This window comes from Theropithecus gelada, chromosome 2 (assembly GCF_003255815.1).
Source record: "Theropithecus gelada isolate Dixy chromosome 2, Tgel_1.0, whole genome shotgun sequence".
Lineage (NCBI taxonomy): Eukaryota > Metazoa > Chordata > Mammalia > Primates > Cercopithecidae > Theropithecus > Theropithecus gelada.
Window position 1 is genome coordinate 114669607 of NC_037669.1, and position 72089 is coordinate 114741695.

Genomic DNA, 72089 nt, shown 5'->3' on the forward strand with positions numbered 1-72089 from the left:
GTCATAGTTCCCCACTTTTCTTCAGGTCTATCAGAAAATTTCAGTGCAAAGACACTTATATCTAAAGCAGACTTCATAATATAAGAAAAGATATAAATGTATTTTCAAGGTGAATACACTAAAATTTTTCTGGAACTATATGTTCTTTAATTACTTTCTTTTATTTTTATGTTAACATAATATATTCAGGTTTAAAAGGGAAGTGTCTCCACAATCTTGAAAACAAAAAGTAATGTTCTGCACAGGATTTCTGTCATACTTTGGATTTAGGTTTAAGATCCTACTCATGCCAAATGTAGCTCTTCTGTAACCATGGAGGGCAAATAGCAAAATAACTGAGATTGACAACAAATAGAAGATACCTTCATTCCCCAGAAAAGAGAAAAGGAGATTACAACTAATTCATTGTATTCACACAAATTTTCACTAGTTCAATCAATGTTGTGGAATTGGAAATTGAGTTCTGCGTAATGATCTATAGTTAAATCCTCCAATTGTAAAAGAACCTAGCTCACAGTGGTCAGCACCACATTGCAGTGTAATCAGCTGTTTGGTTTCATCAAAACAATATCATCTGCTATAGTAGATTAATAGTAATTGTATTTCAATTTTGAATGTTAGATATTTTATATTTATTTTGTAATTTTATTTTGATTGTGCAATTATTTAAAACTCTAAGAATGAGTTTATAATTAATTTTAGCTTTACATATATTTGAATAAAGTTAATATAAAACAATTGATGTTAAATGTGGGAGTCCTTAAGAAGTTATTTCCCAAAGATCTGCTCTTATTCCTAAGTGTAAGAAACATTACTTAGGTAATTCTTTAACCTCGTAGCATTTCTTCAGTGAACCATCACGTTCATCTACTTGCCATTTTATCACCTACTCCCAGTAGTGCACTGGAGACCCAAGCAGAATTTTGTAATACCTGATATAGGACAGATTATCCTAATTTTTTCTATGACGATTGAATGGTATTGATTCATTCTATAACATTGACCTTATTTTTTTAATCACTTTAAGTGTGCACTGTAAGTATAGCAGTGCAATTCTTCAGTAGAAATTTTTAAAGTTCCTTCCAAATAATTTTTATTTATTGGGGAGAAAATATAGGCAAATTTATTATTACACATGATGTTCAGAGATGAATGAGGTAAGAATCAAATATTAATCTGATATGTTTTCTTGTTGAAAATTAGTAACATGGGCCATTGTAAAATCGATTTATTAGAAATTTTTCATATTAATAGACTTTTTCTAAAATCATTGCAGTTTATTTCTGTCTAGAGTTTGAAAGAAATGTTTTAATATTTAATTTTATTTTTTAACTTTAATTTTAAGTTCAGGGGTACAGATGCAGGTTTATTATATAGGTAAACTTGTCTCATGGAGGTACAGATTCTTTCATCACCCAGATATTAAGCCTAGTACCCAATAGTTACTTTTCCTGATCCTCTGCCTCCTCCCACCTTCTATCTTCTGAAAGGCCCCAGTGTGTGTTGTTCCTTGCTATGTGTCCATGTGTTATCATTTAGCTCCCACTTGTAAGTAAGAACATGTGGTATTTGGTTTTAGGTTTCTGTGTTAGTTTACTAAGGGTAATGGCCTCCAGTTCCATCCATGTCCCTGCCAAGGACATAATCTCATTCTTTTTTATGGCAGCATAGTATTCCGTGGTGTATATGTACCACATTTTCTTTATCCAGTCTATCATTGATGGACATTTAGGTGAATTCCATGTCTTTGCTATTGTGAATAGTGCTGCAACAGAAATAACAATATTTAATTTTAAATATTTCTAAATTTTATCTTATTTGATATCAGCTATACTTAGTTAAACTTTAGTTAAAATTATAAAATGCTAAATCTGCTGAATCTCATAGGATAAAAATTTTAAATCCCTGGTTTTGCCAATGAGTTAAAAAAATTTGGAGATGCCAACTTTTATATTTGCTAATTAAGGACATTAGAAAATAAACTATCAATATCAATTATTAACACCAAAATATTATTTAACCCAAAAACATGGTAAGAAAATATATTGGAAAAAAGGATGATCTTTATATTGAATAAACTTAGATTCTTGGGCAATTCGCAGCATTGCTTGTAGTTTTCTCTTTGGGAGGAAACTGGTGAAAATGTACACACCTGGCTACCGAAAGACTTCTGAGGAACTGTGGGAGTAAATAGTCTTCATTCACAGCTGCTTTACAGATTCTAATTCTGCTTTCTTACTCAAAGTTCTAAGATTACAGAGCAAACCTAGCTGTCTGTTAGCCACTTTTCTCTCAGGGTTAATAAAAGACCTAAAATATCTTTGTTGAGATATGAAGTATTGAACTCAAATTAAGTGTTATGAGACCATGTCAAGAGTTTTGACATTTTTTTTCACTGGAATATATTTTAATATAAAAATATGATATTTTGCAACACATTTTAGCATAATAATTTTCTTTTGACTTTAAAAATCTTGAAAAACATATTTTAGATAACAAATTTTATAAAGTACTATTATACAATGCAAGATCATTGAAAACTTATTTTTAGCAATAATTTTCACCCTTAAAAGATACACTAGCAGTTATATTTCCATTATATCCTACAGTGTAGAAGAATTTTAAATCATATATGAAAAAAATCAATAAAGATAAAAGTCTGTATCATCCTATGTTAACATTTTAGAGCAAAATGTAAGTCAAAACATTAATCTACCACAAGTTAAATATTCTCTTGCTCTCTGAGGTACTTTATTTGCTTCACTAGTTTGGCTTTTTTTTAAAAGTGCAGTTTTCATATGAACAATCTCTAATAGACCTTCCAGATATACAGCATCTTGTTAAAAATTCATGCCAATCAGAATACAAGAGGGTCAGAAAATGCCTTTGAATTTATGCCATGGTCTTTTCCATTATTCATTCAGGATTTAAAAGGGAAATTCCTCATTAAGTAAATGACCTAATGCTTATTAATTTATATGCTTAAGCAAGGGACTCCACTAATTCATTTATTAAATATCAAAGACCATATGTTTTCACCCCTTGTCCCTACTTATTGATTAATTGCCTTTAGCCAATACAGATGAAAGCAGAGGGAAATCTAGTAACCCAGGGAAGCTTCCATCTCCCTTTTAAACTTAATGAAAAATGGCACTTCTTTATATCCCTATTCAAAATCCCAAATGACACATTCTAAAATGAGTTTCCTTGTGTAGGTGTGGAGTTTGCAATACTTGAGAGATACGATTCAATCATTTAGATGCAAGGGGGATGATATGTGCAAGTGGAGAAAATAAATGTAAGAGAAGCAATGTTGGGCTATGAAATGACTCAAATGTCCGAATTTAACTTATTCTTCATGGTTGCAATTAACGCATCATAACACTTTGCTCAAAGTATACTAACTGCAGATGATAAATGTTCAGGGGACAAAAGGGTGAAGCAGGAAAGAATAATTTTGGATCAAATCAGGTTGAGAAATAGTGGATAAAACATTAACAAAACCAAAATTTTATAGGTAGATATAAATAGAAATATGAAATATATAGAATATATATAGTTCTTTCTTGACTGGTTTTTGGGTTGTAGGTATATTTGTTTTGTTTTGGTTTATTTTTCTCTTTATCAGTTACATTACTTTGATTGCAACCAAGGGAAAGACATGGCCTAAATTAAGCAAAGGAGGAATATAATTAAAGTATATCTAGTAGCTCACAGAATGTATGAGAAAAATAGAGAATAGCTTGGGAAAACACAGAAGTCAGGGTTTGAATAGTAAGAATTTAAAAAAAAAAAAAAATCTTTTAGGGAACCACCATGAAATGCATGAGCTCCAAATGCCTTTGGTTGAGTATTTCAGCCCTTGGGTCACTCTGGTTAATTCAAACCCAGAGGAGATAGACTTCAATTGTACTGCTTTAGTTACCTACATCTGCTTTTGTGTATACAGGGATCCTCTTATGTGCAGTTCCACCAGTACTACACATAGAGTGGATAAGTAACTACCAGAAAGAGATCAAGGTGCTATTTGCCAAAGGAAGGGAATTCTGGATAACTTGAAATACAATGATACTCACTACAATACAGGATTCTCAAGAATATTTTTATATGTGCAGTTTTCTAAATTTATTTGACATTGAAACTTCTTGGGGTTTTATTTGTTTGTATTTATTTTGGAGCATTCATGAGACATTCTTAAAAAGTAATGTTTTAAATATTGCCTTTGGGAAGTTCTGCCTTAGGAACACAGCTTGAGTGATCAGGCTATGTTGTCCATAGAGAAAACACTTGCTTAGTGTGAATTGATGCTATTTTTACAAAGGTCTCATCTAGGTCTGTTAAGTCGTTTGGATTCCTATGTTTTTGTGCATAAAAACATGTATGTATAAATGGATAGCGGAATGAAATGTTCTATATTTTAATGTAAAAAAGCAAAGAGAGGCACTTTACCAAGCTTGTATATATTTTTATAGGCTCTTTTCCTGTTCTTCCATGCTTTGAGATATCAAAAGAAGAAAGGATGACAATTAGCGGCAATGACAGTAGCAGTAACAACAGCAGCAGTTACTGTTTGTGGAGGATTTTCTATGTGCCAGGACTATTTTAAACACTTTACATTCGTTATTCTATTTAATTATCACAACACTCTGATGCAGTATGTATTATATTTAATATTCTAATGTTATAGATGAGAAAATATGAGCAAAAAGTAGCATGCCCAGTCACACAGCTAATAATATTGAAAATCACAGGACTTTGTTTTATGAATATATGTAAGTATCTTATCTCAATGTTCATGCTTTTTTATTCATTCATTTAACTAATATATAATGAACATCTACTGATAAGTAAAATAATGTTAAATATTTAAATGTTATTATTCTGTTTAAGGTCTTGGCAGAACTTTAGACTTTCACTGGCAGAGACTTTGGCTGAATGAGTATTTATTAAAGTAAAAGGAAACACACATCTAACTGAGTGTAAAAATTGTTATGGCTTTTGGCATATATTTCTGTTCACTGATATATTAACCTTTAAAAACATGCAAAATTAAATATGTGCAACTGACACCTCAGTAAAGATTATGGTTAATTTGTTTTATAATCACATCTCAGGCATTTTATGAGAGCTAGATGATTTAAAATCTGATGTGGGTTATAGATCTTTCACTCATTCAATTTGATTATGGTCAGGAGGTCCTGAGCCATGGAAAGAACATTTATTTCCTGCTTAGTTTACTAGGGCAATATGTATACATAGTTACCTATAATTCTAAGAATACTTTGAAGAGAAATACCAAAGCTTGTTTCTCTTTCACAGCATGTTTACAGACTTCAAAACTAAATGGAAATCATTGAGAACTTATTTTCAAACAACTTTGTATTTCATTATTCACAGAAAGAAAAACTTGCTTAAAGTCACAACTTTTAAAGCTAATTTTGTGACATATTAATATATTCAAATAACTTAAATATCCTCAGCCAGGTGCAGTGGCTCACGTCTGTAATCCCATCACTTTGGGAGGCTGAGGCAGGTGGATCACGAGGTCAGGAGATCGAGACCATCCTGGTTAACATGATGAAATCCTGTCTGTACTAAAAATATAAAAAATTAGCCGGGAGAGGTGGCGGGTGCCTGTATTCCCAGCTGCTCGGGAGGCTGAGGCAGGAGAATGGCGTGAACAAGGGAGGTGGAGCTTGTAGTGAGCCAAGATCACGCCACTGCCCACCAGCCTGGGTGAAAGAGTGAGACTCCATCTCAAAAAAAAAAAAAAAAAAAAAAAAAAATCTCGCAACTATTAAACATAGATTGTTTTATAAGATGTACATTTGGGGGCACTCAAGATGGCCGAATAGGAACAACTCCAGCCTCCAGCTCGCAGCGTGAGCAACACAGAAGTCAGGTGATTTCTGCATTTTCAATTGAGGTACCGGGTTCGTCTCACTGGGTGTGTCAGATAGTCAGTGCTGGTCAGCAGGTGCAGCCCAACCAGCGAGAGTCGAAGCAGGGCGAGGCATCCCCTCACCTGGGAAGTGCAAGGTGGAAGGGAATTACTTTTCCTAGCCAAGGGAAACTGAGACAACACTGGAAAATTGGGTAATTCCCACACTAATACTGTACTTTACCAAGGGTCTTAGCAAAAGGCACACCAGGAGATTATATCCCACGACTGGCCTGGAGGGTCCCACATACATGGAGCCTCCCTCATTGCTAGCGCAGCAGTCTGACATCTAACTGCAAGGTGGCAGTGAGGCAGGGGGAGGGGTGCCTGCCATTGCTGAGGCTTAAGTAGGTAAACAAAGCTGCTGGGAAGCTCGAATTGGGTGGAGCCCATGGCAGCTCAAGGAGGCCTGCCTGCCTTTGTAGACTCCACCTCTGGGGAGAGGGCATAGCTAAACAAAAAGCAGCAGAAACCTCTGCAGATGTAAATGCCCCTGTCTGACAGCTTTGAGGAGAGCACTGCTTCTCCCAGCATGGAGGTTGAGATCTAAGAATGGACAGACTGCCAGCTCAAGTGGGTCCCTGACCCCTGAGTAGCCTAACTGGGAGACTTCCCCCACTAGGTGCAGACCAACACCTCACACCTCACATGGCTGGGTACGCCCCTGAGACAAAGCTTCCAGAGCAAGAATCAGACAGCAATACTCGCTGTTCAGCAATATTCTATCTTCTGCAGCCTCTGCTGCTGATACCAGGCAAAGAGTATCTGGAGTGGACCTCAAGTAAACTCCAACAGACCTGCAGCTGAGAGTCCTGACTGTTAGAAGGAAAACTAACAAACAGAAAGGATACCCATACCAAAACCCCATCAGTACATCACCATCTTCAAAGACCAAAGGCAGATAAAACCACAAAGATGGGGAAAAAGCAGAGCAGAAAAGATAGAAATTCAAAAAATCAGGGCGCATCTCTCCCTCCAAAGGAATGCAGCTCATCACCAGCAACGGAACAAAGCTGGACAGAGAATGACTTTGACGAGTTGAGAGAAGAAGGCTTCAGTTGATCAAACTATTCAGAGCTAAAGGAGGAACTGTGTACCCAGCACAAAGAAACTAAAAATCTTGGAAAAAGAATGGATGAATGGATAACTAGAATAATTAATGCAGAGAAGGTCATAAAATAACTGACAGAGATGAAAACCATGACACGAGAACTATGTGACAACTGCACAAGCTTCAGTAACCGACTTGATGGACTGGAAGAAAGAGTATCAGTTATTGAAGATCAAACGAATGAAATGAAGCAAGAAGAGAAGTGTAGAGAAAAAATAATAAAAAGAAATGAACAAAACCTCCAAGAAATACAGGATTATGTGAAAAGACCAAATCTACATCTGATTTGGTGCCTGAAAGTGATGGGGAAAATGGAACCAAGTTGGAAAACACTCTGCAGGATATCATCCAGGAGAACTTCCCCAACCTAGTAAGGCAGGCCAACATTCAAATTCAGGAAAAACAGACAATATCACAAAGATACTCTGTGAGAAGAGCAACTCCAAGACACATAATTGTCAGACTCACGGAAGTTGAAATGAAGGAAAAAATGTTAAGGGCAGCCAGAGAGAAAGGTCAGGTTACCTACAAAGGGAAGCCCATCAGACTAACAGCAGAACTCTTGGCAGAAACTCTCCAAGCCAGAAGAGAGTGGGGGCCAATATTCAACATTCTTAAAGAAAAGAATTCCCAACTCAGAATTTCATATCCAGCCAAACTAAGTTTCATAAGTGAAGGAGAAATAAAATCCTTTACAAATGAACAAATGCTTAGAGATTTTGTCACCACCAGGCCTGCCCCTATAAGAGGTCCTGAAGGAAGGACTAAACATGGAAAGGAACAACTGGTACCAGCCATTGCAAAACCATGCCAATATGTATCCATCAATGCTAGGAAGACACTGCATCAACTAGCGAGCAAAATAACCAGCTAATATCATAATGACAGGATCAAGATCACACATAACAATATTAACCTTAAATGTAAATGCACTAAATGGTCCAATTAAAAGACACAGACTGGCAAATTGGATAAAGAGTCAACACCCATCAGTTTGCTGTATTCAGGAGACCCATCTCACATGCAGAGACACACATAGGCTCAAAATAAAGGGATGGAGGAAGATCTACCAAGCAAATGGAGAAAAAAAAAGCAGGGGTTGCAATCCTAGTCTCTGATAAACCAGACTTTAAGCCATCAAAGATCAAAAGAGACAAAGAAGGCCATTACATATGATAAAGGGATCAATTCAATAGGAAGAGCTAACCATCCTAAATATATATGCACCCAATACAGGAGCACCCAGATTCATAAAGCAAGTCCTTAGAGACTTACAAAGAGACTTAGACTCCCATACAATAATAATAGGAGACTTTAACACCCCACTGTCAATATTAGACAGATCAACAAGACAGAGAGTTAACAAGGATATCCAGGAATTGAACTCAACTCTGCACCAAGTGGACCTAATAGACATCTACAGACCTCTCCAACCCAAATCAATAGAATATACATTCTTCTCAGCACCACATCGCACTTATTCCAAAATTGACCACATAGTTGGAAGTAAAACACTCCTCAGCAAATGTACAAGAACAGAAATTATAACAAACTGTCTCTCAGACCACAGTGCAATCAAACTAGAACTCAGGACTAAGAAACTCAACCAAAACTGCTCAACTACATGGAAACTGAACAACCTGATCCTGAATGACTGCTGGGTACATAATGAAATTAAGGCAAAAATAAAGATGTTCTTTGAAACCAATGAGAACAAAGATATAACATACCAGAATCTCTGGAACACATTTAAAGCAGTGTGTAGAGGGAAATTTATAGCACTTACTGCCCAAAAGAGAAAGCAGCAAAGATCTAAAATTAACGCCCTAACATCACAATGAAAAGAACTAGAGAAGCAAGAGCAAACACATTCAAAAGCTAGCAGAAGGCAAGAAATAACTAAGATCAGAGCAGAACTGAAGGAGATAGAGACACAAAAAACCCTCCAAAAAATCAATGAATCCAGGAGCTGTTTTTTTTTAAAAGATCAACAAAATTGATAGACTGCTAGCAAGACTAATAAAGAAGAAAAGAGAGAAGAATCAAATAGACGCAATAAAAAATGATAAAGGGGATATCACCACCGACCCCACAGAAATACAAACTACCATCAGAGAATACTATAAACACCTCTATGCAAATAAACTAGAAAACCTAGAAGAAATGGACAATTTCCTGGACACTTACACTCTCCCAAGACTAAACCAGGAAGAAGTTGAATCCCTGAATAGACTAATAGCAGGCTCTGAAATTGAGGCAATAATTAATAGCCTACCAACCAAAGAAAGTCCAGGACCAGACAGATTCACAGCCAAATTCTACCAGAGGTACAAGGAAGAGCTGGTACCATTCCTTCTGAAACTATTCCAATCAATAGAAAATGAGGGAATCCTCCCTAACTCATTTTATGAGGCCAACATCATCCTGATACCAACAACTGGCAGGAACACAACAAAAAAAGAGAACTTTAGACCAATATCCCCGATGAACATCGATGCAAAACTCCTCAATAAAATATTGGCAAACTGAATCCAGCAGCACATCAAAAAGCTTATCCAAGATCAAGTGGGCTTCATTCCTGGGATACAAGGCTGGTTCAACATATGCAAATCAATAACTGTAATCTAGCATATAAACAGAACCTAAGACAAAAACCGCATGATTATCTCCATAGATGCAGCAAAGGCCTTTGACAAAATTCAACAGCCCTTCGTGCTAAAAACTCAATAAATACGGTATTGATGGAATGTATCTCAAAATAATAAGAGCTATTTATGACAAATCCACAGCCAATACCATACTGAATGGGCAAAAAACTGGAAGTATTCCCTTTGAAAACTGGCACAAGACAGGGATGCCCTCTCTCACCACTCCTATTCAACATAGTGTTGGAAGCTCTGGCTAGGCCAATCAGGCAAGTGAAAGAAATAAAGGATATTCAGTTAGGAAAAGAAGAAGTCAAATTGTCCCTGTTTGCAGATGACATGACTGTGTATTTAGAAAACCCCATCGTCTAAGCCCAAAACCTCCTTAAGCTGATAAGCAACTTCAGTAAAGTCTCAGGATACAAAATCAATGTGCAGAAATCACAAGCATTCTTATACAACAGTAACAGACAAACAGAGAGCCAAATCATGAATGAACTCCCATTCACAATTGCTTCAAAGAGAATACAATACCTAGGAATCCAACTTACAAGGGATGTAAAGGACCTCTTCAAGGAGAACTACAAACCACTGCTCAGTGAAATAAAAGAGGACACAAACAAATGGAAGAACATACCATGATCATGGATAGGAAAAATCAATATTGTGAAAATGGTCATACTGCCCATGGTAATTTATAGATTCAATGCCATCCCCATTAATCTACCAATGAGTTTCTTCACAGAATTGGAAAAAACTGCTTTAAAGTTCATATGGAACCAAAAAAGAGCCTGCATTGCCAAGACAATCCTAAGCCAAAAGAACAAAGCTGGAGGCATCACGCTACCTAATGTCAAACTATACTACAAGGCTACTGTAACCAAAACAGCATGGTACTGGTACCAAAACAGAGATATAGAACAATGGAACAGAACAGAGACCTTAGAAATAATTCCACACATCTATAGCCATCTGATCTTTGACAAACCTGACACAAACAAGAAATGGGGACATGATTCTCTATTTAATAAATGATACTGGAAAAATTGGCTAGCCATAAGTAGAAAGTTGAAACTGGACCTTACCTTACTCCTTATACGAAAATTAATTCAAGATGGATTGAGACTTAAATGTTAGACCTAAAACCTTAAAAACCCTAGAAGAAAACCTAGGTAATACCATTCACGATATAGGCATGGGCAAAGACTTCATGTCTAAAACACCAAAAGCAATGGCAACAAAAGCCAAAATTGACAAATGGGATCTAATTAAACTAAAAAGCTTCTGCACATCAAAAGAAACTACCATCAGAGTGAACAAGCAACCTACAAAATGGGAGAAAATTTCTGCAATCTACTCATCTGACAAAGGGCTAATATCCAGAACCTATAAAGAACTCAAACAAATTTACAAGAAAAAAACAAAGAACCCCATCAAAAAGTGGGCAAAGGATATGAACAGACACTTCTCAAAAGAAGACATTCATACAGCCAACAGACACATGAAAAAATGCTCATCATCACTGGCCATCAGAGAAATGCAAATCAAAAGCACAATGAGATACCATCTCACACCAGTTAGAATGGTAATCATTAAAAAATCAGGAAACAACAGGTGCTGGAGAGGATGTCGAGAAATAGCAACACTTTTACACTGTTGGTGGGCCTGTAAGCTAGTTCAACCATTGTGGAAAACAGTGTGGCGATTTCTCAAGGATCTAGAACTAGAAATACCATTTGACCCAGCCATTCCATTACTGGGGATATACCCAAAGGATTATAAATCATGCTGCTATAAAGACACATGCACATGTATGTTTATTGTAATACTATTCACAATAGGAAATACTTGTAATCAACCCAAATGTCCATCAGTGATAGACTGAATTAAGAAAATGTGGCACATATACACCATGGAATACTATGCAGCCATAAAAAAGGATGAGTTCGTGTCCTTTGTAGGGACATGGATGCAGCTGGAAACCATCATTCTCAGCAAACTATCACAAGAACAGAAAACCAAACATCGCATGTTCTCACTCATAGGTTGGAACTGAACAATGAGATCACTGGGACACAGGAAGGGGAACATCACACACCGGGGCTTATTGTGGGGAGGGGGTGTCGGGGGATAGCATTAGGAGATATACCTAATGTAAATGACAAGTTAATGGGTGCAGCACACCAACATGGCACATATATACATATGTAACAAACTTGCATGTTGTGCACATGTACCCTAGAACTTAAAGTATAATAATAAAGAAAAGAAAAAAATAGATGTACATTTTACTCTATATAAATGAGTACATGACTTCTAGTTGAAGTTCAGTAGTTAATATTGAATTACTAATGATTTTAAAATTGATGATATATCAAATTTCATCATAAGCCAGAAAACACAGTTCTACCATCTTCATCATCTCCATGACCATTTGAAATACAAGATAGAAGGAGATTGGTGATAAATATATAAATTGGCTTATATAAATTTTTGTTCAAGAAAGACCAACTGGCCATCTTGGAAGAGAACTAGAAACCTCTACTTGTCATTCATTTCTGATGTTAAGTAGTTTCAGCATCTTAAACAAATTGCTTGTCTCTCTGGACCTTGTGTTAAATAAATGTTAGACCTGTAAGGAATCTAATAGGAAACTTGTCCAAATGCTTGCTATACTGCCAGCAACAAATCTATCCTATTTCCTGGAAGAAGTCACTCTTCCTTTGGTTGAAGCCTTCCAGTAGTAATAGAGGCTCTTTCCATAAGAATAGGCCATTAAAGTGAACAATTTGAGGCTTGACTCAAGATCCGATTTTAGGCAACCATAATTTTGCCTGGTTCAATTTACCACATCCACACAAATATCTACCAAAAATTCACCCTAGCACAAGAGCCCTTCAAGTATGTGTAGGTCCTTGAAAACTGTCATGGGATCCTCACATAGATTATTTTTTAACTTTAAAATATCTAGCTCATTAAATCATTTTTAATAAAATCTTCACACTTCAAAAATCCTTCTTTATCCTATTAATTCTTTGTGTAAACTCTTATTTAACATTCCTTTTTAAAAAATTGGCATCCATAAGAGAACATAGAATTCCAAGACCAGCATGACTCTGAGTAAGAGTATTACACATTCTATAATGATGACAACTCTTCTTTTGCAGAAGCTAAACTTACGTTAGAGAGGACTGTTTTGTTTTTATTTTGTTTTTATTTGTTAAATAGCCACGTCATTCTAATGGTTCACACTGAACATGCAAACTACTAAATTCCTATATATTTTAGCATACAAATTGCTATCCACTAAACTATTATCTTGTACTTTCATAAACAAATGTTTAACACAAAATTCAGAAGTCAGCTTTTTTTCTCTCATGTAAACATTACCATTACCAAGCCAGTATGAAGGGCAATTTTAAAGTAGACTTTTGTCATTCCAGATATATGTTTGTCCTAACATCATGTCACCTCCTAGTCACATTCTTGATACTCTTCAACTGTCAAAATGGAAGTTTGGACAATATAGGACACACACGTACCTTCAGATACACTTTGGAGATTAGTTTAATTAGATATAAATCAAACTAATTTTATCATGATGTAGCACTCATTTACTTTAAATTTTTCTGCAATACACTCAAGATTTGTTCGACACCTTGCTGAAAGCAGTATGTGGTCTGTGATCTTGCCTTGATTATTATCAATCTACAAATTGTATCAGAAAATGAAATGAAGTTGAACGGATTTTCTATATTAAATAATTAGTTTTCTAAATGCCCATAAACTACTTGCTAAATAATCTTTTTTATTTAGTCTGCTGTTCTGGATTAGGGTTCTCAGTCTTGGTTGTACATTAGAATCACTGGGAGTTTTGAAAATATAACAATGTGAATTCTTTCCCCAGATCAACTGAATCAATCTCTACTAGTGGGGCCTGAGCATCAGTGTGTTTGTAAAGCTCCACAGGTGATAATGGTAGTTTCTAAGGGCACATTTGTCCAAGTAAAATTATACTACTGGTGGCTCAAGTAGAATTTAGCTAAAATTCAAATTATTTTATGTGGTATACTGACTTAATAGATTATTAATTGAATAACTAAATTATGTTAATTAAATTATATAAAAATCATAATTTTTAATTTTAAAATTTAATTTCATCTAGAAAGACATCCAGTTTGGTATTGCTCTTCATTTAATATTTTTAGTAACACTTGCTAATACTCCTAATTTTGTGTGTGTGTGTGTGTGTGTGGAAAAAGGTCTGAGACTCAAAGGTTTGGCAAGCAGGAGCATTTAGAATCTTACAAAACGATTTTGTATTCATTACATGCATCATAATAGTTCTATTAGTAGTAAGTGACACTTGGTTTCCATTTACAGAAGTCATCAAAATGTCTTTTTAAAACAAATACTAACAGTATGCAGAAATGACTGAAATTCTGAAAGTTTGGAAAAATTAGTCTAGTTCCTGGAATCTACCTGTTAATTTCCTCTTTTAAAATATCAGAATACTTTTCAGGTCTTTTTTTTCTTTAGTCTTTTTTCATAATTGCACTCTAAATACTTCTGGAATGCTACTTAGTAACTTCAAACTCACTCATTGTTTAGGGCTAGAGATAAGGCATTTGAATGCAACCTATTTCTTACTTAGCATTTTGTCTTCTATTTTGGTTTTCAATGCCCTTAGCCATCAGATTTCAGCTCAGCTAATCAAACACTGATTCTAGTTTTGTCTCAGTTCAATAAGCCTCTTAAGCATGTTCAATTTTTTTTTTTAAGTTAAATCGTAGTAGAAATTGTATAATTCCACTTTCCCCTCTTGTATCTTTCCCAAATGGCAAGTTTGTGTTTTCTTGTGTTCACACTGAGTGCCAAATATAAAAGCTCTTTTGATCTTTTTAAAAATTATTTCCAGAACTTATGTATTTTATAATTTAGTGTATTACCAGTTTATGTAGTTCTTGTCTCTATTGTGAATAGGATCTTTTTAATAGATCGCTTTTATAGGTTTTTCTTTACTTTTCAAATTTCTTATTAAATTTTGTTAAGATTTAAAAAACAAAAAGAAGTTCAATTCCTAAATCTTATTTTGGAGACCATCCTCTCAAGTACCCTTAATTTATAGGTGAGGAAAATGAGAACAAGCAAATGAATAATGGTAAATAAGATATTTGCCATACACTTAGTATTACAATAATTTTTTAAGTGCACTAATTATATTATTGCACTTATTACTCATAAAAAAATACTATGAGGCAGATATTATTTCATCTACATTTTACAGGTAAATATATACATGTATATGAAATGAGACATAAAAAAACTCTAGCTCATAATTACCAAAGCTACTTTCACTTCAATGGTATAAAAGTGGCTGAAACAGAACTACCTATCAGGCTTGCTCGTTAAACTACAAACATTCCAAATGCAACAGGGAGGTTCACATGTAGTCATGACAGCTCATTTCAAATGTGTTCTCTTTTTTTCTCAGTAATTTGTGTGTGTGTGTGTTTTATAATCTCATATATTCATGGAGCTATGTCATTAACTAGAGCAGGGTTTCCTAACATGGACTCCATCAACATTTTATGCTGGATAATTGTTGTGGTGGGTAGTCTTGTGCATTATAAGATGTTTAGCAGTATCTCTGGCCTCTACCAACTAGATGCCAGTAACAATTTAGATCTATGCCTCATTTCATATTTGCTTTCTTCATGTTAAGATTTCATATTAATCTTATCATCCTTAATCTCAGCATTGTTATATAGAAATAAAAGAAAATTAATTTTATGCTAAATTCACTTTCTGGTTTTTACTAATAAATAGTGTGTATCTGTACCATTTTTTTCTTTTCTGTATTTTCACTTGATACCCACCATAAAATTTATTATTGCCCTTTCCTTGTGGCATCCATTTCCTTCTTCAGATTTTAGAATCTTCTTGATTATGTTAGTGATTGTACTGAAAAATATGATCTCTGTAGACCCATGAGATGTATTTTTTCTCTGCAGGCATTAGCGGCTTTATTAACGAAATCATGGTCTTAAAAAACCCAAATCCTGTTCTTTGATGCCATTTAAGCAACCAGCTGTTCATTTCTTATATCCTCTTTTCTCTTCCAAAGGTATGACCTTCAAATGGGAAAAAAAAAGATGAAAACACCACCTGGACTCCATGCCCTTCAGTTTTATACCTAATACTTGAAAATCAAGTGACAGAGTCTAGGTTTTTCTAGCTCCAATATTATTCTCAGGTGTTTCAGCCCAACGGAGTAAAAGGTTAATGAATTTTTGTTTCCTATCCTGGGGGAATCTCTTTCACATCTTAGTCTTACTTTCCAAGAAGTTAGTTCATTGCCTGATTAGCCATGAGACTGTTGTTCCTTGAAGGGTAATCACCAATCTGCATATTTTGCCTCTTCTTACAATTGTCCTTCAAATCTGACACAATTTTCAAATTATTTATTATGTAAAAATTGATTCAATAAATCCAGATTTACTTTTGGTAAACATGCCGTCTGTGTTATAAAGTTTCAGTGGTTAGAGAGAGAAACTCTCTTGCAGATTTAAAATTTTGCCAGTATTTTGACTATTTAGTCTCTTTCCACCTATTAAATAACTTTTTTTTTTCTCAATGGCATTTCCTTGGATTATTTCCCATCCTCTCTAAATAAACTGACCTTAGTGATTATTTAACAGCACCCCTGGCCTTTGTGGGTTGTTTCAAGTAGTGTTCTCAAATGACATCAACAACAGTTAGTACTGGAGTTTCTCAAACAGTAAGAGAAAGTTCACATATAGCCCATAGGTCCCTGGAAATAATTCCTTGCTATTCTTTATAGCTCCTCTAAGAAATGTTTCTTACTTTCACTTATTCTTTATTTTACCCATCCATTCCACAGATATTTTTGCAGTGCCTACTGTAGTTTCAGCACTATTCTAAACTCTGAGGTTTTGGTTGAGAACAACACCTGCAAGAAATTTATTTGCATGGTGCTTATGTTTAAGGGGAGGCACACAGAGAATAAAATCTAATTCAGTACATAAAATAATTTCATATATTGGTGAAAGCTAAGCAGAAAACAAAAGAGGATGATATGAGGTAGAAAAATGATAGGGTTCCTGGCCACTTGAGAATGCTACCTGAAATATAGCACGCCAAGTCTGTCTTTCTGGTGGCTTCTGCAAAGGCACTAGCACATTCGTGAATAAAACACTGTGGCCTGGTTCTGTGACAGCCACATCTCCTTGAGTAGCAGCAAATAACTCCAGAATCTTAAAATGGAGTCAAATCTGTTACATGTTTGTTTACCTTTCCTGAGCAATATTTCAGACGTTGGAATAGACATACATTTCATACATATTTTAAGATACAGTTAAATATCCCAGTTGTTAAGAAAGCAGACTTCAGTATCAGAAAATAAAGTTTATTTACATAGAGACAACCTACTAGTTGTGAGTTTTAGCAAGTTTCCTCACTTCTTGTAACCTAAGTTTTTTCATCTATAAATTTAGAACAATCCCCTCTATCTTATAGATGTGAAGTAAGTATAAAATACTTACTTATATGTGAGGAGGGCTACTATCAAAAACACAGGAAACAACAAGTGTTGGAAAGGATATGGAGCAATTGGAAACCTTGCTCACTGTTGGTGGAAATGTAAAAGGATGAAGCTACTGTGGTGAACAGTATGGGGGTTTCTCAAAAAATTAAAGGTTTTTGGCCATATGATACAATCTACGATGTGATGCAAAAACTTTACTTCTGCATATACACCCCAAATAATTGAAAGCAGGGTCACAAAGAGATATTTGTACACCCATGTTCATAGCAGCGGTACCCACAATAGCTAAAATGTGGAAGCAATTCATGTGTCCATCAAGGGATCAATACATAAGCAAAATGGAATATTTTTTCAGCCTTAAAAAGGAAGGAAATTCTGACATATGCTACAACATGGATGAATCTTGGACATTATGCTCAGTGAAATAATCCAGTCACAGAAAGATAAATATATTATGATTTCACTTATATGAGGCAGTTAAGAGAAATCAAAATCATAGATACAGAAAGTAGAATAGTACTCATGAAGAGTAGAGGGACAAGAGGAAGTAGAGAATGATTAATGGGTAAAGAATTTTTGTTTTAGAAGATGAAAGAGTTATGGAGCTGGATGGTGGTGATGATTACACAACTGTATGATCATATTTAGTACTACTAAACTGTATACTTAAAATGATACAGGAGTAAATTTCATGTGATGTATATTTTACTGTAGTAAAAAGTAATGAATTATTTTAGAATTGTAATATGTAATATATTGCACATAACTGGGTACCTAGGATATGATACACAAAAGTATGGATTATCTCTTATCTTTATACATTTTTGTTAATAGTCTACCTTTTACTAGAAAATTCCAGAAATAGTAACATTTACTTGATTTTCTAGTGAAGCCTCAGATTCATAAATTTTATTTCATTTTTGAACTAACAAAACTGGCATAGTGTTCCTAGGCTTTCTGTTTGAAAAATATGGGTAAATTATAGATATTCTAAATGTGTTGTGACCTGCATACAGATAAATAGAGCTTGCCTTTCTTGCTGTTTTTGGCTGGGAGTACTACCTTGTGTATAGATGATATAGAGGCCAGATGCAGAGCAATTTCAGATGTAGATGCCCCTTACTGTGATGCCCCTACATTTCAGATGTAGATGCCCCTTACTGTGAAGTAATTATTGCCCTAGAGGCTCTTACCCTGCCTGGTAATAATTCTATTATAAAGCAAACAAACTATTTACTATGAAATATTTATCAGCTTGAAGCAACAGAATCATTAAGCATGCAAATTAAATGACCATATTGGTAGATATGTAATGGTTTGCATCATAGCATTAATAGGAACAAATAAAGTCTAGAATTTTCTCCAACTTCATTCATTATAGATGGAAGCTTATTTGCCAATCTCTTTTCCTTGTTCTCATCACTAAAACTACAGGAAAACGATTAAAAAGGGTTCTAAGATGTGAGCCTAGATAACTGCAAAGAATACATTAAAATCCTACAGAAGGAGTCTTAGAAATAAGATGCCAAGAAAAAGTGAAGCAGATAGAGTTTAAGGTAAAGAGAAATTGGTATTGAAAGGGGAAGCAGATTGGATTGAGGTAAGAGATGCATGGGCCATGTAACGTCTATTGAAGTTCTGACCCTGAAAATAGAAATGTAGGCTAAGATTTTGATTATTTGTCTTCCAAAGACCCACCACACAACAAGGAAATGTGTGCCAAATTTTGTAGCATCTTCAAATGCACCATCAATTTAATTAATATTTAAACAACAAAAAAAGGGAAATTATATTTTAGTTATATATTTTAAAGGATTGCCCTTTAACATTTGGATAAACGGAGAACTTTTTGATAAACTGAGGGGGAAACTCAATTACATTTTAAATTAAAAAAGAAAGACCACATTTGTAAATTATCAAATCAAATTGAAGTTACAAGGGAACTTTAAATTGTAGGTTATACCAGGTAGCACAAAAACTTATTTTTAATACATTATATAATTATATGTTTTTTATTTTCTACTGCCTATGAGAAAATCAACAGCTGTTAGTTAAAGAATAATAGGTCTTATTCTGAAAGGTTCATTTCAAATGAAAATGAATTTATACTATAAATTTAAATTTCTATACTCCTCATTTTATAGAAATGCCTAAACTGTGTACTTTGTATATAAATGACAAAGCATTGTCTTTGTGAGTGATATATCAAAATTTCTAAGGATAAAAAGTTTATATTTTAGATGAAAAACATTAGTGTCACTGTAAAATGAAAAACCAACATCAGCAAAGTTAAATTTCCTAATATCAGCAAGACAGCACAAGAAGGATATTTAAACATGAGTTAATAACTTGATTCTCTAGTGATCATTCATAATGAAGAAGTGAAAAGGGGGCGGGATCAGTGAGGGAATAATGAAGAAAATATGTCTAACCATTTTTATTTGTCAGCTACAACATTCCCTGCTGATCAAGCTGGCTGTTATGAATGGTCAGTGAGAAGAAAATAAAGATTGAAGGTAAGAAAAAAAAATTTAAGAGTTTTGTCTTCTTTCTAATTAGAATGTACCATGGAAGTATAAGAATGGAGAAGAAATGAGACTGATCATTTTTTTTAGCTTCAAATGGTTTGTTTACTTCAAAAAAGAAAAATAAATAAATTATACCAGTCCTCCTCTAAAGCTTGATAGATACTAATCCACATGTTGTGTGCTGAGTTTATCTCAAAGACCAGCAATAAACTCTCTTGGATATGCCATTCTGTATGTTGAGATTACTTAAATCATTCTGATCTATTTTTATTGCTGTTTGTGTATAGAGACAAGCCTAAAATGAATGAAAGTTTGCCTCTAAGAAAAGTCAGAACTAGCACATGTATTTTTCTTGCTCAGTTGAAACCAGACTTACACATTTCCTTTTTTTTGATATTTAATAAAAGTTATGACCTCTAACAATCCAAGTTAAACTGAAAGCTGAGAAGTTCTGAAGAGAAGAAACTATTCAGATCTTCCGATTAAAAGAAAATGTTGTAGCCCTTTTTAAATGTCCGTGTTACAATATACCAGGAAAATTGTGTCTTAACATGCTTTAAATATGTCAATTCCTGAAATTGACTTTATATTTTAATATCTACTATTAATAATTGTGACTGATCAGAGATTTTTTCCCTACTTGCAAATTCACAGTTTGATGAATACTGGCAAAAGACATGAGACTCCTGGGTCAGAGACAAAAGATGACATTTTTCACAGCAGTAACAGAAGCCAAATTACTATTGTGAGTTTCCTAGCTTAGTATTAATAACATATAAGGGCCAAATGATGCCAGTATATCAGGCAGGAGAAGTAGTTTAGATCTTTGTGAAGTCTTTAGAGAAGCTGAAAAAATTTCACAAAGAGGATATTGAATATATATTTGAGTAGCATTTCTTAAATTTTGGCACCAGACCAGCAGCAGCAATGTCTTCTGGAAACTTGTTAGAAATGCACATTCTCTAGCCTCACCCAAGACTTACAGAATCAGAAACTCTGGAGCTGGGACTCTGTGTATTAGAATCACTGTTATTGAGTATCCTATTTGGATGGCATAAAAAAACCTTAACTACTGAATTTCATTATTGGCATTCTCTGCAGTGAGACTTCAGCCAACGTTCAGCTTTTAGTCACGATATAATCATGTTGTTAATATTAGTGCCAATGCCTTTTCCTTTTCCCTGGATTTTTAAAATATAAAATTCAAATATCGTATATGAAGATAGTCACCTGGGATTCATAGAAACATTTCTTGTTTTTTATATCAAACACAAGAAGTCTTTAAATTTACAGTATATTCAAATATCTCTTTAGAATCTTTAACCATAAAATCAAGATGCATCATTCTAAAGAGAATAGTAGAGAAGAACTCTGTTGAATATTCACAAGCTTATTTTTCTTGTTGATACTAGAAGATGCAATAAAAAAGCAAGAAATAATGTGAAAATTGGATAAATTAAATGGTGATTCACATTCCAAAAATTAAAATTGAATTTTGAATTCAACTGAATTTTCCTGAAGCTTGTTTTCCCAAAGCTATATAGAGATGATTACAGTCTACTACATATGTCAAAGCTACATCCACATTTTCTTGAGACATACTTCTTTAATTAGACTTAGTTTCTGGTATCGTGAGCTTGTTAGGCTCTGGCCTGTGCCTTAATCCATTTAGAATGCTGTAACAAAATACCATAAATTGAGTAGCTTATAAACAGCAAAAAATATTTTTCTCACAGTTCTGGAGGCTAGGAAGTCTAAGATCAAAGCATGGGCAGTCAACTTGATCATGGTGAATTAGATTTACGATGTACTGCTGGATTTTGTCTGCCAGTATTTCATTGAGGATTTTTGCATCTGTGTTCATCAGGGATATTGGCCCGACGTTTTGTTCTTGTTGTAACTCCCCCAGGTTTTGGTATCAGGATAATGCTGGCGTCAGAAAATGAGTTAGGGAGGAGTCCCTCCTTTTGAAATGTTTGAAATACTTTCAGCAGAAATGGTACAAGCTCCTCTTTGTACCTCTGGTAGAATGCAGCTATAAATCCATCTGGTCTTCGGTTTTGTTTTGTTTCTTTTCCTTGGTTGGTAGGCTATTTATCACTGTCTCAATTTCAAAACTCATTATTGATCTATTCAGGGATTCAATTTCTTTCTGTTCAGTCTTGGGAGGGTGTATGTGTCCACGAATTTTTCTAATTCTACTAGATTTTCTAGTTTATGTGCATAGAGGTGTTTATAGGGGTTTGTTTGCTCTTGGTTCTCTACATTTTTTTTCCTATTATATGATAAATTTTAGAGTAACTTCCATGAGGCGATGAGAAGAATTTATATTCTGTTGTTTTTGTGTGGAGAGTTCTGTAGATATCTATCAGGTCCGCTTGATCCTGAGCTGAATTCAGGTCCTGAATATCTTTCTTAATTGGATAGTTATTTGTATTTTTGCGGGGTCAGTAGTGATATCCCCCTCATCATTTTTGATTGTGTCTATTTGAGTCTTCTGTCTTTTGTTCTTTATTAATCTAGCTAGTGGTATATCTATTTTATTTTATTTTTTAATAGATATTGGATTCATTGATTTTCTGAAGGGTTTTTTGTGTCTCTATCTCCTTCCATTCAGCTCTGACCTTAGTTATTTCTTGTCTTCTGCTAGCTTTGGGGTTTGTTTGCTCTTGGTTCTCTAGATTTTTTTTTTTTTTTTTTTTTTTTTTTTTTTCAGTTGGGATGTTAAGCTGTTTACTTGAGATCTTTCTAGATTTTTGATGCAGGCATTTAGTGCTATAAATTTCCCTCTTCACTGCTTTAGCTACATCCCAGGGATTCTGGTACATTGTCTCTTTGTTCTCATTAGTTTTGAAGAACCTCTTGATTTCTGCCTTAATTGTATTATTTACCCAGTAGTCATTCCGGAGCAGGCTGTTCAATTTCCAGGTAGTTGTGTGATTTTGAGTGAATTTCTCAATCTTGAGCTCTAATTTGATTGCACTGTGGTCTGAAAGACTATCATATAAATTTTTTTGCATTTGTGGAGGAGTGTTTTATTTCCTATTATATGATAAGTTTTAGAGTAACTTCCATGAGGCGATGAGAAGAATTTATGTTTTGTTGTTTTTGTGTGGAGAGTTCTGCAGATATCTATCAGGTCTTCTTGATCCAGAGCTAAATTCAGGTCCTGAACATCTTTGTTAATTTTCTGTCTCAATGAGCTGTCTAATATTGTCAGTAGGGTGTTAAAATCTCCCACTATTATTGTGTGGGAGTCTAAGTCTCTTTATAGATCTCCAGGAAATTGCTTTGGGTGATCCTACAATGGGTACATATGTATTTAGGATAGTTAGCATTTCTTATTGAATTGAACCCTTTACCATTTTGTCATGTATTTCTTTGACTTTTTTATCTTTGTTGGTTTAAATTCATTTTGTCCAAAACTAGAATTCTGACACCTACTTTTTTGCTGTTTTTTGTTTGCTTGGTAAATTTTCCTTAATCCCTTTATTTTGAGCCTATGTGTGTCTTTGCACATGAGACAGATCTCTTCAAGACTGCATGTATATGGGTCTTGACTCTATCCAGCTTGCAATTCTGTGTCTTTTAATTGGGGATTTTGGCCCACTTACATTTAAGGTTAATATTGCTATGTATGAATTTGATCCTGTCATCATGATGCTAGCTGGTTATTTTGCAGACTTGTTTATGTGGTTGTTTCAGAATGTCACTGGTCTATGTATTTCAGTGTGTTTTTGTAGTGGCTGATAACAGTTTTTCCTTTCCATATTTAGTGCTCCCTTCAGGAGCTCTTGTAAAGCAGACCTGGTGGCGACAAATTCCCTCAGCATTTGCTTGTCTGGAAAGGATCTTATTTCTCCTTCACTTACAAAGCTTAGTTTGGCCAGAAATGAAATTCTAGGTTGGACATTCTTTTCTTTAATAGTGTTGAAAATAGGCCTCTGATCTTTCCTGTCTTGTACAATTTCTTCTGAGAGGTCCACTGTTAATCTGATGAGATTCTCTTTGTAGGTCACCTGGCCTCTCTCTCTGACTGCCCTTAACAATTTTTCTTTCATTTTGACTTTAGAGAATCTGATGATTATGTGCCCTGTGGTTGATCTTCTTGTGGAGTACCTTACAGAGGTTCTCTGGATTTCTTGAATTTGAATGTTGGTCTGTTTTGCTAGGTTAGGGAAGTTCTCCTGAGTGTTACCTTGATGTGTGTTTTCCAAGTTGGTCTCATTCTCCCTGTCACTTTCAGGTACCCCAAAAAGTTGTAGGTTCTGGCTTTTTACATAATCCCATATTTCTCAGAGGTTTTCTTCATTGCTTTTCATTCTTTTTTCTCTGTTCTTGTGTACCTGTCTTATTTCAGAAAGATAGTATCCAAGCTCTGAGGTTCTTTCTTCCACTTGGACTATTCTGCTCTTGATATTTGTGATTACATTGTGAAGTTCTCATGTTGTGTTTTTTAGCTTCATCAGGTTAGTTATATTCCTGTCTAAACTGGCTATTCTGGTTATTAAAACCACATGATTATGTCAATAGATGCAGAAAAGGCCTTCTATAAAATTTGACATCCCTTCATGTTAAAAACTCTCAATTAAGTAGATATTGAAGGAACATATGTCAAAATAATAAGAGTCATATATGACAAACCCACGACCAATATCATACTGACTGGGCAAAATCTGGAAGTATTCCCTTTGAAAATGAGCACAAGACAAGGATACCCTTTCACACCACTCCTATTCAACATAGTATTGGAAGGTCTGTCCAGGGCAATCAGGCAAGTGAAAGAAATAAAGCGTATTCAAATAGGAAGAGAGGAAGTCAAATTGTCTTTGTTTGCAGGTGACGTGATCGTATATTAAGAAAACCCCATTGTCTCAGCCCAGAAACTTCTTAAGCTAATAAGCAACTTCAGCAAAATCTCAGACTACAAAATCAACATGCAAAAAATTGATAGCATTCCCATAAACCAACAAAATTCTTATACACCAAAAATCGCTAGCATTCCTATACGTCAAGCAGAGAGCCAAATCCTGAATTAACTCCCATTCACAATTGCTACATGGAGAATAAAATACTTAAGAATACAGCTAACAAGGGAAGTTAGGAATGTCGTCAAAGAAAAGTACAAACCACTGCTCAAGGAAGTCAGAGAGGACACAAACAAATGGTAAACCATTCCATGCTGATGGAGAGGAAGAATCAGTATTGTAACAAGGGCCATAATGCACAAGGTTATTTCCAGATTCAATGCTATTCCCATCAAACTACCGTTGTTGTTCTTCACACAATTAGAAAAAAAGAACTATTTAAAAATTCATATGGAATCAAAAAAAGAACCTGAATAACCAAGACAATCTTTAGCAAAAAGAACAAAGCTGGAGGCATCATGCTACCTGATTTCAAACTACCCTACAAGGCTACAGTAACCAAAACAGCATGGTACTGCTACAAAAACAGACACATAGGCCAATGGAACAGAATAGAGAACTCAGAAATAAGACCACACATCCACTGTGGTCTTATTATGGTCTAATTATTATTATTATAAGATCCCCATCTGATCTTCAACAAACCTGACAAAAATAAGCAATGGGGAAAGGATTCCTTATTTAATAAATGATGGTGGGAGAACTGGCTAGCCATATGCAGAAAATTGAAACTGGACTCCTTCTTTACACCTTAGACAAAAATTAACTCAAGATGGATTAAAGACTTAAATGTAAAACCCAAAACTATAAAAACTCTAGAAGAAAATCTAGGCAATACCATTCAGGATATAGACATGGGCAAAAATTTTATGATGAAAATGACAAAAGCAATTACAACAAAAGCAAAAATTAACAAATGGGACCTAAATAAACTAAAGAGCTCTGCACAGCAAACAAAACAAAACAAAACAAAACAAAACAAAAAAAACTATCATCAGAGTGAACAGACAGCCTACAGAATCAGAGAAAATTTGTGCAATCTATGCATCTGACAAAGGTCTAATATCCAGAGTCTACAGGGAACTTAAATCAACATACAAGAAAAAAAATACAACCCCATTAAAAAGTGGGGAAAGTGCTGTGTGCAGTGGCTCATGCCTATAATCCCAGCACTTTGGAAAGCCAAGGCAGGCAGATCACTTGAGCCCTGGAGTTTGAGACCAGCCTGGCCAGCATGGCAAAGCCCCATCTCTACTAAAAATTAGCAAGGCATGGTGACTCACATCTGTAATCACAGCTACTCGAAAGGCTGAAGTATGAAAATCACCCGAACCCAGGAGGCAGAGACTGCAGTGAGCAGAGATTGCACCACTGCACCCCAGCTTGGGAAACAGAATGAAAAAAAAATGTGGGCAACGAACATGAATAGACACTTCTCAAAAGAAGATGTTCATGTGGCCAACAAATGTATGAAAAGTAGCTCAACCTCACTGATTATTAGAAAAATGCAAACCAAAACCACAATGAGATACCATCTCACACCAGTCAGAATGGTGATTATTAGAAAGTCCATAAACAACAGATGCTTGCAAGGTTGCAGACATAAAGGAACACATTTACACTGTTGGTGGAAATGTAAACTAGTTAAACCATTATGGAAGACAATGTGGTGATTCCTCAAAAATCTAGAATCAGAAATGCCATTTATTCCAGCAATCACATTATTGGATATGGGATATTGGATATTGGATTGGATATTGTCCAAAAAAATATAAATCCTTCTCTTATAAAGATATATGCATGCATATGTTCATTGCAGCACTATTCACTATAGCAAAGACATGGAATCAACCCAAATGCCCATCAATGATAGACTGGATAAAGACATATACACCATGCAATACTATGCAGCCATAAAAAGAAATGAGATCATGTTCTTTGCAGGGCTGTGGATGGAGCTCAAAGCCATTATTCTCAGGAAACTAACACAGGAACAGAAAACCAAACACTGCATGTTCTCACTTATAAGTTGGAGCTGAACGATGAGAACACATGGATACATGGGGGAGAACAACGCACACTGGAGCGTGTCATGGGGCAGAGAGGGAAGGAGGGCATCAGGAAGAATAACTAATGGTTGCTGGGCTCAATACCTAAGTGATGGGCTGATCTGTGTAGCAGACCACCATGGCACACGTTTACTTATGTAAGAAACCCTGCACATCCTGCACATATATCCCGGAACTTAAAATAAAAGTTAAAATTGAAGAAAAAAATAAGAAAATAAATTTGCTTGTCCCTGGGGAAAAAAAAAGTATGGGTTGATTTAATGTCTGGTGACAGCTTGTTTCCTGGTTCTTCTGTGGTGCCTTCTCACTATGCCCTCACATGGTGGAAGAGTGAGCTAGCTCTCTGGGTTATCTTTTACAAGGTAATAATACCAATTATGAGAGCTCTTCTTTCACTATTTAATCAATTCCCAAAGGCTTCACATACTAATATCATCATCTTGGGGGTTAGAATTTCACCATATGAATTTGGGGGGTACACATAAATTTAGACCATAGCATTTGGCCCCTTACCTCTCAAAATGTATGTTCTTCTTGCATGCAAAATACATTTATTTTATTCCAATAGCCCCAAAAGTCTTAATTCATAACAACATTAAGTCAAAAGTTGAAAGACTTATGTAAATATCATTTAAATTAGATATGGGTGAGATTTAAGGTGTACTTTGTCCTGAAGTGAATTTCTCATCAGCTGTAGGCCTGTAAAATCAAGCAAGTTATGTGCTTCCAAAGTATAGTGGTGGGATAGACACAGGACTGACATTTCTGTTCCAAAGAGAATAAAAAGGAAAAAAGAAAGAGGTAGTGGGCAAGTTCAAAACCTTAAACTCAAGAATATAGTAGTTTCCCTTACCCATAGTTTTGTTTTCCATGATTTCAGTTACTGTGACTTCAGTTACTTGTGGTCATCTATGGTCCAAAAATATTAAATGGAAAATTTGAGAAATAATCAATTAATAAGTTTTAAAGTACATGCCATTCTGGAGAGCATGATACAAATCCACTGTCATGGTTTTACGGTGTTTGTGTTAAAGTAAGTCTTATTTTACTTAATAATGTCCCCAACACACAAGAATAATAATGCTGGCAATTTGGATATGCTAAAGAGAAACCGTAAAGTGTTGTTGTTGTTGTTTTTTCTGTGTGTGTGTGTGTGTGTGTGTATGTGTGTGAGAGAGAGCAATAAAGCTTTTTAATCACCTGGGTGCAGGTGGGCTGAGTCCGAAAAGAGAGTCAGTGAAAGGAGATAAGGGTGGGGCCATTTTATAGGATTTGGGTAGGTAAAGGAAAATTATAGTCAAAGGGGGGTTGTTCTCTGATGGGCAGGAGTTGGGGTCACAAGGTGCTCAGTGGAGGAGCTTTTTGAGGCAGGATGAGCCAGGAAAAGGAATTTCACAAGATAATATCATCACTTAAGGCAAGGACCGGCCATTTTCACTTCTTTTGTGGTGAATGTCATTGGTTAAGGTGAGGCAGGGCATTTGCACTTCTTTTGTGATTCTTCAGTTACTTCAGGCCATCTGGGCTTATATGTGCAAGTCACAGGGGATGTGATGGCTTGGCTTGGGCTCAGAGGCCTGACCTTCCTGCCTTCTTATATTAAGAAAAATAAAAATAGTGTGAAGTGTTGGGGCAGCGAAAATTTTTTGGGGGGTGGTGTGGAGAGAGAATGGTCGATGTTTCTCAGGGCTGCTTCAAGCGGGATTAGGGTTGGCGTGGGAACCTAGAGTGGGAGAGATTAAGCTGAAGGAAGATTTTGTGGTAAGGGGTGATATTGTGGGGTCATTAGAAGAAACATTTGTCCTATTGAATGATTGGTGATGGCCTGGATGCGGTTTTGTATGAATTGAAAAACTAAACGAAAGACACAAGGTAAGAGAAGGAGAAAAAACAGATATTGAAGGACTAAGAATTGGGAGGACCTAGGACATCTAATTAGAGAGTGCCCAAGGAGGTTCAGCATAGCCTTGCAAGCAAAGATTATTTATTTACTAAGAGGAAACTTAGAGTGGCAGTTTGGGATAGCACTAGGAGATATCAGCTATGATGACTTGGAGAAACAGTGTAAACCGGCAGTGTAAACACGAGCAGGGCATTTATGAGTAGTTGAGAACGGTGAATAGGAGTATGACTAGACAGAAGACAGTAGGGATGAAAGTTTTTTGGGGTGCAGTCTAAGTTGGTCTGGTGTCTGGAATGAGACTGGGACCTAATGGTGGGAGTGTCCACGCAGGAGCTCAAATGGGCTGTAACCTGTAGCATTCCGAGGACAGGCCTGAATTCTGAGAAAGGAAAGTGGTAAAAGTATTGTCTAGTCCTTTTTAAGTTGGTGACTGAGCTTGGTGAGGTGTGTTTTTAAAAGGCCATTAGTCCGTTCTACCTTTCCTGAAGATTGAGGATGGTAAAGGATATAAAGGTTTCACTGAATACCAAGAGCTGAGAAACTGCTTGGGTGATTTGACTAGTAAAGGCTGGTCCGTTATCAGACTGTATAGAGGTAGGAAGTCCAAACCAAGGAATTATGTCTGACAGGAAAGAAATGACCGCGGTGGCCTTCTCAGACCCAGTGGGAAAGGCCTCTACCCATCCAGTGAAAGTATCTACCCAGACTAAGAGATATTTTAGTTTTCTGACTCGGGGCATGAGAGTAAAGTCAATTTGCCAGTCCTGAGCAGGGGCAAATCCCCGAGCTTGATGTGTAGGAAAGGGAGGGGGCCTGAACAATCCCTGAGGGGCAGTAGAATAGCAGATGGGACACTGAGAAATGATCTCCTTGAGGATAGATTTCCATGATGGAAAGGAAATGAGAGTTTCTAAGAGGTGGGCAAGGGACTTGTAACTGACATGGAAGAGGTTAAGAAATGACGACAGAATAGAATGGGCTTGTGAGGCTGGAAGGAGATATTTTCCTTGGACTAAGAACTATTTGCCTTGTGTGGGAAGAGATTGATAGGTGGAAGTTTCAGTGGGGGAGTAGGTGGGAGTGGCCGATGTGAAGGAGGAAAACTGCCGTGAGGGATAGAAGTTGGAATGCTAGCCGCTTTTTTTAGCTAACTTATCAGCATAAGCATTGTCCTGAGAGACAGGATCTGATGCCTTTTGATGGCTGCTTTTTTAGCTAACTTATCAGCATAAGCATTGTTCTGAGGGATGGTTGGAGGAAGAAAATAGATTTTGGAAGTTATGAGAACTGTAGAGAGTTGAGCATAGTTTGTGATTTTTAGGGCCTCTAACAGTATTAAAGCAGTGGCAGCTGCTGTGCACAGACATGAGGGCTAGGCTAAAACAGTAAGGTCATTTGGACATAAAGGCTACAGGACACGGTCCCAGCTCTTGTATAAGAATTCTGACTGCACTAACCATGCCTAGGCAGGAAAGGAGTTGTTTTGTAGAAGGGATTGGGGTTTGGGAGATTAGTTGGACAAGATCAGTAGGGAGAGTAAGTGTGTATTTATGAGAATTATGCCGAGATAGATAACAGATGAGGAAGAAATTTGGGCTTAACTGAAGTAATGGGGGCTGTCTGTGAGGCCTTGCAGCAGTACAGCCTAGGTAATTTGCTGAGCCTGATGGGTGTCAGGGTCAGTCCAAATGAAAGCAAAGAGAGGCTGGGATGAAGGGTGTAAAGGAATAGTAAAGAAAATATGTTTGAGATCCAGAACAGAATAATGGGTTGTGAAGGGAGGTATTGAGGATAGGAGAGTATATGGGTTTGGTACTACGTGATGGATACGCAAGACAATTTGGTTGATAAGGTGCAGATCTTGAACTAACCTGTAAGCCTTGTCTGGTTTTAGGACAGGTAAAATGGGGGAATTGTAAGGGGAGTTTACAGGCTTTAAAAGGCCATGCTATAGCAGGTGAGTGATAACAGGCTTTAATCCTTTTAAAGCGTGCTGCCGGATGGCATTGAGTGGGGTAAGGGTGATTGGGTTTTAATGGGATAGTAATGGGCATGTGATCGGTTGCCAGGGAAGGAGTAGAGATGTCTCATACTTGTGGGTTAAGGTGGGGAGATACAACGGGAAGATGCAAAGGAGGCTTTGGGTTGGGGAGAGGGGTGGCAATGAGTTGTGGCTGTAGTCCAGGAATAGTCAGGGAAGCAGATAATTTGGTTAAAATGTATTGGCCTAATAAGGGAACTGGACAGGTGGGGATAACTAAAAAGGAGTGCATAAAATAATGTTGCCCAAGTTGGCACAAGAGTTGGGGAATTTTAGGAGGTTTAGAAGCCTGGCCATCAATACCCAGAACAGTTATGGAGGCAAGGGAAACAGGCTCTTGAAAAGAAGGTAATGTGGAGCGGGTAGCTTCCGTATTGATTAAGAAGGGGACGGACTTACCCTCTACTGTAAGAGTTACCCAAAGCTTCTGTGATGGTCCAGGAGGCTTCCAAGGTGATGAGGCAGTGTCAGTCTTCAGCCGCTAAGCCGAGAAGATCTGGGAAGGAGTCAGTCAGAGAGCCCTGGGCCAGAGCTCCAGGGGCTCTGGGAGTGGCTGCTGGGTGAGTTGTACATTCTGATTTCCAGTGGGGTCCCACACAGATGGGACATGGCTTAGGAGGAATCCCGGACTGCGGGCATTCCTTGGCCCAATGGCCAGATTTCTGGCACTTGTAGCAAGCTCCTGGTTGAGGAGGTTCTGGAGGAGCCCCTGGCAGCTGAGGTTCAGGCATTCGGAGTTGTGTGCTGGAGATGTGGCTGGGGTTTGTCTCACAGTGGAGGCAAGGAATTGCAACTCAGAAATAAGTTACTCCTTGGCTGCCTCTACTCTATTATTGTACAACTGGAAGGCGAGGTTCATTAAGTCCTGTTGTGGGGTTTGAGGGCCGGAATTTAGTTTTTGGGGTTTTATTTAACATCAGGAGCAGATTGGGTAATAAAACTAAATGCATATTGAGAATAAGACAGCCTTCTGACCTTTCGGGGTCTAGGGCTGAAAAGTGTCTCAGGGTTGCTGCTATACAGGCCATGAACTGGGCTGGGTTTTTCATATTTGATGAAAAAGAGCCTAAATGCTAACTGATTTGGGAGAGGTCAGATAAAGAGAAAGGAACATTAACCTTGTCTATACCTTCAGCTCCAGCCACCTCTCTAAGAGGAAATGTTGGGCAGGTGGGGAAGAGCTAGTTGCAGAACTAAACTGTAAGCTAGACCAGGTGTGAGGGGGGGACGTGGTAGAAGGATTACAGAGTGGAGGAGCGGAGGCTGAGGAAGAATTGGGACTTGGCTCTGCCTGGCGACGGTGGTGAGGGAGGGGGGGAAGGTCAGATGGGTCTGTAGAAAAGGAAGACTGGAAAGACTCAGCGACACTCGGGGTAGGGACTGAGGGGACAGGCGGGAGGGAAGGAAGGAGGATTTGAGAGGAATCACATTGGGAAGAGAGACTAAGGAGGAAACGAAGTGTGAAAAATGACTGGATGTAAGGCACCTCAGACCATTTGCCCATTTTTCGACAAAAACTACTTAGGTCTTGTAAGATGGAGAAATCGAAAGTGCCATTTTCTGGCCACTTAGAGCCATTGTCAAGTTTGTATTGGGGCCAAGTGGTGTTGCAGAAGAAGATAAGGCATTTAGGTTTTAGGTCAGGTGTGAGTTGAAGAGGTTTTAAGTTCTTGAGAACACAGGCTAAGGGAGAAGAAGGAGGAATGGAGGGTGGAAGGTTGCCTATAGTGAAGGGGGCAAGCCCAGAGAAAAGAAAGAGTAGAGATACAGAGAGATCCGAGTCACGGCACCAAAATGTCATGCGCATCCATGTGAAGAGACCACCAAACAGGCTTTGCGTGAGCAATAAAGCTTTTTAATCACCTGGGCACAGGTGGGCTGAGTCTGAAAAGAGAGTCAGCAAAGGGAGAGATTGAAAGGTGGCCCCAAGATTGAAAGGAGAAAGAGGTTGAGAGATAGTGAGAGAGGTTGGAGAAGAGAGTAAAAAGGGGGCCGCTTACCCGATTTAAAATTGGTGAGATTTTCCTTGGGCTGTTGGATCTGAGGACCCGAGGTCATAGGTGGATCTTTCTCACGGAGCAAAGAGCAGGAGGACAGGGGATTAATCTCCCAAGGGAGGTCCCCTGATCCGAGTCACGGCACCCAAATGTCATGCACATCCGTGTGAAGAGACCACCAAACAGGCTTTGTATGAGCAATAAAGCTTTTTAATCACCTGGGTGCAGGCAGACTGAGTCCAAAAAGAGAGTCAGCCAAAGTATTTTCTTTAAGTAAAAAGGTAAACGGTCTTTATTTAAGGAAAGAAAGAAAAATGTACTCTGAGTTTGCTGGGATCTACAATAAGAATGAATCTTCCATCCATGATATTGTGAAGAAGGAAAAAGCAATTTGTGCATTATATAGAGTTTTGTACCATCAGTCATTTCAGGCATCCACCAGGGGCGACAGAATGTATCCCCCATGGATGGGGGAAACTACTGTATTTACATATAATGTGTGTTTGTAGAGCTGCATACATTTTTCTATATGTAGTTAAATAATGACATTTTAGATATGAATACAAAAAAGGAAGAAAGGGTTATTCAACAGATTTTAATTAAAGGAAATATAGAAAAATTTAAAAATTGTTTTGAGACAAGGTCTCACTCTGTTGCCAAAGCTGGAGTGCAGTGGCACAATTACAGATCACTGCAGCCTTGACCTCCAGGGCTCAAGTGATCCTCCTACCTCAGCCTCCCAAGCAGCTGGAACCACAGGCGAATATCACAATGCCTGGCTAATTTTTTGTATTTTTGTAGAGATAGGGTTTTGCCATGTTGACCAGTCTGGTCTTGAACTTCTGGGCTCAAGCAATCTGCCTGCCTCAGCCTCCCAAAGTGCTGTGGGATTACAGGTGTGAGCAACCACACCTGTCCAGAAAATCTGTTAGACAGAAGAAAAATCATCATATATTAAAAGCATGAAGATGCAAAGAAAGATGAAATATACAGGTAGATTTAAATAAATAATTACTCTATAAAATGGTGATAATGTTTTTGGTTTTAAAATTATAAATGTGTTTGTGTGTGGGGGGGAGGGGGGTTTAGTACATCCTACTCCAAAATATGACACCTTAAAATACTATTTTAAACTGAAACAATTTGAGAAACAACAGAAGTAAGAAGTTTACTCTAACCGTCCCTAGCCCTTTTTCCCTGAAGCAGATCATAAAACCTAGGTTTTCTGGCTTTCCCCAAAGCAGGTCATAAGATCCTCATGTAAGAGGTGTCCTGAGGCATCCTTATCTCTGAGGACAAAGAGACACAGAAAATAATTTAATACATATAATATAAATAGATTTACAGATCTTTACAGAATAAGCAAGTTTACATTTACAGTGGAGGTATGTAAAAGAAGTTGCCAGATTCAGAAGATATATTTAACTTTATTTTGAAATGAAAAGAAAGATTTCCAAAACAATGACTAAAGAGGGTCCCAAAAGAGCAGTAAAGATTTTTGAGAGCAGTAATTATGTCTCATTCATTTTGAAATATCGGTGTCTGGCATACCTGGGAGTAGTTTTTCATCTAAAAATTGAATTAAAAATATGCCTGTAGTCTACATACTCCATATTCTCACTGTAATATTTACAGACATATTACCATGACAGCATGTTAGCTTCTGGAACCTACTAATTGTGAATAGGTTTTGTGGTGGGTCTGTAAAGAGTTTAGGCAGGAAAGGTAAGCTGGAAACTAGATATTAAAGGAATTTACATAATCATGCATGACCTGTAAGGTTTGGAATTCTACCTGGAAGTAACACTAGGCAACAAAATATTCAGGCATCTCTCTTTGAAATAAATAGCTCAAGTACGGGAGGAAAAAAGTAAATGAAAAGATGGGCCATTTATCTATCAAGTATTGAGCCAAGTAAAACTTTTGAAAATGTTAAATATTAATTTTTAAAACCAAGAACAGTGTTACATAAGTATGCTTAATTTTTTTATTTACAAATATTAATATTTTCTTTTTATTTTATTTTATTTTATTTTATTTTATTTTTTTGAGATGGAGTCTCGCTCTGTCACCCAGGTTGGAGGGCAGTGGCGTGATCTTGGTTCACTGCAACCTCCGCCTCCTGAGTTCATGCAATTCTCCCCACTCAGCCTCCCAAATAGCTGGGGTTACAGGCACCTGCCATCATGCCCGGCTAATTTGTGTGTGTGTGTGTGTGTGTATTTTTGTAGAGGCAGGTTTTCACTATATTGGCCCGGCTGGTCTCAAACTCCTAACCTCAGGTGATCCGCCTGCCTTGGCCTCCCAAAGCGCTGGGATTGCAGGTGTGAGCCGCCACATCCGGCCCTTTCATGTAATTTAAAAAAATAATATGAAACATTTGTAGAACATGTTCTATGTATCACATATTAGCTGCATTTATTTGACTAAAATGTTTCCTTATTACTATTATCTGGAAAACTAATATATCAAACATGGTCTGATTCAGAGCTCATATACACTGCCTCAAAGTTAAATAAAATAAAATAGTTTTTAGTTAAATGACTAATTTTTGTCTAAATAAATTAATTATATGTGTTAACAGATACAATTGCAAACATGAATGAATAATTTTAAAAGTCCATCAAGGAAAAGTTTAATAAGTTATCAGTGCCATAAACAGGAAAGCTCACTAAACTGTCAACCATTACAGAAGAGATAAGACTCAAGTTCTTTTCAAAATATAAAACATAAGCTTGTTCTGAAGGAAAATTCAAAAGAAAATATTTTAAATTATTTCATATTAACATGCATCCAAGATCATTACCTGGAGGAGGCAAGATGGCTGACTAGACACAGCGAGGAATACCTTTACCACTGAGAGGAACGAAAATATAGAGTAAATATCCATGCAACTTGAACAAGTTTTTTGTTTTTGTTTTTAGAGATTGACTCTTACCTTTTCACTCAGGCTGGAGTGTTGTAATCATAGCTCACTGCAAGGTCAAACTCCTTGGTTCAAGTGGTTCTCCTTCTTCAGCCTCCCAAATAGCTAGGACTACAGGTAAGTGTCACAATGCTTGGCTTATTGTTTTTTTTAATTATGGAGTGATGGGGTCTCCCTATGTTTCCCCAAATGGTCTCAAACTCCAGGTCACAAGCAATCCTCCCACCCCAGACTCCCGAAGTTCTTGGATTACAGGTGTGAGCTACTGCACCTAGCCAAACAAGTCTTTTGAAAGAATGAAAGTTAATAGGCAATTTAGACACGATAGTTGCAGAGAGTGGAAGCTGGGAACCCTGCTCAGAGATTCCACGTGCCAGCACTGGCAACTGTACCAAAATGTGACCTAGATGCCAATCACCCAAGACTCTCCTTGCTCTGAGTGGCAGCAGCTCCTCCCCTCTGCTTAGGCCAGGGAGAGGTGGGCTTCCACTGTGGGGCCAGAATGCATCCAATCCACACATTCTCTCACATGCTGGACCTCTCAAGACTGCCTGCCTAGATGCTCCTGCAGGAAGATCACCACAGCACAGTCACCACCACCCCACCTGAGTTTTTGCTAGTGGCCTGAGAACAGTTCAGCCACATCCCCAACCCCCATACCCCATTAATAATCCCCCTGCCCTACACAGCCAGTGCTTTAACCTGAGGGGTCAGAGGACAAATCCATGGGCCGAGTCCCACTCCCCAGGATTTGAGCACACCACTCGCGGATATTGAACTATCTGTGGCCTAAGCTCAATCAGGAAAGGAACCTCCACTATCAGAAGACAAAGAAGAGTGTGACATGGGTTCACGTGCCAGTGCAGGACATCCCTCCCTTCACAAGCCTGGTCTGGGAAGGGCGTGGCCTGAGATCCAGTTGCAGCTTCTTTCCTAGGGAGTCCTGTAGCCAAGAGCATCTGGAACAGCTCAGGGATCTGGCACAGAAGGCTTGGGATAAGCCTAGCTGGTCAATCCGGTTCCTGAGGCAGATACCAGAGGGAGACTCATTGGGTTGGGGGAGTGTAAACTTGGTGGTCCTCACAGCCATCTCCTGGGCTGAAAACTTCAGCCTACAGGTACCTTCCAAGTTGCATACCTGGGGTACCAGTGCCCCACCCAGGGATATTCTGCTCCTGTCCCAGTGCACTATCAGACCACTAGCAGACATACCCCACAAACTGCTGTCACTCTCACAAGCACAAAGGACTGGCAGGCCCCCAGGGAGTTGTGGTTCTTCTGGTGATTTAGCCCTCTAGTGGGACTGCCCTAAGGGATGGGTGAGCAGGGCCTGCCAAAGCTCCCATTGGGGCACAGGAAATAGTCATGGCACCAATAGTTGAAGGGGATGGCATCACGGCCCAGGAGCAGACTCGGAGAGGGAGTCATGTCTCACCAGCTGCCATCTCTCCAGCACACGGCTATGTACACATTTAAGTACAAAAGCAGCACGTGGCTGAGCAAGAGCTTATCTGCCCACCTATACTCATAAGCGTTATTAATTGGACTGCAGGCTGAATTACACTACCAAACAAAAATGCATTCCTCCAACATGCAATGCCACTAAAACCCATCACAGGAACCTATATACAACCTAAGACTGTGTACAAAGCCTTGGCCTTCTGAAAGCACTCAGAAACAAAGCCATTTAACTGTATACAACGTTCACCACTGTCTAACTCACAAGAGGAAAACAAACACAAAACAAAAAGCCCCATCCAAGTGACATCAAATTCAAAAATAAAAGGAAATGCCAGCTCTCTTGAGAATGAATCAGCACAAAAATTCTAGCAATTTAAAAAGTCAGAATGTTTTGTTACACTCTTGTTCCCAAGCAATGTAATCTAAACATATTGAAACGTCTGAAATGACAGACACAGAATTAAGAATCTGGAGGGCAAGGAAGCTCAGTGAGGTCCAAGAGAAAGTTTCAATTCAATTCAATCAAAGGAAGCCAGAAAAATGATATAAGATTTGAATATGATATAGCTATATTAAGAAGGGATCAAACAGAACTTCTGAAATTGAGAAATTCACTATGAGAATTTCAAAATACAATTTGAAGCCTTAAAAACAGACCAGACCAACCAGAGGAAATAATCTCAGAGCTTGAAGACCAGTACTTTGAATCAAACCCATCAGGCAAAAAGAATTTCAAAAAATGGACAAATCCTCCAAGAAATATAGGATTATGTAAAGCAACTAAACCTACCACTCATTTATGTTCCTAAGCAAGAAGAGAGAGTAAGTGTATTAGTCAGGGTTCTCCAGAGGGACAGAACCAATAGGATATTTGTAAATATAAAAGAGTTTATTAGGGGGAATTGGCTCACATGATTACAAGGTGAAGTCTCACAATAGGCCACCTGCAAGCTGAGAAAAGAGAGAAACCAGTAGCATAGTTCTGTCCAAATCAGAAAGTCTCAAAACCAGGGAAGCCAATCCTCCAAGCTACAGTCTAAGGCTAAAGGCACAAAAGCCTCTGGGAGGCCACTGGTGCAAGTCCCAAAGTACAAAGGCTGAAGAACCCAGAGTCTGATGTCCATGGGCTGGAGAAGAGAAAGCAAGTTTCCAGCTTAGGAAGAAAGAGAGTGGGCAGATTCCACAAGCTTCTTATCCCCTTTCTTCCAGCTGCTTTATTCTAGCCACAATGGAAGCTGATTGGATAGGGCTGACCCACATTGAGGGTGTGTCTTCCTCTCCCAGCCAAGTGTCTCCAATGTTAATCTCCTCTGGCAACACCTTCACAGACACACCCAAAAACAATGCTTCACCAGCCATCTAGGCATTCTTCAATACAGTCAAGTTGACACCTAATATTAACCATTATAGTAAGCCACTTGGAAAACATATTTAAGAATATAATCCAGGAAAATTTTTCCAATCTTGTTGGAGAGGTTAAATTGCAAAAACAATACATTCAGAGAACACGTGTGAGATGCTAATAAAATATAGCAATCTTCAAGGCACATAGTTGTCAGACTTTTCAAGGTCAACCTGAAAGAAAAAACTCTTAAAGACACCTAGAGAAAAGGGTTAGATAACCTATAAAGGGAAGCCTATCAGGCTAATAGTGGAATTCTCAGCAGAAACCTTACAAGCCAGAGAAGACTGGGAGCCTATTTTTAGCATTCTTAAAGAAAATAAATTCCAACTAGAATTTCATATCCCATAAAACTAAGCTTCATAACCACAGAAGAAATAAAACCTTTCCCAGACAAGCAATTGCTAAGCAAATTTGCTACCACTAGACCAGCATTACAAGAATTACTTAATAGTGCTCTAAACTTGAAAATGAAAGAGGTAAACTGCTGCCATAAAAACATACATTAATACACAGCCCACAGACCCTACGAAGCAACAACACATTCATCACCACAAAGCAAGCAAACAACACCATGACAGGAACGAAATCTCACATATCAATATAACCTTAGCTGTAAATGGTCTAAATGCCCCACATAAAAGACACAAAGTGGCAAGTTGGAGAGAAAAACAAGACACCTTTTTGCTGTCTTCAAGAGTTCCATCTGTCATGTAATGACGCCCATAGATTCAAAGTAAAGGGATAGGAAGAGATCTATCACACAAATGGAAAACAAAAAAAGTAGAGATTTCTATGCATGTATTAGATAAAACAGACATTTTATCAGCAACAGTAAAAATGGACAAAGAAGGCCATTACATAATGATAAAAGGTTCAGTTTAACAAGAAAATTTAACTATACTAAATATATATGCATCCAACTTTGGAGCACCCAGATTCATAAAACAATTACTTCTAGACCTTCAAAAAGACTTAGGCAGCCACACAATAAGAGTGGGGAGTTTCAACACCCACTGAAAGCATTAGGACAGATCAATGAACCAGAAAACTAACAAATAAATTCTCGACTTAAATATGACACTTGACCAATTTGACTCAATAAGTATCTATGTAATACTCCACTCAATAACCATAGCATATACATTTTTCTCATCTGAACATGAGCATAATGTAAGATCAACCACATGCTTGGTGATAAAGCAAGTCTCAATTCAAAAAAATGGAAATCATACAAAGTATATGCTTGAACCACAATGAAATAAAAATAGAAATCAATACAAAGAAGAACTCTCAAAAACTACACTAGATTCTGAATGACTTATGGGTAAACAGTGAAATTAAGGCAGAAATCAAAATATTCTTTGAAACAAATGAAAGCAGAGACACAATATCAAAATCTCTGGGATGTGGCAAAAGCAATGTTAAGAGGAATTATTATAATGCTAAATGGCTATTTGAAAAAGCTAAAAGATCTCAAATTAACATCACAATCAAAGAAACTAGAAAAACAAGAACAAACTAATCCCAAAGCTGGCAGAAGAAAAGAAAGCACAGCAGTATTAAATGAAATTGCGGCCCCAAAAACTATACAAAGGATTAAGGAAACAAAAACTTGGTTATTTATTTGAAAGGGTAAGCAAGATCATTAAACCATTAGCTAGATTAATAAAGAAAAAAAATGAGAGAAGAGCCATATAAATACAATCAGAAATGACAAAGGTAACACTAAAATTCATCCTAAGAAATACAAAATATCCTCAGAGACAACTATGAACCCTTCTATGTTCACAAACTAGAAAATCTAGGAGAAACGGATGAACTCCTGAAAACACACAACCTCCTAAGGTTGAATCAGAAAAAGTTGAAACCCTGAGCAGACAAATAATGAGTTCTAAAATTGATTCAATAAAAAAGAAAAATCTACTGATTCTAAAAAGTTTCGAACCAAGTAGATTCACAGCAGAATTCTACCAGATGTACAAAGAAAATTGGTACTACTAATACTGAAACTATTTTATAAAATAAAGAAGTAGGGGCTAATTAATTAGAAGTAGGAGCTAATTCTTGGGTGCACATGTACCTAAAGATGGGAATAGGAGACACTGGAGACTTCAAAGGCAGTTGGGAAAGTCTGAAAAACGTTCTATTGGGTATTATTTTTGCTATCTAGATGATGAGATTGATAGAAGCCCAAACCTTAGCATCACACAATCCACCCTTCCAACAAGTAGACACAATTCTAAAATAAAAATGAAAATTAAAACCAAGACATAATCACTATCTGTATAATTGATAAAATCACAATGCAGTAAAAAATTTTGATGGTGTCCATTTAAGTAGTTTACTGAAAGTTTATATGAAAATTTGCAAAGGTCTGTAGCATTATTAAAGTGAAGCGTATTTATACATGGAAGAAAAATGGAAAAGAAGAGGTACCAAAAAAGAATGTCAACATTAACCAAATAACTTTAAAAGTAATATTACGTTACAGTCTGTTAATAAATTATGACTGCACTCTATAAATGTACTTTTTATGATAGGATATTTAATTACCTGTTAAACTGTATTGATTACTTTGCATCAATAATCAAGTCAATAATCTGCAACTTTTAAATTCCCTTAACGTGCGTTTACAGGATACACTCCAATAGCCCCAAGACTTTTTGGTCTATTGGACCATTGACCTGAAATTTACTAAACTGTCAAATGCATATTTACATGAGAGACTGGAAAAGCTTTTGCACCACGTCAATGACCTACTTATTCAAAATTCTTAAGAGCACATTTACATGAAATAACATGTTTTTTTTTTTTTTTCTTTTTCTTTATTTTTTTAACTGCTTCGGAATGTATTTCCTTTAGAGCAGAGGAATTATGCCCTGTTTTGTCAGTAATGTATAGTATAAAACAAAGGTTGACAAAATAAGTTTTATGGGCCCAGTAGAAATATTGTCATACTAGTAGGATAATATTACCATGTTTAAAAAAACTCACATTCATATTTTTTTCTATCTGACAAATAATACTCACATTTAGGTCCATCATTTTTGTCCCTTAATATATTTTATTATAGCACATTACTCATACACCCACATTAAAAATACCCTACAAATTAATATTTGCATAACTATTTAAACATTCATATATATCCCATCTATCTCCATCAAATTACACCTTGCTTGGGAAATCCTTTTACCACATAATTGTAGCTTTATTTATCTCCTATTTAATCATAACTTTAATAAATATTTATTTGTCTGTCTTCATTGGACTGTTTCTTTAATTCAATACATGTCTTATTTATCTTTCAGGCTTCATCTTCCTAAACTAAGTTTTAGATAAATATTTGCTATAATTTGTTATAATAAAAATATTTTGAAATAAATTAATTACTAATTGGCTTTGTAGCATGTTTTCCCACAATATCAACTTAATTTTCTCATATTAAACTACATCCGTTTTCTGATACAATTGTGATAGCAAATGTAGAGCTATTTAAAATTTTTATTGCAGAGATTAATAGATCTGGAGAGGTAGATTATACAGATTTTACTTTCTGTTACTTTAAAATGAGAATGTTAGATTAGTTAAACCAGATAAAAGACCTAAACTATACATAACTTCAGTTGAAAGTTTGATAATTCCATTTTTCCTTTGCTCTAAAAAACTTTAGAAAAGAATCAAAAGGTAAAAATATTACATATACAGTTTTGGGTTGGCTGAATTTTTTTTGTTTCAATCACAGTTTACCTAAGACTCATTTTTTTTTAAGCATTTGTTGAAGATTTTGGAAAATACGTCATTAATTATCTTTATTGCTTTATTAGTTAGATCCCTATTGAGGCATGAAATAAAGTGAGTGAGGCAAAAAGATTTTCAATTTTTTTATTAAGATGTTTATTTGTGTTTGAATACTTATAATTATTATACTATACGTGTAAAAGATTTAATTTATACACTTTACACTGAAATTTTGTTCTTTTCACTATTATTATTCAAAACCAGCTAATTGAATTATGTTGACCATCAAATATTTAACACAGAAAATGATACAGGTTCATTGAAGATTTTTGTTTCTTTCTGGGTTATAGCAGTTTAACATCTTGGGAATAAAATGTATAAGCCAATTCTAAATACTGCTTTAAAAATAAAAGTGATTTTTAGAATATAGCTAAGTTTAATTAGGCCTCTGAATTTCTAGAGTCAGAAAAGCTGAACTTTTGAACCCTCCGTTGATAACCATCTTAAAGCTGGTCAAAATTTGCTACATAATTACTTGGCAAAATTCCAGTATATACATTTTCGAAAAGTGTAATATCAACTTTTATTTCTCCTATCCTGGGTGTTAATAGAACTTGTGGTATTTGAGAAATGTGTTATATTTCTGTCAGTCAGGCCCGTCCTGTCTCCCATCTTATTTAAACTTGACTAAGGAAAGTAAATATAGCCATTCTGTTTCCAATTTCCAAAATATTTCTACTGAGCATCAGAGTTATGCAGTTTTCTCCCCAATCTTACTACATAGTTCCATTTCCATCATCCAAATTATTTCATTCCTGTACTAACAGCCATGGCAGAAACCCAGTAATGTAAATAAAAGAAGTGGCTGCATCCAAATTATAATCTTACACGCTAAAGTTGTGTTTACATCAATTCTCTTTACTGGTGAATTTTATGGAGGGTAGATTCAGTCTGAGGCAGGTCTGCTGTTCGATTTGTCCAGTGTCACTTGCTTATCTCCCATATAGAAGCAGTTCACAAAGCCTTGAGTAGATTCAGAATAAAAGTAGACTATTACCTCAAACCAGAAAATGATTTTTTAAGTACTTTGCCATCTGCTGATAAAGGAATTCTGAGACTTTAAATCTTGCATTATTTATGTACTACACAGCCCATGAAGAAAATGATCTGCCATAGCCTTAAGGATGAGATAATAAATTTTTCAGCTTTAAGGTAACAAAATAAAAAGGCCGTGATCTTTAGCTAATAATCTCTTGTAAGAAAGGTCAATAACTGCCAGAGAAAAAGAAAGGCAAGTTTTAAGTCTATTACTGTATAAAGGTTTTGTTTTATTTTGTGTTTTGTTTTATTTTGTATTTTGTCAAGTAGAAAATGGATCTGAAATTATTGCATCAATAAAGCATTTAGTCATGAATTACATAGTGATCAAACATTAGAATTAATATACTGAACCATAGATATTACTCAAATATTTGAAAGCATAGTCCTTGAGTGCCCAAGTCATTTTGTTTTTTATTACATACCAGTTAACCATTGGTTACAGAAATTTCAACCCACGTGTAATATTTAAATAATGTAGGAAATGAAATCAAATATTGAAAAATAATAACTAGAAATAAAAAACTGTTGGCAGTAAGAAGACAAAAAGGAAAGAACCTTGGAAATTGTCTAAAATCACCTCATTTCTCAGAAAAGTAATGATAGAACAGAACACTATTAGGTAACGATTTAAGAGTTTATGAACTAGTATTAAGAAGAAAACATACTCACATTAAATTGCATTTCTTCCACATCAATAGAAACTTTTCCCTTCCTTCCCTCCCTCCCTCCCTCCCTCCCTGCCTCCCTTCCTTCCTTCCTTCCTTCCTTCCTTCCTTCCTTTTGAGATGGAGTTTCACTCTTGTCACCCAGGCTGGAGTGCAATGGCACTATCTCGGCTCACTGTAACCTATGCTTCCCGCGTTCAAGCGATTCTCCTGCCTCAGCCTCCCATGTAGCCGGGATTACAGGCGTGTGCCATCACGCCTAACTAATTTTTTGTAATTTTAGTAGAGACGGGGTTTCACCATGTTGGTCAGGCTGGTCTCAAACCCCTGAGCTCAGTTTATCCACCCGCCTTGGCCTCCCAAAGGAAACTTTTTGTTTCTAAATCAATTGGTATAAATATCACAATATATATGTATGTATGTATGTATGTGTGTGTATGTGTGTGTGTATGTATATATACACATGTGAGTTTACATTGTTGGTTTCAAACATTTAAAGCTACTTTGCATTTACTGAAGATTTAAAAGAAAATGTTTTTAATTTAAGTACACACACACACACACACACAACTTTATATGGTCATTTGAATGTAAAGCCTTGCCACTCTAGCACCTTTGTAGGCTAGAAAAAAGAGAGAAAGTTAACCACAGGAGACATAAGAATAAGGGACTTTTTTACCTAGAAGAAGCATCAACATTATTAGTCAGACTCGTATGTTTTCTTTTGTAGTCCATGTTAATATCCTGTCTATTTGCAGTCACACCAGCTGATTTGGCTTGTAATGTCAGTCAAAATGACACAAACAGTCTTCTAGTGATAAACAAAAAAAGGGACATATTTAAGTCCTTACATAAATTTTAAGATTCATCTACTATACATGAAGTTATAAAGTTACCCCAAGACTTAAAGGTATTATCAACAGAAACATTTAAGATAAGACAATACACAAATACTTAAAAGACACAGAGGACATAGAAGAGGACCGCGGAGACTGCGTCCGCCCCGCGAGCACAGAGCCTCGCCCTCACTGCTCCATCGCCGATCCACACCCGCCTCTAGCTCACCATGATGATATCGCTGACCTTGTAATCAATAAGGGCTCCGGCATGTGCAAGGCCAGCCTCACGGGTGACGATGCCCCTGGGGCCGTGTTCCCATCCATCGTGGGATGTCTCAGGCACCAGGGAGTGGGCATGGGTCAGAAGGACTCATAGTGGGTGAGGAGGCCCAGAGCAAGAGGGGCATCCTGACCCTGAACTGGAACGACATGGAAGATCGGGCACGACACCTACAACGAGCTGCCTGTGGCTCCCAAAGAGCAACCCGTGCTGCTGACCGAGCCCCTCCCTGAACCCCAAGGCCAACCACGAGAAGATGACCTAGATCACGTTTGAGACCTTCAGCACCCCAGCCATGTACATGGCCATCTAGGCTGTGCTGTCCCTGTAGGCCTCTGGCCGTACCACTGGCATGATGATGGACTCTGGCAAAGGGTCACCCACGCTGTGCCCATCTACGAGGGGTATGCCCTCCCCCAGGCCATCCTGCATCTGGGCCTGGCTGGCCATGACCTGACTGACTACCTCATGAACATCCTCACCCAGTGCCTACAGCTTCGCCACCATGGCCAAGCAGGCAATCTCCTGTGACATCAAGGAGAAGCTGTGCTAGGTCGCCCTGGACTTGGATCAGGAGGTGGCCATGGTGGCTTCCAGCTCCTCCCTGGAGAATAGCTATGAGCTGCCCTACAGCCAGGTCATCACCATTCGCAACCAACAGTTCTGCTGCCCCAAGGCGCTCTTCCAGCCTTCCTTCCTGGGCATGAAATCCTGTGGCATCCACGAAACTACCTTCAACTCCATCATGAAGTGTGACGTGGACGTTCATGAAGACCTGTATGCCAACACAGTGCTGTCTGGCAGCACCACCCATGTACCCTAGCATCATCGGCAAGATGTAGGAGATCACCGAGCTGGAGCCCAGCACCATGAAGATCAAGATCATTGCTCCTCCTAGCGCAAGTACTCCCTGTGGATAGGCAGCCCCATCCTGGCCTCCTCTCGCCCTTCCAGCAGATGTGGATCAGCAAGCAGGAGTGTGATGAGTCCGGCCCCTCCATTTTCCACCGCAAATGCTTCTAGGCAGACTGTAACTGAGTTTCACTACACCCTTTCTTGACAAAACCTAACTTGCACAGAAAACAAAATGAGATTGGCATGGCTTTATTTGTTTTTTGGTTTTGTTTTGTTTGCTTGTTTTGGATTAACTCAAGAACGAAGATGACAGTCGGTTGGAGTGAGCACCCTCCAAAGTTCTACAATGTGGTCTAGGATTTTAATTGCACATTGTTCTTTTTTAAATAGTCATTCCAAATAGTGTGAGATGCATTGTTATGGGAAGTCCCTTGCCCTCCTAAAAGCCACCCGACTTTTCTCTAAGGAAAATGCCCTGGTCCTCTCCTGAGTCCACACAGGGAAGGTGATAGCATTGCTTTCATGTAAATAATGTAATGCAAAATCATTTTAATCTTCACGTTAATACTTTTTAATTTTGTTTCATTTTGAATGATCAGCCTTCGTGACCCCCCCTCCCCTTTTTGTCCCCCTATGTGAGATATATGAAGGCTTTTGGTCTCCCTGGGAGTGGGTGGAGGTAGCCAGGACTTACTTGGACACTGACTTGAGACCAATTGAATAAAAGCGCACACCTTAAAAAAAAAAAAAAAAAAAGACATAGAGGAACAAATACTACCGTGCATGCAAAATGGGATTTTGAGTAGAGATGAACAATAAATTCAGCAGGTTAATATATTTCTGATTTGTATAAGCAAGCAGTAGTGTTTGTTCTGGCATTGAATTTAAGTGAGAACTTATTGAATGAGTCTATTTTTTAAAATTATTCAGAAACATAGCATATAGTTTTGCTGAGATGTTTTTGCAAAGATAGAAATATTCTCAAAATGATAGGTTGCACGTCTACCTGAAACTCTACTCCATAGCATATTCGAGTCCTCACAAACCATCAGAATTGACATGAGTATCATGCATCTCAAGTTTGCAATAAATTGTGTTTAAAGGGAGTAAAAAACAAAAAAGACTATAGTAATCAAGTCAGTGACCACAGAATTATATATTTGCCAGGCATGAAAACACAGTAGTGAAGAAATTCATTCAGCCACTCTTTCGGGGGACTGGGTTTTTATGCGATAGAAAGAAGAAATTTGTTGTGTTATGAGAATGCTCCTTGCATAAAAAAGGAATAGTCCCACAAGTCAGCACCTCTTTATTTAAAACAAGTATCATTGTTTTTTATCAGTAAAGAGTTTTTCATTAGGATGGGTGAGACGCTCCTTGTATTTGAGTTGCTCAAAGTTCTTAATAGTGTTGCTTAGAACTAGCATTCATTTTGATGTCTTTTAAGTACTGCTGCAAATGAAAGTTATATTACACCAAAGGAGCGAAAGAGCAGATCTTCAAACACTGGTCTAATATGAAAGCAGAGCCAGAGACTAGCCGTGTTATGAAGTCTGAGCAAGGGCAAATGAGAGAACTAGAGCCCAGAGGGTATTCCAATAACAGAGCCAAGAAAATATAGACAAAGACAAGAAGAAACAAAATGTAATAATGATCTTTCAAAGAAAAGTTCATTATTATTAAAGTTGCCTGAGATCTGCTGCAAGGAAGTTGCTGAAAAGTCCAAGGTCCTGTTTCTAAAGATGTACTCCTTGGCCGGGCGCGGTGGCTCAAGCCTGTAATCCCAGCACTTTGGGAGGCGGAGACGGGCGGATCACGAGGTCAGGAGATCAAGACCATCCTGGCAAACACGTTGAAACCCCGTCTCTACTAAAAAATACAAAAAGCTAGCCGAGCGAGGTGGCGGGCGTCTGTAGTCCCAGCTACTCGGGAGGCTGAGGCAGGAGAATGGCGTAAACCCGGGAGGCGGAGCTTGCAGTGAGCTGAGATCTGGCCACTGCACTCCAGCCCGGGCGACAGAACGAGACTCCGTCTCAAAAAAAAAAAAAAAGATGTACTCCCACTGATTAAAAAGTCATTTTATTAGCCTTAGATAAATTCTTAGGACATAAACATTTAATTTTATTTCTGTTAAGAACAATTCTCTAAAGAATTGAAATATATAACAAAACTGTGTGTTTGTACATGCATTTTTACCTAATATTTGTCCCATCCTTAGATTTTATAAGTAGTCATCAAAAGATGTTTACTAATTTAAGTAAAACATCTGTATTTCATTTAGGAATACATTTTTACATATAAAACATGACACATAATCTAATATTACTTTCTGTGGAATAATCTATTGAGACAACCTGTTAAATTCAATGTTTTTTTATTATCAATAAAATCTCATATATAGTGTAATATATTTCTGGATTTTCTTTCTTATATCTTTCCAAGCCCTTTGTCAATACCACATTGCTTTGATTACAGTGGCTTTAAAATATAGTCTACCATTTGATCCAGCAATCCCACTACTGGGCATCTACCCAGAGGAAAAGAAGTCATTATAGGAAAAAGATATTTGCACATGTATGTTTATAGCAGCACAATTTGCAATTCCAAAAATATGGAACCAGTCCAAATGCCCATCAATCAGCACATGGATAAAGAAATTGTGGCATATATACAAAGGAAGGAATTAATGGTATTCACAGTAACCTAGATGGAACTGGAGACTATTATTCTAAGTGAAATAACTCAGGCACGTGAAACCAAACACTGTATGTTCTCACTCTTAAGTGAGAGCTAAGCTATGAGGATGCAAAGGCATAGGAATGATACAATGAACTTTGGGGACATGGGGCAAATTGTGGGGGGCAGTGAGAGATAAAAGACTACAAATCGAGTTCAGGATATGCTGCCCAGAAGATTGGTGCACCAAAATCTCACAAATCACTATTAAAGAACTTACTCATGTAATTAAATACCACCTGTTCGTCAAAAACCTATGGAAATAAAAAATTAAAAACCAAAAATCATAAAAATGGGCAACCAGGAGGCCTCGGGGCTGCTCTGCATATATAGTAGGCATTCTTTTATGCCTTTACTTTCTTAATAAATTTACTTTCACTTAAAAAAGTCTCATATTACTACTACATACCACTTGCTCCTACTGTTCTATCTATTCTCACAGTTAAAATTTAGTACCATTTAATTTAACTCCAAAATGTGAAAAAATAGTTTAGATATCCTAAATAAAATTATATCAAATTTATATATTAATGTTGGAAAAGTTTACACTTCTGTTGTATTTTTTCTGCCCGAGAAAATTATTTACTTTGCATTTTCAATATTGTTTTATGTCCTTCAATAACATGTTTGTAGTTTTCTTTTTATTAACTACTTGTATGTATTTTCCTCTTAAATGTATTATGTTAAAGTTTTATGAGTTTAAGTTTGCAATAAATTGTGTTTAAAATTTACATTTCAATATATGTAAATGAGATTATAATTTTTTGATGTTGTCTTTTTTTTAGCCTCGTAAAATTAATTAGGAGATTTCTATCTTTTCTATTGTTAAATATACCTTAAATAGTATTTGAAGTTCTAAAAATCCATTAAACATGAGAAAGAAGTCAGTTGTGAAAAAGTCAGGTGATAGTGCTTGTTTTAAAGTTGATCTTTAATTATCTTCCCATTCTTAAAGGTCTTTTCACATTTTCTTCATGATCCTGGGTTTATTTTAATAATTTAAATTTAGGTAGAAAATGCTCCATTTTCTCCAGGCTTTCAAATTTGTTTCCAAAGAGTTAAGAATAGTATTTCCATTTTACCTTTCAAAACGTCTGTCTTTTGCATGCCTAATCTATATTGTTTCTCTCTTTTTACCCTGAATTCATGTGGGTTATATCTATTTTCTTCATCTTTTCAAAAGAAAAATATTGTATTCACCCAAACTTTGTATAATTTATTCTTGCTTTATTAATTTCAGTTACATGCTTGTGCTTCCTTTTGTCTTGGATGTATTATTAAAAATTTTAAATGAGTAATTATTTTTAAATTTTTAGTCATACTGCTTTCTAATATAAGCACATATATAATATCTTTTCCTATGAGTATAGATTTTTCTGTGACTCAAAATTATGATAATGACCTGTGCCACTTTTTATTGCTTTCAAAAGGTTTTGTAATCTCATTTTTAATTACTATTATGATCCAAATGATACATGATAAAATGCGTTTAAAATTCCAGTGATTCAAAAGTTATATTCAATTGTATTTGAATAAATGGTTAATTTTTTTACTTGATAAAGGTATGCTTTGTGTCCAACTATTGACTTATATTTTTCTTATTTTCACTGAAGTGTAGCATACATATATAAAGGTACACAAATGATTAATATATAGCACAGTGACTGAATAAAAGTAAGCACAGAGGTGTGAAACACAATATTTCTAATAATCCAGAAGTTTCTTTAATGCAACTCCAAATCTCTATTAAAACACCAAAGGTAACAATTAACCTGAATTCTATGCTGCAATTTAGTCTTGCCTAGTTTTGGCCTTTTTATGAGAAGAACACGATATGTCTGTTGAGGCTTCTGTCCCTCAATATTATATGTATAACATTAATTCATGCTGTTATATGTGATTAGTGCTTGTTCATTATCATTGCTGACATATTCAGGATTTCATTATATGTGATCTTTTCTAACATGTAAAGACATTTGTTTTTTTTCCAGTTTAGAATGATTACAAAAATAGTCTTCTAAGTAATCACATATGCATTCATCCTTGTGGATTAATACTTAAAAGTGAAATTACTTGGTGACAAATATATGATTACAGTTAATGATCTTTAACGGCTTTTCAAAATAGTTACTTCCACTCCCACTAACAATGTTTACGAGTTGTTGCTCCACATCCTCACCAATATTCAGCATTGTCAAGCTTGGTAATTCAGCCATTCTGGTCACATGCAGTGGTATAAAGAATAGAATATGATTTGTATTTGCCTATTAATGAGATTGAACGCTTTTTTGTATGTTTATTCATCATGTTTCTATCCTTGTTGTGAAAGACATATTCAAGTTTCTTACTCAGTTTTTATTTTCTTAATTGTCAGTCTTTTTCTCATTGATATGCAGGAGTTTGTTATATCCCTGGTAGAAATTTTATTAGACATATAAACTACAAATAGATTATCTCATTTTCTGATTTGTTCCTTCATTCTATTTTCTTCAATACATTTTGGTTAAAATTTTTATTTTGAGATTATCATAGATTCACATGCAATTGTAAAAAATAATAGACATTTCATATACTCTGTACTCAGTTTCTCCTAGCGATAACATCTTACAAAACTGTGGAATAATCTCTCAGCCAGAATATTGACATTGATGCACCAACATGTAGAACAGTTCCATCACCACAGGGATCTCCCATGTCATTCTTATATAGCCACAACTACTTATCTTCTCTATTCACTCCCCTTTTAACAACTGGCAACCACTAATCTTTACTTCATTTCTATAATTTTATCATTACAAGAAAGTTTTACAAATGGAATTTTACAGTATGTAATTCTTCGAATTTAGCTTTTTTTATTCAATATAATTATCTGATATTCAGTGAGGTTGCTATGTATATCAATAGTTTATTTCTGATTATTGCAGAGAGATATTTCATGATATGGTTATGACATAGTTTTTTTTATTATTTTTATCATTCACCCATTGAAAGATATTTGAGTTATTTTCAGTTTGTGGCAATTCGAAATAAAGCTCATACAAGTATCCTTGTATAGGTTTTTTTGTGTGTGAACATATGTATTTATCTCTCTGAGATTTCTGGGTTATATGTAGCTACATGTTTAGTTTTTTTTTTTTTAAATGCCAAATTGTTTTCCAGAGTAGCTATATCATTTTACATTCCTACAACATTGCAATAAGTGATCTAGTTTAACATATTTGCCAGCACTGAGTATTATCAATTCAGTCATGCTTCACCTAACAAGGGGAATACATTCTGAGAAATGCATAATTAGGCAATTTAGTCATTGCATGAACATTATGAGGTGGTACTTACACAATCCTAGATGGCTACTGTATGCTACATTAGATAATATAGCCTACTGTTCATTGTTTCTAGGCTATTAACCAACATGGTGGGCAATTGTAACACAGTTGTGTTTTTGTATCTAAACACAGCTAAGCATAGAAAAGGAATAGTAAAAATAATGTATAAAAGATTTAAGGAGTAGTACACCTGTATAAAGCACTTACCGTGAATACTTACTGAGCAGCTTGCAAGACTGAAAGTTGCTCTGGGTGGGTCAGTAAGTTGGTAGTAAGTGAATGTGAAGGCCTGGGACATTACTGTGCACTTTTATACAATTGGCAGTGCAGTAAGTTTTTTACATCAGTATCACTACAAACACATGAATAATGCATTTCACTGGCATGTGTCAATGACTATGACTTCACTAGGCAATAGAAATTTTTTAGCTCCATTGTAATCATATGATACCACCATTGTATATGCAATTCATTGTTGACTAAAATTTCACTATGCATCACAAAACTATATTCTCTATTTTAGCCTTTCTGTTGAATAAATAGTAATCTCTAACTGTGGTTTTAATTTGCATTTTCCTAATGGCTAATGATGATAAGTATTTTTATAGCATTATTTGCCATTTATACTATGTACAATATTTCTTTATTTCTTTTGCCCATTTTATAATACAATTTTATTTTTTTCTTTCTATTGACTTCTGAGAGTTCTTTGTACATTCCAGATACCAATCTTAGTCAGATACAGTTTGCCAATATTTTTTTCCATTTAGTAACATTTTTTCATCCTATTAACATGGTCTATGCAGAGTAAAATTTTCCAATTTTAATGATGTATACTTTATCAATATTTTCATTTATGAGTCATGCTTTTGTTGCTTAGCCCAAAAACTCCTTGCTAGTTCTAAGTCTCAAAGATTTTTTTTCTTTGTTACTTTCTAAAAGTTTCAAAGTTTTGCATTACATACTTTTGTCGAAGAGCCTTTTGTAAAAGTGTGAGAACTATGTTGAGGATCATTTTTCTTTTTTGCATGTGGATATGCAATTGCTTCAGTATCATTTGTTGAAAAGGTGAATGTTTTCCCATCAGTTTTCTCACTTCTGACAAATATCAGTTGGGCATTGCTACAATTTGATTATGGTTTGTTGTCATCCAAGCTTACGTGGAGGCTTGGTACCTGATGCAGTTGTGTTAGGTGTAAATATCTTTAAGAGGCATTTAAATCATATGTGATCCACCCTCACAAAAGGATAAACGCAGTTTTGGGGGAATAAATGAGTGAGTTATTTCTCTCTCAGGACTGAGTAAGTTACTGCTAGAGTGGAATGTTATCAAGTGAGTCAGTTGTCTTGGTCCTCTCCCTCTTTGTACGTGCCTACGGGCTGATTTGTTTCTCTGTCATGTCTTATCACAAGAAACTGAGCAGATGTTGCTGTCATGCTCTTAGACTTTCCAGCCACAAAAATTGAGAGAAATAAACTTCATCTTACCCAGCCTCAGGTATTCTGTTATGGCAGCATGAAATGAACCAAGACAGACATACCTCTGGGAGTTTGTTTCTGGATTCTGGATTCTGCTCTTTTGATTTATATGTCTATTATTTCACCAATGTCAGAGTTGAGGTGTTGGCAGGGCTGGCTTTTTTCAGAGGCTCCCGGCGATAATCTGTTTCTTGTTTCTTCATACTTCTGGTGGTTGCTGGCATTCCCTGGCTTGTGGCCACATCACTCCAATCTTTGCTTTTATCATAACATTGCCTTTTCTAATTCTGTCATCAAAATACTCTCCGCCTTCATTTTTTAAAGACACTTGTGTTTACAGTTAGATGTCACCTGAATAATACAGGACAATCTCTAAATCTCAAAATTATTAATTTTATCACATCTATAAAGTCCCACTTGCCATATAGGATAACATTTACAGTTACAAGGGATTAGGATCCCTATGCCTTTGGGTATCACTATTCAGCCTACCACATGGAATATGACTTGCATATCATATAATTAATTCATTTTGAATATTCAATTTAATAAATTTTTGTTAAATGTACAAAATTGTACAACCATAAGCACAAGAAAAGTTAGAATGTTTTCTTTACCCCAATTTTCAGTTACTCTCTGTTGCCCAGCACCATGTAACCACTAACCTACTTTCTGTCAGTCACTATAGATTTGGCTATTTCATATATGGAAATTTCATGTAAGTGGAATTACATGTGGAATTTTGTGCCTGTCTTCTTCCACTTAGCATACTATTTTGAAGTTCATCCATGTTGTGTCAGTATTTGATCCATTTGATTGATTAATAATATTCAATTACATTGATAAATCATTCTGTCCACCCAATTCACCCTTGATAAACATATGGACAGTTTTCACTTTTTGACCATTATTTAAAATGCCATTATGAACACTCATATACAAGTCTCTATATGCACATATGTTTTTATTTCTATTTGATGGAAATCTGGGAGTGATATTTCTGGTTACTATGGCAAAGTATGTTTAACATTTTATAAAACTTTCAAGCTGTTTTCCAAGGTAGCTGCAAAATTTTACATTCCAATGAAGACTGTATGAGAGTTCCAGTTTTTCCACATGCTTGACAAGACTTGCTATTGCTTGTTGTTTTTGTTATAGTTATTTTACAAGATGTGGTTTTCTTAATGGCATTTTCCTAATGGCAAAAAATTTTAAGCATACTTTCATGTGCTTATTGACCACTATATGTAATTTTTTGTGAAATGGCTATTCAAGTAATTTGATTGTTTTAAACCATCGTTTGTCTTAGTATTGAGTTATGTTTCCTTAAATATTCCAGGTAAATTTTCTTTATCAGGCATATAATTTGCAAATATTTTCTCACAGTGTATGGCTTATCTTTTTATTCTCTAAATGTTATCTTTGGAAATAAAAAAGATTTTAATTTTGACAGAGCCTAATTGATTATTTTTTATAGATTGCATTTTATTCTTGTGTATTGGATAGACAATCTGGTAGCAATTTGTTGTTCCTATACACCTCAATTTCCACCCACCTCCTTTGCGATATTTTAGTCTCATCTATTACCTCTTTGTATTAGCCCACACAATACCCTTTGATAATTATTGTTTTACACACTTGTCTTTTAAATAAATGATGAGAAAAAAGGTAAATCCATACTTATATTTCTTTTTATGATTACTCATATAATTAGCCTTCCTAGTGATCTTTATTTTTTCAAATGGATTCATATTGTCATCTGGAGTGACTTCTTTTCTTTTCTTTTCTTTTCTTTTCTTTTCTTTTCTTTTCTTTTTATTATACTTTAACTTCTGGGATACTTGTGCAGAACCTGCAGGTTTGGGTTATGTAGGTATACACGTGACATGGTGGTTTGCTGCACCTATCAACCCTTTATCTACATTAGGTATTTCTCCTAATGCTATCTCTCTCCTAGCCCCCGATCCCTTGACAGGCCCTGGTGTGTGATGTTCCCCTTTCTGTGTCCATGTGTTCTCATCGTTCAACTTTCACTTATAAGTGAGAGCATGCAGTGTTTGGTTTTCTGTTCCTATGTTAGTTTACTGAGAATGATGGTTTCCAGCTTCATCCATGTCCCTGCAAAGGATATACATTCATCCTTTTTTATGGCTGCATATTATGCCATGGTATATATGTGCCACATTTTCTCTACCCAGTCCATCACTTATGGGCGTTTGGGTTGGTTCCAAGTCATTGCTATTGGGAATAGTGCTGCAATAAACATACATGTGCATGTGTCTTTATAGTAGAATGATTTATAATCTTTTGGGTATAGACCCAGTAATAGACCCTGGGTCAAATGGTATTTCTGGTTCTGGATCCTTGAGGAATTGCTATACTGTCTTCCAACAATGGTTGAACTAATTTATACTCCCAGCAGCAGACTAATAGCATTCCTATTTCTCCACATCCTCTCCAGCATCTGTTGTTTCCTGACTTTTTAATGATCACCATTCTAACTGGCGTGAGATGGTATCTCATTGTGGTTTTGATTTGCATATCTCTAATGACCAGTGAGGATGAGCTTTTTTTCATATGTTCTTGTCTGCATAAATGTCTTCTTTTGAGAAGTGTCCGTTCACATCCTTTGCCTACTTTTTGATGGTTTTTTTTTTCTTGTAAATTTGTTTAAGTTCTTTGTAGACTCTGAATATCAGCCCTTTGTCAGATGGACAGACTGGAAAAATTTTCTTCTGTAGGTTGCCTATTCACTCTGATGATAGTTTCTTTTGTTTTGCAGAAACTCTTTAGTTTAATTGGATCCCATTTGTCAATTTTGGCTTTTGTTGCCATTGCTTTTGGTGTTTTAGTCGTGAAGTCTTTGCCCATAGCTATGTCTTGAATGGTATTGCCTAGATTTTCTTCTAGGTTTTTTATGGATTTAGGTCTCACACTTAAGTCTTTGATCCATCTTGAGTTAATTTTTGTATAAGGTGTAAGGAAGGGGTCCAGTTTCAGTTATCTGCATATGGCTAGCCACTTTTCCTAACATCATTTATTAAGTATGGAATCATTTCCCTATTGCTTGTTCTTGTCAGGTTTGTTAAAGATCAGATAGTTGTAGATGTGTGGCATTATTTCTGAGGCCTCTGTTCTGTTCCATTGGTCTCTATATGTGTTTTAGTACAAGTACTGTGCTGTTTTGGTTACCATAGTCTTGTAGTGTAGTTTGAAGTCCGGTAGCATTATGCCCCCAGCTTTGTTCTTTTTGCTTAGGATTGTCTTGGCTCTACAGGCTCTTTTCTGGTTCCATATTAAATTTAAAGTAGTTTCTAATTCTGAGAAATCTTCTTTAGTATTTATTGTCAGGCAGGTCTGCTAGCAACAAATTTTCTTGGCCTTTGTTTTCTGAAAATGCCATTATTTTCCTTTCATTTTTAAGGATACTTTTGCTAGATATAGAAATGTTGGTTGACTGAGTTTTCTTTAGCACTTTGAACATGGCTTCTCACTTTCTTCTGGCCTCTATTGTACCTGATGAGGAGTTAGCCATCAATCTTATTACAGTTTCTTTAGATATGACAAGTGCTTTCTTCTTTAACTGCTTTCAAAATTGTTTTTCTTTGTCTTTCAAGTTTTACTATGATCAGATACATTCATTTCACTATGAATGTATATTTATCTGACTCAAAGTTGAGGTTTGAAGTGAGTAAATGAACATTTTGCATCAAAACCGTGGAATTTTTTGTCATTACTTCTTCAAATAATTTGTCTCTGTTTCTTTTTTCTCTTCTTAGGGAAACTCCATGGCATATATATATTGATGTCTTTCAAAATCTTTTTATTTTTCTTCATTCTTTTTCCCAGAATTTCTACTTGATTTTTTTTTACATTTTCTATTTATTGATATTATCTATTTTATAAATTATTGTCATTATAGTTTCCTTAAAATTTTAGTTGTTTGCTTTAGTTTGTTTGAACAGGTTTCATTTAGTTGTTAGAACAGATGCATAACAGTTGTTTTGAAGTCTTTGCCAAGTTTACCTCTGTGGTCCCTTCAGAAAGAATTTTGATTATCTGTTCTTTTTCCTCTGTGGAGTCACATCTTGTTGTTTCTCTGCATGTCTCTTAACTTGTTGTTGTTGAAAACTTTAATTTGAAAATAATTTATTGTATTAACTCTGAGTTCTCTCCCCTAATCTGATGTTGGTTTCTTAGTTGTTTATATAGTGAATTACCTAGATTAATTATTTGGACTGTTTCTTTCACGGTATGTACCCTCTGGGGTCTCATCTCAATTACTTTTAAATTCTTGTTTTTATCTCTAGCCTTGGCTTCCTAGTGTTATCTCTGGGTTAGCATACCTTAGTGATAGGTCAGAGATTTTACTTATCACCTTGTCCCAGAAAGGCTTATACACATTGTCAATGAATCTGTGCATGGCTTCAGAAGTGCTTTCAAAATTCAGGCACTTTTCAAATATTTCCCATTTTATGTTTTCTGCATTCTCAGGACATTATATTCAGCTAGAGATGAACAGCTTATCAAAGCCCTTTCTAATCTTGCCTAAATGGGCTTAACCTTTCATACATGCACATGTTTCCAGAATGCCAGAGATAAGTAGGTTTTTAGCAAATTCCTCTTTGTCTCTCTAGCTTACTTGATCTCCCTGTTAAGTTCTACTTTGCCCAACTACTACTATGACCTCGGGATAGCTGTAATGTTGGGCTTTGCTAGTGTTAGTCCTTTGATATCGTTATTTTTGATAATGCTTCTGGGCATGGAATTTTTCATATTCTACTCCAAATAAAGTCATTCCCATCAGGCAGGGCAAGAGACCTGCCAGACCTCACAGCTTGCTCTGTCTGCCTTGTTCGAATTTCCATACAAATTTTTCATTCTATGAAACTGGAAGGGTGAATACCAAAGCTGTGTGAGGTGAAATCACCACAGACGTTCAATTTTGTTCCCAAGATTTAGTAGATATGCATCTTAAATTATTTTATTACTTTTGTCAAGTTTTAAGATATTTAAATGATTGTGTTTCACAATTTTGCTCAGTTTTATCTTCATGCATTTTGGGGAGACAACTTCCCATTTTTCACTCAAATAGTTTGGACATCATACTCCTCTTTTATTTGTTTCAATAGTTCAATACTCTATTACTGTTTTGAGGTTTCCTATGTTAACGTTTATAGTATCTACAAATACTGGTAATTTTCACTCTTTCAGTTATTACTACATATTTTTTCTTCCAAATCGTTCATAAAAAGAATAACCATTCACAACGTTAACAAAAATCTAGAAGTACTTAGAAGTTAACTATAAAGTGATGCATAAAATATTTATGTAAAAATGTCTAAATTTCAATCTATCTCTGATAGAATACGACAATGTTATTCTTTTAAAGAATAAAACAAAACGACAGCAAAAACTCCTTTCCTCCTTTTCATCTGGTTACTCTATTCACTCTTTATTTCCTTTGAAAAATCAAAATTAAGAAACCTTTTCTTAACAGCCATTCTGACTGGTGTGAGATGATATCACATTGTGGTTTTGATTTGCATTTTTCTGATGATTAGTGGTGGTGAGCACTTTTTCATGTTTATTGCTGCTTGTTGGCAAGGCTGCAGAAGAAAGGGAAAACTTATGCACTGTTGGTGGGAATGTAAATTAGTTCAGCCACTGTGGAAGGGAGTTTGGAGATTTTTCAAACAACTAAAATCAGGACTACCATTTGACCTAACAATCCCATTACTGGATATATACTCAAAGGAATATAAATAATTCTACCAAAAAGATACATGCACTCATATTTTCATCACAGCACTATTTGCAATAGCAAAGACATGGAACCAACCTAGGAGCCCATCAAGGGATGATTAGATAAAGAAAATGTGGTACATATCCACCATTTTTATATGCAGCCATTAAAAAATATGAAACCATATCCTTTGCAGCAATGTAAATGCAGTAGGAAGACATTATCCTAAGCAAATTAAAGGAAAAACAGAAAACCAAATATCACATGTTCTCACTTATAAGTGAGAGCTAAACCTTGGGTACACACAGACATAAAGACAAAAACAGTTGTCACTGGGGACTATGAAAGGAGGAAGGGGCCTGGTGTTGTGGCTCATGCCTGTAATTCCAGCACTTTGGGAGGCCAAAGTGGAAAGATCACCTAAGGTCAGGAGTTCAAGACCAGCCAGGCCAACACAGAGAAATTCCATCTCTACTAAAAAATACAAAAATTACTCAGGGTGTGATGTGAGCCTGTAATTCCAGCTACTCAGAAGGCTGAGGCAGGAGAATCACTTGAACCCAGGAGGAGGAGGTTGCAGTGAGCCAAGATTGCGCCATTGCACTCCAGCCTGGGTGACAGAGTGAAACTCTGTCTCAAAAAAAAGAAAAAGAAAGAGAAAGAAAAGGAAAGGAGGGAGGAAGAGAGGGGGCCAAGGACTGGAAAACTTCCCATTGGGCACTGTCCCTATCTGGGTGACAGGATCAAAAGAAGCCAAATCTCAGCATCAGGCAATATATCCTTGTAAAAAAATCTCCCCATGTACTCCCTGAGTCTAAAATGAAAATTGAAGATTACAGGCCAGTTATTTGAAGGATGTTCCTCAATTTGGTGTGTTTAATGTTTCCTCATTATTACACTAAAGTTCTACATCTTTGAAAAGAATCACAGATGTGATGCTATGTTCTTCTAATTTCCATTAGGTGGCACATAGTTTTGATTTCCCCTTACTGGTGTTGTTTACACTGATTACTTAATGAAAATGGTATCTGCCAAGCCTCTCCACTGTAATATTACATTTGTTCTTTTACATTTATGAAATATTTGGTGGATAAATACTTATAGTTCCTTAAATATCTTATTCTCATCAAGATTTCTAGTTATGGATTTATTTTGTTACTCATTTATTAATTCTTACTTTATTCAGTGAATTCTTACCCATTATTATCATGTATTTTGAAGCTCCAATCATTCTACATCTTGCCAGTTGCATTCTTTCAAACCGGTTTCTGTGTGAGTCTGACATGTTCTTCCAAATTTTTGAGTATTTCCTTACTTTGTAACACAAGAAGCTATTCAGGTCCATCTCATTTTTTTCCTGGCTGAAACCTAGAATCACCTATTGCTGAAGGATCCCTGGTCCATTTTAGTGAAATGGTAATTAGAATTAAAAACTAGGTTCTAAATGTGCTCCTTGCTATTAGAGTGACCTGCTCCTTAGACCTTTCAGTGGACAGAGATCTTGTGCACATGCATGTTTTTATGTAGACTTGCATGTACCTATATACATACACTTGTACATATATACACAAATGCACATAAACATACATGTATACACATGTAGAAATTGCATCTGTTATTATTTTGTAATAAATGTGTCTTTAGATATACTGGAATCCACGAATTCCCACCAATATCTCCAATTCCAATCCAACACAGATTCATTCTAGTTTTCTCCCTTTTCATACTTGTTAACCTTTTATCCAAGGCCTTCATTTTCTTTAACACAGGAACTTATTTGATCAGTTTTCCTGAATACAACCAATCTCCTATTGCCAAGAGTTGTATACTTTACCCTCTCTTGGATACTCAATCCACTTTGGACCCAAACCTTTTTGGCAAGTTGTCACCACAGCTGTCTCCTGCACAGTTATTCTTCTGACTTCATTTGGACTTTTACACCTCACACTGAAACACAGTCTCCACTCTTCCTTGCCTGGATGTCATCCTTACCCTGCTGAAACTCCAAAACCACGTGCTGGGCCACACAACCTACAAGTACCCCATCCCGTGCTGCTCCTCCCATCTTCTCCATCCACACTTAACTTGGGTTCTTACACCCAGGATTGGACTCGGTCCCATCCCCACATAGAGGTACTCACCTTGCTCAGTTTCTCCTTCTACAAATACTATATATTTTAAATTATACTATAAAATGATTCTTAGAAATAAATTATGGAAAAAGTAATCTAATGGGGATTAAAGAGAAAGTCAAATGCAGAAGATTTGGGCTTTTCTTCCAAAATTAAATTATGGAAGAAACATATAACACAAATAACTTTTAGAAAGTTAATGAGTAAAGAAAAGATAAGAGAATCGGAATGTGAGCTCATAGGAACTAGCCAGCTTCTAGGATGTTGACTTTGTCATGAATGTTATGGTATAAATGATGTGTACGTGCATTCCTTTGATGGAGATACTCATAAAAAATAATCCTGAAATAATTGGAGGGGAGCACCCTATTTTCAAAAATATCATTAATAACAATATTAATTTTTATAGAATTTAATATTTTTATAATTTTGAAATTTACTTTTTTACATTTCTAAAGCTTTTCTCTTAAGTCCAGTCATGAATCATTACCATCATTTAAGAGTAAAATAAACAATTTACTTTTATTGTAATAAATGGAATAAAACTTCTGAGGGATATCCAGATGTAATCCAATAAAAGTGATATAATTAATACTCTTATTATCTATCTACATACAATAGAAGGAAAAGGAGTGGATAAAAGATGGGGAGTGCCTAGAAGAGGCCATCATTAAGTTAAATGATAGCTATAAACAAAGAGGAAAAGAAAAAGTATCTTCTTATATTTTAGGTTAAAGGGATACTCCTACCAAAGAGCCACGTAGAGAAGTTTCATACGATTTTAGCAGAAAATATTTCTAGCTTTATTTATTTTTACAAAAAACGAGTAATGGGAAGTTTACTCATAATTATAAGGATATTTTCTTATGCCACCAATTTCCCAATATCTTAGTCTAGAATACTAAATAATCATCTCTGGAAAAGCAAAACCATAATATTCATAATCTTGCCTTGCAGTCATATTTTTCTCCCTGAAATAGAGAATATAATAGATTAAGCATCATAAAACCTAAGAAGTCTTATAGTTTTTTTAATACTCAAAGAAAAATTGTTATTCCTATTAGCTGTCATATGTCTTTAAATTAATTTGTATGATTAAATTAAATGGTGGGTTTTATGGTCATATAATCAAGGTAACTTTTATTTTTATCCTGTAGATCACTTTATAAAGCACTCACATAGGGCTATAGACTTTATGTATGTAATCAGCTCATTGTATCCTGAGAACAGGCTTGTGAGGTACATAATACTATTGCCATTTTACAGCTAATGATACTGATCAAGATTATATAGCTAAATAGCTACATGAATTGTTATATTATTCCATATTTTCTTTCAAAAAATGTAAACACAAGACCAACTCTTACATCTTAAGAATAGACAAAATTTGTAAGTATAGTAAGATTACATATAAGCAATCATCAATTACCACCTTAAGAATGTACATTTCTGAATTACCAAAACACTTGCACCTAGGGCAATTTTTTAACATAAAGAACATAAACGAAGGAAAATTTTCTGAGAAACATTAATGCATAATATCAATAATGTAATTTCTAACCAACTAGACAAAATTTTAAAATAGTGTTATATATTAGATGATATAAATAACTTCATATTTCAGAGTCAACAATAATTATGCTTAGGGTACTTTAAAGGTACTTTTTCAAAATTCTCCAATAACTTAATTCCTGGTAGGAACATGTTATAGACCAAATTATGCAACCCAAAATTTACACGTTAAAACCTGAACCCCGAATGTGAGTGTATTTGGAGGTAGAGCCTTTATGGAAATAAAGTTGAGGGAGATAATAAAGATAGAGACCCTAATGTGATAGTACTAATATCCTCATAAGAAGAGAAAGAAACATCAGAGATCCCTTCAGCTCACTGAACATGTACAGAGTAAAGGCCATATGGGGACAAAATGAGAAATCAGACATCTACAGGCTACAAAGAGAGATCTTAAACAAACCAATTCTGCCAGCACTTTGGTCTTGGACTACTAGCCTTTAGAACTGCGAGAAGTAAATCTTATTTAAGAATAAGATTTAAGAATAATAATAGATTCTTATTTAAGAACCCCACTCTGTGGTGTCTTGTTATAACAGCCAAGGAAACTGACACAGATGATACGAATTCTATTTATTACATTAACTCATATGTGATATGCCACTTAGTAATTTCACAAAGGTTAGTCTAAATTTTATTGTATTAACATAAAATCCCAAGTCTTAGTGGCCTATAACTATGATGGTTTATTTTTTTCATCACATTTCACAACCACTGTGCTGTGGCTGCAACTCTGCTCTACACTGCCTTCATTCCAGAATCCAGACTGCCAGAGAAAACCCTAACAAAGACATTGCCCATCTTGTGGCAGAAGGACAAAAAGCCCTGGGGAACAATGAGCTAGTTCTTAAAACTTATAATTGAAAAGTACACATTTTGTTTCTGTATACATATTATTGGCCAAAACAAACCACAAAACCACTCTTTACATTAAAGGGACAGTGAAGTATAATCCTTCTACTGGAAAAAGGAGAAATATATAATCTGCCATAGAATACATAACCTGTAATAGTAGAGTGAGTCATACAAACTTTCTTACCTAGGAAGTTGATAATGCTAGTTTAAATAAAATACTCTTTGATGCTCATACAGAAAAGGCCTCATGGGGACCCGTCTGAATAAGATGTTTGAATAAGCTATGATAACTCCACAAGATTATGAATCTATAAAAAGAATGAGGAATATGTCTCTGAACTCATATGATGTCATTTCAGATATATGTTAAAAAGCCAAGAAAGCAAAGTACAACAGTATACCTATAGTATGAGATCCTTTATGTATTAAAAAAGATGAATGTAAGAAAATGTTAATGCATCTCCTTGTTTCTGAAAAATAAATATAGGAAGTTTAAACCAGACACTAATGGAATTTGTTACCTAAAGATTTAAGGGGGGTAGGTTGGAGAGTATTGAGAAAATGGGAATGGGATAGTAGGGACAGGGAGAAGGTGATGCTTCTGTGAGTATCTTTTTGTATCACTCTGACTTTTAGAACTGTGGAAATGTTTCACATACTCCAAACATAAATAAATAATTTAAATCAAATAGGACATGAGGGGAACTTAAAATGGAATACAAACACCAATATACAGATTTAACTGTACTATAAATAAATAACAAGAAAAATTAAATAAGTGGGAATAAATACTAACCTAACCTAACAACATTGGAACACAACATTTCAACTTTATGCTGTAAGATTACATTCAAAGGAAGTGCACACAAATACTGTTCTAGTGAGTAGTTTTCCTCCATAGGGATATGGATTAACAATTCAGAAACTATGTGTGTAATAGGATCAAGCAAATGAATACATTTTGGGTAACAAGAGGTAAATTTCTCAGTGGGGAAAAGGAGTTACAAATATTCAAAGGGAAAAGGCTACAATAAATCACGTAGCACTAAATCAGAATCCAATATATCAACATGAACTAGTGCATATATATATATATACACACACACACACACACTCACACATACACAGCATGAACTAGTGGATATATATATAGATCTATATATGCATATGTATCCACTAGAAATTACTTTGGACGCTATGGTCATTTTCACGACCTTGATTCTTCCTATTCATGAGCATGGAATGATTTTCCATTTGTTTGTGTTGTCTCTTATTTCCTTGAGTGTATATATATATATGAGTATATATATATTCTCTCTATATATAGAGAGAGACAGAGAAATAGACACGTGTAGACACATGTAGAAGTGTCTTTATACATAAATATATTCCTTAGTTCTATCCACTGAGAGGACCTACAAGCAAAAAGCACACCCAGCACGAAGATTTTTGAATTCTAAACACCATTTACCAATGAAAGAAACTAGGGATTCTTGAAGAAATAGCTGATTCTAGGGTTGAAGTGGAGAAAATACAAGATGAAACTATAATAATATCTTGCGGTTCCAGAAAGTAAGGAAGTGCTCAGAAAAGATAGAGGCATGTTGGAATGACACAGGGTCACTCAGAAAAGATAGAGGCATGTTGGAATGACACAATGGTCAGAGATGGAACAATTTGAGCAAGAATATGAATAAGTATGATATTTGATTGTATTCTCTAGAATAATATAAAGAATTTCATTCTAATAGAAATAATTAACTAATTAAATAAATAAATGTGGAAAAAGGGGCAGCACTTCCTGAGAAGCAGGATTCTAATTAATAAACATGGAAGGAATGATGGAAATAGCAAATCTTCATTGTACCAATAACACAGTAATAATTATTACAGACAAGAGTCATTAAATGGTACTAAATTTAGTGAGAAAAATTGTGATGAAAATGGGGTCATGGCATAGTTTTCCCATGCATGGTATTTACTAGTTACAAGATGGAAATTACAACCTTATAGTGGAGAAACCTGGCAGAGACCACATGAAAACAAGAGATCAAAGTCAACATCACCAGTAATAAGCCCTGTTCATATCATGTACCCCTGATATGATGAACCTAAAAAAGCAAAACATTTTCTTCTGTGGTATTCTTGGCAAAGTTACACAACCTTAATCTAACATGGAACAAACGTTTCTTCACTCACTCTGTCACACTCCTTGTTGAATATTACACCTCATTCTCTTTTTAATCTGCTAATATCCCCTACCCCATCTTTTTCTCAGTTGATGATATTTTTTTTTCTAATTCACTAGGAAAATAAAAGCAATCTGAAGGACATTCTCTCAACACTACATCTTGGTACCCACTGGTAACTGGACCCAAAGTCTCCTCTCTTCTGTTAGTAGAGTTGAAGTGATTATGGTCCTACTTAATAGCAAATATTTGACTTATATTCTAAAATTTACTCCTCCCCCACCTACTCTAGAATATCTTTAGAACTTCCTCATTTTATTATTGTATTGTCAAGCCTTTTCTCTGTGTTGGATTGTTCCTGCTAGTTTGCCTGTTTTAAAGAGTCATTTTGACACAGCTCCTCTTCATTCTACATAATCACAGTTTCGTTTCTCGCTGTTTATAGTTAAATCCCTTGAAAGAGTTGTCAATATTTTTTCTCTCCATTTCCTCTCTTCTTACTGTCTTTTAAATCCACTCTAATCTTGAAATTGTCCCTACCACTACACCAAACTTCTTCTCAAGTTAGCAATGACTTCCACATTGCCAAATCCAATAGTCAACTAATAGCTATCATAATAGTGACTTGCCAGCTGTCAAGTTGATCTAGCTTCCTCCTTAAGAACCTTTTTTGGTGTTGCTTTTTTTCTAATGGCTTCTGGAACCACAAACTTTTTGTTTTCTTCCTTTTATGTCATTGAGGTCAAACTTTGAAGTGCCCCGGGAATCAGTCCTTGGACCTCTTCTTTTTTCTATTTATGTAACTTGATTTTATTCAGTTGCAGCCTTTTAAATAACATCTATATCCTAATGATTTCCAAATAAACATCCCTATCCTGGACCTCTTCCTTGAACTTCAGTTCAGTATATCTCTGACTACCTACTCAACATTTTGTAGATTAAATAAATATCTGAAAGCTATCATATCCATGATCTTATGTCTCCACATATAATCTATCTATTGTCTTCTTTCTTCCAGTTAATGACAGCTTAATCTTTCCAGTAAAACAGGTTAAACATATTGGGATAAGCTTTGATTCCTCTTTTTCTCCCATCCTGTGTAGCAAACAGGAGAGTATGGCCCTCTTGTGGGGTCTTTAAGGATTATTCCAACATGGCCACAGATGTTACACTCAGCAAAGCATATAAAAGTAAAGAATTTATTATATGCACAGGTTCTAAAGACAGGAGGCATGGCAAATCATGCAGTAGGGTCATATGGGAGGAGTTCCTAAGGAGCAGATTCAACCAAGCAGATGGGGAGCCAAGAGAGATTGATGATCCATGGGCAAATGCTTTTATTGGGGGGTCAGAGTAAAGTACACAAGCAAAAGGCATGAGAAAATTTTACAGGTACATTGAAATGTCACTAGGTTATAGTCAGGGAAGGGCAAGAAGGCGAACTTGTGGCAGGAACCTGCCTTATCACACTGGTGCATCAGATCACCTGGGTGGGGTGCTCACAGCTTGTTTGTGGAGATTGATATGGTATAACTCTGTGTCCCCACCCAAATCTCACCTTGAATTGTAATAACCCCGATGTGTCAAGGGTGGCACCAGGTGGAGATAGTGGAATCATGGGAGTGGTTTTCCCCCATACTGTTCTCTTGATAGTGAGTGAGTGCTCACAAGATCTAAAGGTTTTGTAAGTGTCTGGCATTCCCCTACTGGCTCTCATTCTCTTGCTTGCCACCATGTAAGAAGTGACTTTGCTCCTCATTCACCTTCCACCATGATTGTGAAGCCTCAGCAGCCATGTGGAACTGTGAGTCAATTAAACCTCTTGCCTTTATAAATTACCCAGTCTCAGGTATGTCTTTATTAGCAGTGTCAGAACAGACTAATACAGGGATGTTGAGGCACCTGTAATATATGAAGTTTAAAAATGTATAATATACACACTAAATCCAATCTGGTAGTAAGCCATATTTAATTTTATATTTCTCACTGTCTACATTGCTTGATACAAACACTCTGGTCACAGTTGTTTGGACCAGGCTTCCAACAGTCTCCTAATTTTCTTCATTCTACCTTCTCACACCTATCATCTATACACAGCAGAGAGAATATGCCTTTTAAATCACAAATTAGACCTTATCCCCTTTATTTGAACCTTCTGATATTTTGCATTTCATTCAGAAAAAAAAAGTCAAAATCCTCAAGTAGCACAAAACATGTTTGAAATTTAAATTTAAATAAAATTATTATATCTTTGACTTCATTTACTATTAGCCTCCTGTGTGCTTTCTCTGTCCTGTTTACAGTTCCTTGAGTGACAGGGTACAGATATTCACACTGACTATGCATTATGTTTGGAAATCATTTCTCCATGTATCCTCACAACTCACTTCCTCACCTTCCTGAAGAATTTCTCAGATATTTGACTATATCATTTGCAACCCTCTAACACAGCTCTCTTTGCTCCTTAACCTGTTTTAATAATATATACTTTATTATTTATTATCTTTTTTGAAAATCTCTCCTCTAACTGTAATAGAATGTAAGATTCATAAGAAAGGATGTTTGCTTAGGTATTTCCTATTGAATTTCTATGAAACAATGGTACTTAGGTGTTCAATAAATGTTTATTTAATCAACAAATGAATGAGAAATCTCAAATTTATCATCAATAAAACAGACGATTTCTGCCTTAGCCTTCTTTCCAGATAAAACAAACATTCTTTTGTAGATACAAAGTGTTGTACAATTGGAGTGATAGTAGTGTATTCCTAAATAACTATTAATATAATCTTCTGAAGTAATTTATTGTTTCTTCATTAAACCAAAAGTAGACCATCAATGAGGATGATAAAATGCAGATTAAAATGAATAACATTTTTCAAAGATTTTCCAAATACTGTTTACTTTCAAATACTGAAAACAGTATTTTCAATATGTTTACATAGGATAAAAATGTCAAGAGAGAAATATGGCCAATAAGAATGCCTCGAATAGTTCCTGTTTAACCAATGTATCAGTTTCTTGCTGCTGCTATAACAAATAATCATAAACTTCATGGTTTAAAACAAGAGAAATATTTTTTTTTCAAAGTTCTGGATGTCAGAAATTTAAAATCAGGGTGTCAGCAAGGTTGTGATTCCTCTGAAGGCTCTAGAGGAGATCCCGCTTCTTCCAGCTCCTGGTGGCTATAGAGATTCCTTGGCCTCCTCAGCTCTATCACTCTAATCTCTGTCTTTCTAACACACTTTTTTTTCTTCTATATGTCTGTGTGTTCTCTTTTGTATTAAAAGGATACTTGTCATTGGATTTAGGGCACACCAGGCTAATCCAAAACAATCTCATCTCAAGATTCTTAATTATGTCTGCAAAGACCCTTTTGTCTAATAAGGTAACATTTTCAGGTTCTAGTGGTCAGGATATGGACATAACAATTTGAGGGCCATGATTAAACTCACAGTAAAACCAGTCATAATAAAATTATGAATTATTCTTTCAAAATTATTTTATTATTTTGCCTCTTCTCCTTCTCCTCGTACCTGCTTTTATGCATATATCAAGACCAAACAAATGGTCTCACTATATTTCTTACCTTCAAAATTACTCTAGGATACATGAATATCCTAAGCCATGTAGTTTTCATGTTAGGAAAAAAGTGAAGGCTTTTAAGCCTTGAAATAAAGATTTACATTCTCCCACCTTGTTGAAATGCACTTTAGCATTGCTACTAATAGCTTCAATTATTTTCTTTAAATCTTTAAAGATGTCTCAAAGTATAGCCAATGCACTTAGACAAAATACATGTCTAAATGTATAAAAAAGTCAGTTGCAGACTGCAGGCAAACCTCAGTTTAGTATGTGAAGACGAGCATTTGGCCAACAGGTTGCAACAATGGATGTACTGAAGAAGATAAAAGAGTAGTCACTGAGCAGTACAGTTTTAATGAACTGACCAGAGTATAAAAAGATAATTAGAGTCATAATTAGAGAACAGTAATTCATACCTGAAATTATATGTGAATACCCTACAGTAAAATCCTAGAGTTATTGGTTGGATCAATGTAATGTTTTAAATGTAACCTAATGTTCACTATTTCTGTAAGACAAGGGACTAAAACACCTTATCTTCCCTTAAAGGCAGAACTATGAGAAATGCTCTGTGCTAAAGAACTTTTTTTTTTTTTTTTTTTTTTTTTTTGCCCGGCTAGTTTTTTGTATTTTTTAGTAGAGACGGGGTTTCACCGTGTTAGCCAGGATGGTCTCGATCTCCTGACCTCGTGATCCACCCGTCTCGGCCTCCCAAAGTGCTGGGATTACAGGCTTGAGCCACCGCGCCCGACCAGAACATTTTTTAAAGCAAAGAATTTTACCTCCTAGATATCAGCAGTGGAGCTAACTGTGGAAATTGGCCTGTTCCCTTCACTCTGCAAAATATAATATTTCCTTCTGAAAATATCTTAAGCGCTCAATGAGACAGCTTTAAAGTTAGCCAGTTTTGAAATATCCATTTTCATAGGATGAACTCATTTATCAAGTATTATAAATGGTCTCATGAATTAGAGACATCCTGGTTGTTTCCACTGAAACCCCTTAAGCCTGACATAAGATATGCCCTGACAAAACATTTCTAGGAATTGAGAGAAGGATCCCCAAGAAGGTATTGATAGTGTGGGACAGCAATATTGACTACTAACAATTAATGAATAGAGATGATGACATTTGTCTCTTGATAAAAATATTCAAAGAAATAGATTTTGGTTTAAACTTGTTCTTTGTATGGGTGATTTTTAACTTGTTCTTCTTATATTAATCAGCTTGGGCTGCAATAAGAAGATACCATAGACTGAGTGACTTCAACATCAGGCATTTATTTTTCACATTTCTGGGGGGTGGGAAGTCCAAGTTCAAGGTGCCAGCATATTCAGTGCTGATAAGAGGCCCTCTTGCTACCTTGCAGACAGCCTTCTCACTACATTGTCACATGGTGATGGGAAAGAAAGCTCAGTTTCCTCTTCCGTTTCCTCTTCTTACAAGGATGCTAATTCCATCACAGTGTCTCTACCTTCATGATCTCATGGAAACCTAGTTACCTATCAAAAGCCCCATCTCCAAACACCTACATATTAGGATAGGGCTTCAACATATGAATTTTGGGGGACATAAATATTCAGTTCATAACACTTCTATTTTATTTTATAATCCATTTCTCCAATCCATTCTGCCAAATACATGAATCATTCATTAAGCCAACATTTACTAAATGTCTACCACACGCCAGGCACAAAGATAAGTAAGATGTAACTTATCTTCTCTCACAAGGCTTCTTCATTTAATCCTTATAGCTACAACTAATTTAACAGTTCACACTGAGGTAATTATTTTATGATGATTAACTCATTTAATGCTCACAACAACCTATTGTTATAGATATCATCCCAGTTTTCTCAAAGAGAAAATTCAGGTTTATGGAAGTAGAATAACATATCCACAATCACAAAGTTAGAGAGTTTAAAATTGGCTTTGAGCCCAGCCTACCTGACTTCAAATCCATGCCTCTCATTGACTGTGCTGTAACACTCTTTTAACCCTCATTGGCTCTTCTCTATACTCCCTGTCTTTATCTCTACTTCTTGATGTGTAGCTTCTCCACAAAATTTCACCCTTTTTAAAATTCTTGAGCAGATAGTGAACATTCAACAATGAGCTTGACTCCTCTCTACAATCAACAATGAGCTTGCCTCCTCTCTAAAATTTTCTATTTGCTTCAACTATTCAAGCCTCCTTCCACTGCTCAAGAGAATCTTCAGTTTCTGTTAGTGAAAAAAGTAATTGCTAAGAAGGAGGCTGATTAGGATTTTTTTCAGAGAGGCAGGAAGAGTAAAGGAGGGAATAATAGTATTTCAGTCAAAAGGGAACTGAATTGGTAAAGGTAGAGATGAAAATAAGATTCAAAGGTTGAGGCAGGATCTAATAAAGATGTGTGGTTTGGACTTTTATGGGACAATTTTGAGGATATTCCACTGGGTCTTAAGCAGATCTGTCTTATAAAGCTTA

General features: G+C 36.0%; 1 pseudogene; it reads left to right on the top strand.

Moving 5' to 3' along the window:
- The first annotated feature begins 19749 nt into the window (after positions 1 to 19749).
- On the top strand, positions 19750 to 46171 carry LOC112619373 (annotated as a pseudogene).
- The last annotated feature ends 25918 nt before the right edge of the window (positions 46172 to 72089 follow it).